The sequence below is a fragment of the Pinus tabuliformis genome, chromosome 1_2 (genome assembly GCF_031772625.1).
Source record: "Pinus tabuliformis cultivar Carrire ecotype Pingquan chromosome 1_2, CPIR1, whole genome shotgun sequence".
Taxonomy (NCBI): Eukaryota; Viridiplantae; Streptophyta; class Pinopsida; order Pinales; family Pinaceae; genus Pinus; species Pinus tabuliformis.
In genome coordinates this window covers 372,248,099-372,320,187 of record NC_142298.1, presented here as the reverse complement: position 1 = coordinate 372,320,187, position 72,089 = coordinate 372,248,099, and the positions used below count along the sequence as shown (strand labels likewise).

Genomic DNA, 72,089 nt, shown 5'->3' with positions numbered 1-72,089 from the left:
TCAATAGCTTGTGAAACCCGCGTAATAGATTACCGAAGGAAGTTGGAAACGCTTGTTCTTACGAATTGTTATGAGAGTGATTATGGAACCAACAAGCGTAGGACGGAGGTGATTCTCTAATTCCTTGCATCTGAAAATCTCCTGAGCAGACACCGTCACGACAATCTCCACCCGCTGAAATCCAATGCTCGTCTCTGCCGAATGTTCACATTTCCACTGCTCAACAGGAAGAAAGAATCCCAGGTACCTACGAAAGTGGATTAGAGACATTATACGAAACCCAGTCTTCTCTAAACACTGAAATTTTCCAAGACTTTCAAATTAATGAAGAGATTTCAAGTCTCCAGCCAGCAAAGGAATGTGTGCCTTTAAGAAGAATTCTGACGAGTCCGTCAGCATATATTGGTATTTCTTGCTTTCTGCAATTCCGACTTCAGATGTGGCTTCCTTTGTCTCTGGTTTTCCTGCAGCCAAAAATTATCAGTTCTGATGTAGCTATTGAATCTCAGTTGGTACAGTAGAAGTTTATTGAGTTCCAGATTTGGATTGTGCTGGGTCTTCCTTCACCGAAGGTATATCATAAATTGCCTTGTAGCTACGGCAGATTTCCAGATAATCATTATTGTGAGAGTAATACCTAATCATCAGTTCATAGTATATGCGCTTCAACTCCAGAAGTGAAGGGATATCAGGAGGAGCCTTTTCAACCATGAAACAATTTGAGCTGTGTTTTCCATGTGCATATCTATAACATAACTGAGTTGAAGTTTTCTGGGCAGTGTGTATACCAGGTTTCACTATCTCTGAGTTTAGTCATCTTTTTTCAAGTAATATTCTGTTGAGGTGAATATTCTGTTGAGCACTTGTTCAGATTCGAACTCGGATTGTTACCTGGATTGTTTGCCTTGAAGGAGTTTTATTTGTTGCAGATTCGATTTGTTGGGTTGATCTTCCAATGACCAACAATTTTTTATGACTTGGCACATGCTCAAGCAGATTTTAAGAGCAGTATTAAAGCCACCTCGAAGCAGATTTGGTGTTGTCCATGGAACAATTTGAAACAACCTCTGAGTGAAGTGATTCGTGGAGAAGTGATCAGCATTGTGAAGTGAATTTGAGCATTTTTGAAGACATTTTTGAAGTCATTTTTTTTGCAGTTTCTTGTAGAGAATTTGGAGCAGTTTCTTGTAGAGATTTTACATGATTTCCATAGTCGCTAGATGCTCTGAAGTTTGAAGTTGAGGACAGCGCTCATCTTCACATTTATATATTTTTTTTGCATTGGTGATGTTATGCTCCAGTTCATTCTTGAAACGAACTGTGGACTGTTGATTTACCATGTGCCCAATTGTACCAATGTTTATTGTAGCTTGACGAGAAATGTTTATTGTAGTTTAACTTGGTAACATCCAGCTTACTCAGGTCCTGCTCCATCAACCATTTTCGTGACATTGTTGCCACTTGATAAGCCCTTACAATATCTTGTAGTAAGAGTACAATATTATTTTTCTGTTGCTGTTGCCTCAGTTGTGTTTTTTAAGTGACATTGAAGAAAAATGGCCAGACTTGAAGATGCATTAAAGTTATTGAATATCCTAATTCATTCCACTGTTGATGAGATGGTCAAAGTTAACAAAGAAACTATCTTTGACATCCAAACCTCTCTGCAAACTGCACATGAGAATATTGAGTTTTTGCAGCTTGAAACAAAGCTACAACAGGAAGAATTACACCAGTGGAGTCATCATTCTGAACCTGTTTCTGTTCAGAACAATGAAGCAGACTCCCATAAACAACAAGTCAATAATGTTACAGTTCATTCAGATAAAGCAGCAAAGTTACATGCAGATGCAGAGGTTCAGTCTGCACTTCCCAAGCCCATCATCAGACCTTGGGAACAGCTTGTCCACAACAAGCACAGAACCGGTCTTGGATATGACAAGGACTTGTCCTTTCATATTCCAGACTATGCCAAGCCCATTCAGTTTCAGAGTGCTGGTTTCATTAATGACAGTTCACCTGCTCCTTATGACAGTTCAGCTTCAACTGTTCCAGATTCTACCCCTCTTCCACAGCAACAACAGAAACAACAAATCGTGAAATGCCAACACTGTGATCGAGTTGGCCATCTGAAAGATCACTGTTTTGATCTTCATCCATGTGAGCACTGTCATAAAACCAGTCATTCTTCACACAGATGCTTCAAAAACAAACGTCCTGCAAGAACGAAGATTCATCTTGGATGGATCGCTTCTTGGCAATGGGCATCAACAGCCAAGAAGATATTCCAAACACATGTCAGAACTTGTTCCAAGGTATTGAACAGTCTTGCAGTTGAGTTTTCTCCATCTTCTCACCTTGTATCTGACAGGGGGGGAAATGATGGTCATCTACAAGCTTCAAAGTCACATCAAGCGAGCGTGAGCCACAACCTGCCACAACAGTTTCAGAGTTGTAGCCAGAGACAAAGATGCCTGAACATGCCTTCAGTTGGAAATCTGGGACACTTCCTCTAGCAGAAGACTCTAGCTTCTTGCCAGTTTTGGAAGAGTTCCAGGAATCGCAGAGTTGTTGGTCATCCGTAAACCATCACAGATTAAGAACACCTCCTCTAGCAGAAGACACCAGCTTCTTGCCAGTTTTGGAAGAGTTCCAGGAATTGCATTAAGCATTCCAGAGTTGTTGGTCATCCTTAAACCATCACAGATTGAGAACACTTCCTCTAGCAGAAAACTTCAGTTTCTTGCCAGTTTTGGAAGAGTTCCGGGAACTGCACTAAGCGTTCCAGTGTTGGTGGTCATCCTTAAACCACCGCCCTTTTTTACCAACATTTCATAGAGCACATTCAGCCTAGTGCTGCCATGCATTTTTTGCACATTTTGTATTACAGCTCCAAGGAAAATTTTAAGGATGGAAAATTTTTTTGAAGTTTAAAACATTGGCGAATCTCACTAATCCCTAATATGCAAATTATAAATGTTTATTGATATATTTGTAAAATTAATCAAATTTATAATTATTTTATATATAGTCTCTCTATAATGTTGGCGATTTTTAAGGTAAAATAATTTTATATTCTAAAATCTGGGCGAATCGTCTTTTATAAAATTGGAAATTGGCGAATCTTTTTTGTGGAAAAATCATGGAAAATTAGCCCACTGGGCGAACATTAGCCCCTAAAATTTTCCATCTCTTCTTGGACTCATACATAACCCTTCGGATTAAGGGGGGGAATGTTGGACACCTAATCCTAAAGGGTTAGTGTGGAAGCCGAAAAGACTAAGCAGTCCAAGAGACCTTGGGATCTGAAACCCAAGAGTCACCTATTGTACTATAAATGTGTATCTTATGTTAATAAAATATGAACTCACTGATTTATCTTTCATATGTGTCTTGCTGTCCATGTGAGTTTAACAAATTATATTAGTTTTTTCTAATATATAGTTAATATTTACTACTTACGCTTTAAAAAAATTGTAATTTACAAAAGCCAAATTGACCAAGACATTGTTATATTGCGATAAAAGTCTAAAGCTAGCCTATTAGATTTGTAATTTTTTTTTTAAAAGATGATAAATTTCTACGTAATACAAAAATATAAATGTATATTAACTATATATGGCTTAAAAATTATGAAACAAATTTATAAATATTCTATAGAGCAATCTCTCGTGACCAATTATCTCTATATTGACATTTAACTAACCACCTTGAAAGCATGTCCCTTCATTGATGTGGTTGCACATTGTGAAGATATCTTCACGATGACAGGACAAGACAAAGTAGGAAAGCAGTCTTCACTGAAAACTTGAAATGCTGTATAATAATAAGGCATATCCACTTGATATCCTTTATGAGAGTGAAACTTATCTAATTTCTGTAAAATAAATGTAAATAATATTAATCTAATATTTTTTACCAGATGAATTGGGTTTAATTTCCTGACTATTAAAAGAACATCACAGGGAACATAAAAAACAGAAAGTAAGTACGTACACTCATAGGAAGAGTTAAGGAATCATATCAAATCTATTATTTGATGCAGATACGACGTTAATAAAACTCTTGCATGATTCACCAGAACTCTTGATATTTATTTATAAAAATTAGATTATTTTCATCATGATCCATAGGACTGAAAGAGAAAAACCAAAATATATCACATTATAATGATTATAATACTACTGTTTATCTGACCTTAATCATTTCTATAGAACTGAGTCAAAGTTGCTTGCTATTACTTTGGCGTTTTATGTCAAATCCTACCAACTTTCAGTTTTTTAATTGTTCTTGGCAAAGGTATCGGAGCTACAGAGTTGAAATGTGTGGCTTGCTTGTCGAAAATTGAGAGGCTATCAAAGGAATCAGAACTGCAGTTTTGAAATGTGTGGCTTTCTCGATTTGTCTTGAGAAGTGTCATGTTACATAAATTTCAATAAAAAGTAATCAAATAATTTCTCTGCCTTAACTGACTGCTTCATGTAATCACTCAAATTACTGTGAATGATAGCAATATTCACAAACTTCGCATTGCTCGCTGCCACTCAGAAATTTAAAAGTAAATGATATGACTTTCTTATCATCCCAATCTCCAATATTTTTTAAAGCCAGCTGTCATTCTTGGACGGAGGCTATTCCCATGGCAACCTGGGGAACATTCTTTATTGTTCGTGGTTGTACAGCAACTATTAATATTATTGTTCTTGGTTATACAGCAACTATTATGAAGTACTATGTTCTTGGTTATACAGCAACTATTATGAAGTACTAGGTACTAAGTCATTGGATTGCATGGTACTTAATTATATTTAATATATGCCATAGCTATGTGTCATCTTTTAATTTGATTAAATTGTCAAAATGTGTAAAGCATTTGGTTCCTTACTTTTGCATTTTCGTCTTTAATAATATTAAGTATTCTTCTGTAACCCAAGCGTCCACTTCTGTGAGGAAGTACGTTTGACCAAGGAAAGAACATGAAAGGGGAAATAGAGTTTCCGGTTTCCATCAAATCATTGTGTTTTATTCTCATAGTCCTAATGGTGAGTCATTTGCGGGAGCGAACTCAGCACGAACGACCGCAGCATGTATTTGAGTGAAAGCTCAGTTTTTGGCAAAAAATAAGTAGCTTTGTCTAGATTGATTTTGTGATTTTGCAGAAGATTATTTAGACAATGTTATGGATCACAGAAGTCTAAATTCCTTAATAAGTAGCTTGTTAATAGGTATTAAATTAATATAAATTTATTTTAATTACGGAAAGAGAGATGAATCTCAAAGTTGAAAAAAGATTTATAGATCAAGAGATTTATTATTTTTTAGTGCTTAATAAATATGCAATTAAAATAGATTTATAATGGTAATTTTTTATTGTTTAAGTTATATTTTTAAATATTTTATCATTATCAATATTTTATATTAAATAAGTTATATATTTTCTTCTTATTAAAAAATAACTATATTATTTTACTTTTAATTACTTTTTTTTGAGTATTGAAAGATTTTACTAAGGTAAACATTAATACACATATTATATATATATATATATATATAGAGAGAGAGAGAGAGAGAATGTATACTCAAATATATTAGTTAATATGGATATTCAAACTTTTTATTTAAGTTCTACATTGAGATATTTATAAGAGAATTAATTTTTTTTAATTACGTTATATCTCTAAAGTTATATAAAATTATATTATTTAAGATAGACATCAAAATATTTTCATTATTACTTGAAAAGTGAAAGTGAAATATCAAAAGCCCAAGTAGAATAAAAGTGAAATATCTACAACTTAGTTAATTGTTGTGTTAGTGGATTTTTAATTGTTTATTTATATGGTTACTTGAGTTTTGTTTTTTTTTGGCCAACATAAGGAAAAATAAATTTATTATTTTTTTAAGTCGACACACTTACACATGTCCATCATACTGGATTGTGGGATAAACCTCACGGCTCAATGAGCAAGTCGTGACTCATTTGTATATGTGTTGCCTTTTTTTACAACCCCCGCTCATTTGTATATTTGTTGCCCTTTTTTTACCCCCCGCTGATTTGTATATTTGTTGTCGTTTTCTTGAGCTTATGCATATTCTTGACACAAACTTTTTAGAAGTTGTGACAATGCAGTGTTGCATGAGAAAAAATGCCGCAACCAAGAAATATAGAATTTGCAATATCAAAGGACAAAAAATGACACCTTTCAACCTCGAGTGGTAGCCAACCTTATAACCGAAGGAAAGAAGAATAAGGGTGATAGCTACATAGCTTTTGTCTCTTTCTATGGGGTTTATGTTTTGTTGTTGGTTGAAAATACTTCTTTTTTTGGATCTTTTCTGCAAGCCGCACTTCTGCACTCTACACAATGAAAGCTAAACCTTGAGATATGCATACTTTGGGATCGTTATAACAGTTGCTCTGAACCACTTAAGATATACAGAAATTGGCTACCCGTTATCTTAAATTTAACTTAAGTAGCTAGATTAAATGAAGGAAAGATAAACACTCAACAATATTATATATCAAGCAAGTGCATACTCGAAAATTTAAGTCCCACGAAATTAATCTATCAATTTTACTCCTAGTCATGGAGGAAGTTTTCATTGTAAAAAGAGCGAAAAGTCCCAACTCAAAAATAATAACAACATGCTTGAAAATATTTTGAATGGTAGAGGAAGCTTATATTGTGTGGGAGTGTGGAGGAAGCACTAATAATAACAATATGCTTGGAAACATTGTAAACGAAGAAGGAATCTTTCATAGTGCGAGATTACAGAGGAAGCACAGTGGAAACTTCCTCCACATCTCTACACCTGCACAATGAAATCCTCCAAAAAAATGTTTAACCCCTCCGCATATTAAAATTGAGATAATTCGTATCAAAATTGTAATGGAAGAAATATATTATGGAACTGAAATGAACTGGTCCTCTGAACAATGATGAACATTTACTCAAACCTTGATATCTAGCCGATGTAGCATTCACTAAATATGTGGCTTTGTAACGTGGACCCAAATCGAATGTCTTGGTATCGAGCTTGCCATCAACATTGCAATACATAGAAACAAAGGGGCCCACCCACTTGAAGGATCAAATCTATCGCATGACATCAATTAACAGGGAAAATGCCAACTTCAAAATCGTGCAACCAAAACCTCTAAAGTTTTAACTGCATTCATTTCAATTAAGCTTCACATATCGGTCTCAATCACATGAGGCTTGTGCATTACATCCATTATACCACCCATATACCACCCATATGTAATAGTGCCAAGTATTTAAAACAAACTATGTTCTTCCACATTTAGGTATAACTAAAAGGTTCTATGAATCAAATCAACAGGTTTGTCTCATTGCATGGAATATTTTGATGATAGTAATGTTTCATACAACTCAATATCATTCCCATTTGAACACTAATGGTGCACCATGATTGACGTTATGTATTTAAAGGGAAGAGATTTCTTCCTCACATGAAAATGCCATTGAAATGACAATACATTGAGTGGCACCCAAAAAAGGCATATCAACACAATGAAATATTCCTCCGCACCTCCACACTTCACTCAATGAACTTCCTCCACACTCCTCCACACCTCTTAACTTTGCACAATGAACTTCCTCTCCACATAGAAGACTCAGCAAAATGGTTGAGTTAGTCAAGAATCAAAGATAAAGCACATAGAACTAAATTAAAAAACAAGCTAACTACTAAAATTGTTATCAACGAAGCAACTAACTCTATTAAGAAAGAATTTATGTATGCAAATGTCGAGAGACACTAATGAGTAATTAGTCCGTCTTGTTAAATGGAAGTGTTGTAGCGGCTACAACCACCCTCCAAAATTTTTCTTTAGCTTCATTTTGGAGCCTCCCACCGGCCTTTCACAACAGCATGTCTTGCCTTGTCAAGTACACAAGCTTCAATGATTTTCTTGCTGAATGACATCCTGTCCATGAGAGCTTGTTGCATCCCCCTCACAAGTTCTTTCTACTGACTTGGTCCAGCTGCAGGATGAGAAGCTCCCTCATGAAATTGCTTTATTCTGGAGGGGAACCAGCCTTCCCTCCAGAAATTACGCAATTTTGTCTTGCAGCCTGATGGGCTCCAAAATTGCACAAATCTTCTAGTCAAGCCTCACTAAGAAAATTGTGCAATTCCTCCTAGCAGGGCTGCTCAACTGAGGAATTGTGCGATCCTAGGCAAGAATTAGCTTCTTTGCCCAAAAGTTGCGCAAATCTTCTGGGCAACCATCCTAGCTCCCTTCAACAAATGCACATTTTTTCCTCCCAGTTGAGCAGACTATTGCATCTACAGTTGAGTTGACCAGTTCCACCCAGGACCAAGAAAAATTGACTTGCATGCATGGGCTACTTTTTTCCGGAATAGAAAAAGAAACATGAAAAAAAGCATCCCTAAATTTTAGGGAGATATCTCTAGTAGCTGGAGGTTACATGCAAAGATTTCTTTCGAACCTTTCCTCCAAATATCACTTTTTCCTAGAATTGTGTCATGTGCGTCATGAACTTCAAACTTATTTATTTGATGCATTAGAGCTCATTTATTCACATCGGTCTTGAAGCTTTGACATCCCTCATCACATCCAAGAGTCTTCAGCACATCCATCTCAACTATTCAAGGGTAATTCGGCTTAACTTTGTTTTTGCCGCATTTGTGCCACTTTTTGTGTTTTTTCTTGTGTGAGTGATGTTTTCTTGATTTATATGAATCCTTGTTGTCGCTTACATGCATATTAGATTGTACTAGCACTGTTTTAGTTTTCATTAGCATCTCACTGCTATCGTATGCATGAAACATTTTTACATGAATGGTCGCTGATTTGGCAAATCACTTCACCCACATGCATGTTGTTCCATTTTCTAAATCTTTCATTCACTATTTTCATGCATAATCAATCACTCCTTCTTAGACTTGGTATTGCCATGCATTCATAATCACATTTGCTTTCAGTTGCCCGTTGGCAAGTCTAGGCAACGTTGGCCCAGACTTTGCCTCACTAAGACAACATTGCACAATCCTGAGAGGGAAGGCTCCATCTTCCTCTCAGGAAATGTACATTTTTTCCCAGTGACTATCCTCTAGTCTAACTCTAAGGGACAGTGACTGCTATCCCAAAAAATTGCGCAAGTCACTAGGCGTGCAAACAATGCCAACTGAAACTGCGCATTGCATAGTTCCAACAGCCAGCAGGCCAGCCTGGATTGCACATTACACAATTCCAACAGCCAGCCAACCTCCCTAGATATCCCAGACTACTTTTTGTGCAGTTCTGGCAGCCAGTCAACCAGCCTCCTGTAATAAATTGCGCAATCTTTGCCAGTCAATTCCCACGTATGTTGCGTGTCATTCCTCAAATTTTCTTTGGTTTTCACTGACAAATTTCTTGCCATGCATGTCACTTTGTGTCCAGATCTAACAGGTGTTTGTCTGCCTCTTAGCTATTCAGGATCAATGGCCTCCATGAGAGAGAGATCAAAGGACATTGACTGAAGTGCAACTGGAGTACTAGTTGAGCGAGTGTCTACAAGTCTGTCAAACTATGAAGATACCAAACTAATTGTAGACAAGGACATCAAGCTAAAATTGAAATAGGTCAATGATGCATTTGTAGGCACATGTGGGGAAGGCCTCGAACACTGCCAAGTCTATGTAAACATCCACAAGTATGGCTTGAACTAGATTGTATGCAGATATCTCGTGCTCCCATGTGTGGACATGATACATTGGATCGCCTTGCACACTGATCCTGAGACGATGACATTGAGCAATGACAGTAGGACAAAGATTGCTACCTTCAGGGCACAAGCTTATGACAATATGTATCAGATGTCGAAGCCCATGATCATCATGGAGATTCCCTTCAGCTTACCTAGTAGCAATGCTAACTCCAAAGACATTTTGAAGAAATGGGTGAAGGAGCTGGCTAAATTCAGGATGACACCCAACCAGTTCTACAAGACGAAGATACTGTGGAAGGCGTATAAATATTTGGTCATATTTTCATGTCGATTGTATGGCTAAGAGAGCAAAGAAACCTTCCCACAGAGTTGGGTCATCATGTTGGAGAAACTAAACATAGAAGGTAAACCATGTAATTGGTCTGACATGTTGGCTCATCAGTTGAAGGAACAGGTAACAAGGGCTCAACAAATGCCCAAAGGTATGCAAGCAGAAATATACATGTCCACTTGCATCTTGGATGCAATCTGTGCCCTACAAGAGTTCCCTGACTTTAAATGTGCATGGACATCATCATAGACTACTTTGAACACTTATTATAAGATGTTGTCTGAATGCAACTTTAGAGGAGTTATCACATAATTGTTTGATCATTTTGTCACCCTGGTTTATAAGATGATATTTGAATAGGATCCACTCTGCATGTTGAAGGTAGTAATGGAGGCACTGATTAACATAGCCGATTGGTATGCCTCATTGTCTAGCACATTCATATGGATGTATAGCATGGAGAAGCCTCCGGTTTTCCTTGGACAAGCTTTTCATGCAATAAGTATCATATCACATCTCGGCAGGATTGATAGCTAGGTGGCAGTGGAAGAAGAAGGCACCTCAACCCAGTCTTCCATTGCAAATCGAGTTATACAAGATATGGAGTTTGAAGCATGCAGATGTCGAAGGGTTGTTTATGAAGAAGTATCCATTCGACCTCCTTAGTAATAATCCAATGTCACTTATTATCTTGTGAAAGATCACTGCATGAGAGGACAGTTCAAGTGGATCCACGGGGCATATCATTTGGCAAAGGAGGACCCATGGACATATTGGTACCACTCCTCCAAGCTCAATGAACTGGTTAGCCTCGCTATGGAATGGATATAAAATCAACACCTCGGAGAGCACCAGATGCAGTAGTAGCAGCAGAGGTAAACATACCATTGCGCAAAAAGGTCAAGAAGAAGATTGTCAATCATGTGGAGGAAGAGAAAAGCTGCAAGTGCCGAGCAGATCCACTTGTGGAGAAATCAACTTTGGCAATAGAGGTGAATAGGAAACAATGCAACAATAGAAACGTGTAAAGGCAGAGAGAGAAATGGAGAATGGAGGAAATAGAGGAGTTACATCAGCTAAAGGAGCAACTCCGGAAGGAACATGAGCTACGTATACATGAGAAGGAAGCGAAATAGGAATAGGTACAACAGGAAGCACAACTTGTATATACATATGAAACTGCACCCATACAGGTAGTTGACTCATCGGAATAGCTGGCATCATGCAAACAGGGTGAACCATCGCAGGAGCAGGACTTCACTCGGGAGACAGAGCAAGCACTTGAATATATGGATATAGATATGGAGTAACAAGAGTTAGAGGAAGACATTGACCTCATGCCTCACCACCAAGAGGTCGACCCACCAGCTTCATCGCATCTAGAAGAAGAGCAAGACCCAAGCAACCAAGGAGACACTAAAATCCTTTCAGATTAGGTGGAAGGAGAGATGCACAACATCACATTTGACTAGTCCCAACATAGAGTTGTGCAATCTTGCAGAGTGTCGACTTTGGAGGATCATACATATTCTACGCAGTTCGAGGAATGAGTGATAATGTCTGATGTGCACAAACATCCATCCGCATTGACCAATACTACCATAGCATATGCGAAAGACACTAGCTCAAGCGTTTGCTTTTTGATAGTTGAGAATGAGCGAATGATGAAGGAGCTACAAATGGCGAAGCAGGGAGGAGAATTGGTTACAAGAGCTACCCGAGCAGAATTGAAGAATGAAAAACTAGATTGAGTACTGTCCCTTGACACAGTCATGTGGGCATTGTATTCCAAGTTTGGTACTGTGCATAAGGCAGGCGTCCATCTCAACAGATGGCAATAGCGATGTGCTAGAAGAGCACATATCTCGTTGAACATGCATGATGTTGTTGATTACAGGCAAACATGGATGATGAGATACAAGGGAGACTCGCTTCACTTTCCTAAGATGATGAAGCCTAGAGTAGTCACGCTGAAGGCATGCATCCGGAGTCAGATCCGGAACTATGAAGAGCTCCCACAACTCATCACCAGTCTATAGGCTTCCCATGCATGTGTATTCAAGAGTATGGATGTTGTTGTGCATGCACATGTGATCCTATCTATTAGGCCACTCACTCAGACAAAGGCACAAGTCCAACTAGAGCTTGACTCGTACTTTGACGAGTTGATCCGCATAGCCACCAGCCCAGACTTGTCCATCAGTGCAGACACCATGCACAAGTATGTTGGTGGTTTGGCCGCACTCAAGACAAAGATGTGCAAGCTATCAAACGAGGTGGACAGAAGAGCCTGAGCAGTGTATTTGGATTTTATTGAGGCAACAGTTAGGTTCCATGAAGATGTCACCTTAGAGTACACAGACACCATCGTAGACTACCGATCTTGGCATTAATTCGCTACTATTGACCACCGTGAGGATGTCAAAGAGTTGGTCTTCCAATAGTTGTCTGAGTCATAGTGATGTCTTGCATGGCTTTCTCAAGCCATTTTGTCTCACATGGGTACATGTGCATTGTAATGTAACGCCTTGTCAAGTGTAAGTGTCGATAATTGGATGTAACAGTCATAGAGTAGATGAAGAGTCATGAGGGTAGATGAACTGTCACAAAGGGGAATGTCAAGGGCCACCCCACCCTTTGCTATAAATAGTCCTTCATAACTCATTGCAAAGGCTTTTGGTCACCCAAGCTTCGATAGGAGTATCTTAGAGAAAGCTTGGACAATATTGTAATAGGCCATGGCTTCTCCACTACACAGAGCTAGTATATCTCTTCAGAGGAGTAGGTAGTTGTGGCCATAATGTTCCACTATCAGAACTAGTGGTTTAACATGGATGTATTGTATGACCAGAACTTACACTTCTCAATATAACAAAGCCAACATGTTTCATGCATATGTCATATTGTATTCTAGCTATCTTGTTTACTCTAAATGATATATGTATCTATTTTCTTATGCATGCATGTATGGACTATTTTGTATAAGTATGTATGAATCTTACTAAAATATGTTTATTGATTTAACCATCACTTTGGATTGTTAGCTAACTTTATTTCCAATTTGTGATGCATCTTCACTCGTGTGTTCCCTTCCTGGCCGCGTACTATTACAGGTTTCCAAGGGGTGCATTCAACATACTCTGTGTGTGTTAGAATCATTCATGCACCTTCCTTGTCTCATCACAACTGTTACACCCTTGCTACCAACAGGGACACCTTACTTGCCTCTGTGCTAGACTGCAGTCAAGGAATTACCGTATGACCCACTACTGGGACTCCTACACCAAACGATCTGAGGTATAATTGGGACATCTTTTTTAAATCCCCTGACATGTTTCCAGTTCCAACACCATCAACAAGAAGTTACTCACTTTGACATGAACATATTTCGTTAACCAATCCACAAGAAATGGAGGTTATTTCTCTCCTTCCATTACATCCAATAGAAAAATTGAATAATTTATATACGATTGTATTTAATTACATCCATCCATCACACGATTTCTCGTATTCTAAGAGGATGGTAATGGAAGTGATATGTCATTTGATGAAAAAATAGAAGCTAACTTTTAGTATTAGATCAGGTCAAAGCTTGGAGTTGGGCTACACTTTTTGGTGAAATGAGGGCGCATTTTGCTGAAAAATGAATATAGGATCAAGTTGTTGAGGCGCTCAAAAATAGCTAGATTGAAAGTTAAGGCTCGATCGAGCTATATTTTTAATAAAAGATGGTAAGGACATTGACGAGTTATACCTTTTAATGGATCGATCAAGATGTTGGCTAACCACATATACTACTCGATTGAGGGTTAATTTAATGCTAGATCAAGCCGTTTGAATTTTAAATTTAAGTGATCAATTGATTGTTTAGAGGGCTCAAATGATCTCGTGAAGTCATAAAAAATATCGTTTCAACACCTCTTCTGTAGATTTCTTTGCAACCCCATTTTGTACCCTATCAGATTTAGGGTAGAATTTTTCCTTAAGTGGCAAAGATGATCATGTTTGATTCGTGAAAGAATCCTCTATCCAATGGCATATGAATTTGACACTTTCAAATTCATATGATATTTTTCATTTAATTTCTTTTAAACATAACATTTGTTTTTTTTTTGGACAATTTAAAAGGTGTTGAATAAAAAATAAATAACATAAAATATACACAACGCAAAAAATTTAAAAAATACCACTATATTCATTTGCGAGTCCTTTCCAAAAGGGCACTCTTTGTTTTTCAATTTATTTAAAGAGTTGAAAATAATCTTACATGAACACATGTCTCCAAAATGCAATTGAAATATTATTTCACCAACTTTGAAATATAATAAGAAATATAATTTTGCATTAAAAATTAAATTTTATTATGAAAAAATTAGTTCCCCCCATGTAGATCATGTTCATATATACATTTTTTTTAAATTACAAATTTTCGATTGAGTTATGTTACGTGAACACACACATACCTCTTAAGTTTTGAAAAAATTTGCAAGGACATATATTGCATTTAATGGAAAATTTAGAGATTACACTAAGTTTTTTTGCAAAAAATATTATTAGGAAAACAGCGTGATTCTCCACATATTGTCTTTTTACTTTGAATCAAAATTCACAATGCTTATATGAATGTTTAAGGCCGCAATTTGATAAAAGAGAAAAAACTTGAAATTTCATTGCCACATTTGGCACAAAAGTGTACCCCATATTCATGCTTTCACCCATCAACATAAAATAAGATGGTAATAGAACTAATCTGTTATTTAAATGAAAAACAAGATGAAAATTTCACTTGTAGAGAAGAATCATATAAAACATGCTTGCAATTTTCAATTATTGAGCAGTATCTCGATTATAATATGTAGTAATTCATACATTTTTAGTCATGCTTTTCTAAATGTATTCGATGCTTCGATTTAATAATCTTTTGCAACGTGACTATTAAATCTTTCTGACAATAGAATCTATAGTGTGGAGGGCTAGTTAATCAAACATTGACATTACAACTATCAGTTCCACCTGGTTTCAAATGCTAATAATTGAAAAAAAATATTGTTGTCATCATATGTTATTTATACACACCTTGAGGTGGAGAGAGTGGAAGGCCACAAAGTTGTTTGTAGAAACGAAATCATCCATCACTTATGGATTTTGTCCCTCCATTACTAAAATGATTGAAGAAAATTGTTTTTCATTCTTTGCACACTTTACCGTGAGGAAAGGGTCTTTGTTTACATCGATTTCAATGGTATCTCTACTAATAATGTGAAGTCGGAAGATCCAATGATGGATAATATGGTTCTTGTTTGCATATTTATGTGGGTAGGATTTGAAGGAGAAAATTCTGGAATATGCTACACAGTTTGAAATTTGTGTTGATGTTTCAAGTCCATACCAAGACCAATGATGAGGAAAAGCCGCTTCACAGAAGAAGGAGAAGGGTTAAAGTATAAAAAGAGATGATAAAAGGAGAAAAAGTCAGCTAAGGTAACCCTAGAATCCTCAAGACTAAAAAATAAATGAATGAAATTAGGTTAAAAACAAAATTTTAATATAGAATAGTATGAAAATTATTCTAAAACGTTGATTAGTTAATGAGATCTAAATATATCAATATAATATGGTTATATTAAATGTTTAGTAAAAATAATTAATAGTATATCAATTAGTAGGATAATATTATGTTAACAATACAAAATAGTATTACTATTAATATATCACATTCATGTATTATATTAATGAAGTGAATTAATATATTAATATTAAGGATATAAAGTATTAATTATGAAATAATATTCATAAATAATTTTATGAAAAATTAATATGATATAGTTAATAAATAAATATATTAGTATTAATGTCATACAATAATCTTAATATATTCATTCAATAATCCTTAAAAAATATAAGGGATGATTAGTTTAAGTGATGAGGGATTAGAGGGAACCAACTTCTACTTATCTCAAGTCCACAATCCAAATTAACATTGCCAGGGTGCTTAATTATTTTGAGCCCTTCTCTAAACTTTATTTTGATATAGTGATCCTCTTTCAACCAAGGTTAGACCAACTTCATGAGAATTATTGCCTATGTCTAAACCACCCACCCTTTTCCTGTCATGAGTTTGGAGACCCTGTTGGAGATGGTGAACGTAATTTACATCCTTAGCCACAACACTAATTTTATCACTATATATTATGAGAACACCATTGAGGAGTGTCAATACGTTGATCTCAATAAGCGAATAGTAGTGCACACAATCTACTCTCCACAATTTTTATCTTTTGAAATCTAATGTTGTTCCAACCAATTTTCATTGAGTTTCGATGTAAATATGAAAGACATTTTCGAAATTTTCTCATTTTCAAGGAAGAAAACATGATGAGACCAAGATCAGTAGCGTATGAAAATAATGGAGGTAATATTGTATCTTGGTGGTTTGATTTGACTTCATAGAACAAATTTTGGAGAGAAATAGATTCATCTCATTGCACCATTGTCTTTAAAAAAGAATATGAATTTCTCATTCCGAGACACCCACATTTGTCTCATCATCGTGGTAATGACTCATATTGATAGGCTTATACTCCAACTGTTTTTCATGTTTAAGATCATTTATATTGGAAGGAAATTGTAGCGTTGGTTGGAATACATGCTTGTAATAAGATTTTTCATTGTTGTCGTGATAGATAGAATCTTGTAAATATATATTGGGGGTGAAATTAGAAAATATTCATCTGATTCTTTAAATAAATCCTAGATACTGGTATGAATTCACTGAAACATTTGGGTTAGTGCATTTTGTGACTATAGCATTGAGGTCATCCATTTTGGCTACCTCAAGAGGAAACAATTTAATACGGGTTTCGACTTCAGATTCGCCATGACCAAAATGATTAAAATACTACAAAGGAGAGGAAGAATGATTATCTGGTAGAATTTGGAGTGCAAATGAAGTTCATTGTCCAGAGTGCAGACTTGTGGTGGTCAGCACAATGAAAGCTTCTTACATACTCTACGTAATGAAGGTTGATGAAAGTTCATTAACCTTCTCTCTCCAAGGTGTATTCAAACATACAAAATAAAATACGCATCATGAGAAGATTGATGGTAACTCTTGAATGATATGTTTCATTAGTAGAAATGTACATAAATAAAAATGGATGGTGACCCTTAGGATTGACATTGATGGTCCATTCCTATTCTAACTTTATATTTACATTTTTTTTCTGAATTCTATAGGATTAGGTTTCAACATTCCCCCCCTTAATCTGAATGGATATTTGTAAGTCTGGACATCATTCTAAATCTTCGAAAATTTTCTCTTCCAACCACTTTGTTCAAGATGTATGTAATTTGTTTAGTTGTCGAACAATGTCATATGTGAATATTCTTTCCCTCAACATGATGTCAAATAAAATGATACTTTTTATTGATATGCTTGGTTGATCATGGATATTTTTTTCTTGGTGAATTTAAATGTAGAAGTATTGTTACTTTAAAGTAGGAGTAGAGTGCACTTTTTTCTCCTGCAAATCTTCAATAATTTTCCTAAGCCACACAATCTCTTTAGTTTCTTCTCATTTTCCATATATTGTTCCTCTATTGTGTATTCTACTCTAACTGGCTGTTTGCATGACCTCCAAGAGACAAATCCTAATCCAATACTCATATCATTACTTGAAGTACATACTCCATTTTCCTTATCTCCAAAGCATGAATTAGAATATCCAATCAAGTTGAAGCCATCCACTTGTGTGTATTTGAGTACAAAGTCTTGAGTTCTCTTCAAGTACTTTAGAACTCTTTTTGCAATATACAAGTTACCCTCACAAGGCTTTTGCATAAACCTGGAAAGGATTCCAATAAGAAATGAAATGTTTGGTTTGGTTGATGCTAGGTAGATAAGACTTCCTACAAGCTATCGATACTTAGTTGCATCCTCAAATTCATTTCCTTCTAGAGCTGTGAGCTTTAATTTTTTTCCCATTGGAGTGGACAAGGGATTGCATTCAATTATACTAGATTTGTTCAACAAATATTCAATATAATTTTTTTGAGAGAGAAATATATATTCATGATGTTGTGTTACTTCAATATCCAAATAGTAGTGAACATATCCCAAATATTACATTTCAAATCCTCTGTTCAATTGTTACTTTATGGATGCAACATAATTTTCAGTGTTCCCTATCATCAATATAAAAATCTACATTTAACACAAGATAGACAAAAAAATTTCCAACCTTTTCCCCAAATAAATTTTCATCATCAAAATCGAAGTTTTTAAAATTTAGTTTCAGAATATTCTTAGTCATCTTTTCATACTAGCATCGCAGTGCTTCTTTTAGGCCATAGAAGGATTTGATGAGTTTACATACTTAATGCTCTTGTCCCTTCACAAAGAAACCTTTTGTTTGAGACATAAAAACATTTTATTTTAGATCTCCATTTAGGAAAAGGGGTTTTTACATCCATTTCATAGACTTTCCATCCATTGTGAGTTTCCAAGGAAAGGAGAGTCTGGATGGTGGTCCATTTTACTGTGGGGGAAAAGTCTCCTCATAATCGACCCCTTCTTTCTGTGAAAATCCTTTTTCCATGAGACTTTATTTATGCTTTTCAAGGGTGCCATATGATTTATATTTTTTCTTCAAGACTCACTTACATCCATCTAGTTTGGATCCAAATGGAGGGTCCACCAGCTTCGATGTTCCATTCTTCGTAAGGGCGCCATACTCTATCTGCATTGCTTCTTTCCATTCATCATGAGAAGCATATTTTTAAACGAAGTTGTTTCAAAATTAATATGCAATATTAATTCACAATCACAAGAAACATCCATATCAACAACGGAATCAAAATCATCTACATTACCTCCATTTTTTCTAATGGAACTTCTAGTTCCTATCTTTCTAAATTCATCAAGATGAAGACTTTCAATTGTCTTACAAAGACATTTGGGTGGACCTCTATGAGATGATCTAAGTTGTTTTGTTGACTAATATGGGCTTGCATCAATATTTAGTCTTACAATCCTCTCAACCACATCACTTAAGGAGTATTCTTGATCTAAACAAGTGGTTAGAACTTCATCAGTGAGAGAGAGTTCTTTGGAAGGTGATTGCATTATTGAACCAGGATAGTGATCCCCCATTCAAGGTGTGGAATCTCATTATCAAATTACTGAAACATTTTTTCATGATTGAATCTATTCAAATGATCAATTTGTTGCTCAACAGTATGGTCAGTCTCAAAATATTCAAGGAAAATGACATCTTTAGACCATATAATTAACTTCTTATTTACCTCGATGTAGAGATGATATTATTTGGAGGTATCTAAGAACCCCAAAAAGGTACACTTTTAACTCCTTAAACCATGTGTTTTTCTTTGTTCCTTAGGAACCAAGGCATAATAAGTGGAACCAAAATTTGCAATATGCCTTACCAAAGGAATGTCGCCATAGCACATTTCATAAGGAGCCTTTTTTCTAAAAGCACGAGATCGATTTTTATTTTAATATTTACTACACATAGAGTTGCATCAACATAAAACATTAACTTTACACCTTTTAAAAACATCAATGAACGAACCATATTTAATATTGTCATGTTCATTCCTTTAGCTACACCATTCTATTGGGGATTATATGGCATAATTGTTTGATGTTGAATCCCATCTTGTTGAAGATAATTTTCAAAGTCATTTGAATTATATTATTTTTTATTACCAGTATGAATAGAGCCAATATTAAATTGTGCATCGTTTTCAATCTAAGAAAGTCTTTGAAAGTTTCAAAAGCTTCAAATTTACTCTTCAACAAATATACCCAAAACATTGTGGTGTAATCGTCAATAAAAGTAATCATTTATTTATTTCCATTTGCAAAAGGAATAGGCAAAGTGCCAAACAAATCAGAATGAATCAATTCAAGATTTTTATGTGCTCTGGAAATAGAATTGTGAAATGGTTTTTTGTTATGTTTCCCAACGATACATGAATCACATTGCTTCAGTTTCCCTAGAATTGTTGGCAAACCAGTAACACAATCTCCCTTCAATAAATTATGACTATCATATTTCAGATGTCCAAATCTTATATTCCATAAAATACTAGATGGAAATGTACCTTCATTATGTTGATAATTGTATGCATAGTTTTGAGCATGAGAAAACCTTCCTTCCAGTTTCAAGGGTCTTTCTTCCTCTTTTGTGATCATGAGAAATGTGTTGTCTGATGTTTTTCTCACATCAACTTTTCCATCAAACATATGAATGGAGTATCCTTGTTAGCAGATGTTAACCAGGGACAATTAGCTTCTTTGCAACTCTAGAAGGTAGAGGAAATCATGCAGAGGAAAGTGAGCGAGTCTAGGTAGTTTTACCTTGATGGTGCCAGTCCGGATGGATTGAACCTTGACTTGTGTACAAAGTAGACAACTCCATATACATTATCATTGAAGTCTTCAAAAAATATTTCTGAAAGGTCATGTGCCAGGTTGCCCCTGTATCAAGAAACCATGCATATTTCCACAAAGAAAATGAAGTATGAAACACAATTTCCAATTACTATAATATTCCAATGTGCTATAATATAATGAGAAGATTAAGGTGCTTTACCTTTCCCTCGATATAGTGTTTTAACTTTATCTTTATTTATTTCTTGATAGATTATGTCCTGCAAGACCTTGAATGTGGATGAATCATGTCCATTTTTATTGTAGAAAATAAAATGGAAATCAACTCTTCCTCCTTGATAATGTTTCCCCCCTCCTTCCTCTATTATTCTTTTTTCACGTCCTCTTCTAACAAATCTTCCTCTAGAAGAATCTTTTGTCTAATTCTTCTCTTTCTATGCAAGGCATGCAACTTCTTCAAAAGATTGAGTAGTTATCTTCCTCATTCCAAAATCCTTCTCTCTTTCTGCAAACTTCTCCACAACAATGTCAAAAGTATTTCCTTAGGTTGTGAACTAGCTTGTAAGGACTCAAGATAGTGAAAATATGTGGGATATAGTGCCTTAACGAAAGTTGTTAGAAGATGTAAATTTTAACTTAGGTGGATTTCACATCATGCATGATAGATCTAATTTCATAGGCTAGGGAGATAATATCATCATCCTGCTTCAACTCCAAGTTCAAGAGTTTGATCACCAACTAGACTACCTCGAGCTCTAATTACTAGTCATATAAATCCTTAACTTCTTTAAACCATTAAACGCATTGGTAATTGGAGTTATGTGATGACTCACCTATTCATTTAGAAATGCAGCAAGCAAGGCATATACCATGTTGTTCTTGTTATTCCATATGGTGAGCTCTTCGTCTGATGTGGGATTTGCAATACTCCTTTCCATAGGTCATTATAGATAAGTGCCTTATTGATATTTGTAGACCATTAATGATAGTTCTCCTTGCTAATAAGAGATAATCCAATATTGGAGATGAGGGAATGCATTTTAACAAAGTTTTGAGCTAAGGCTTGAAAAATATAATACATCTCTACAAATAGTAGAGGCCCATCATAAAACGTTGTCTCAAGCTCTCATTAAAATTAGTCAAAATGACCGAAAAATGACGCTAGAGATGATAGATTATGTTTGGCATCCAATATAGAGAAACTATTATTATGACCAAAGTATGAGGAATATTCAAAAATTGTGTGTGTTAGGTGGCTTGTTTCACCCCTCTCCCAATCTCAAACAACAACTAATGATCTCTATCAATTATACCAACTCACATATATTAAATCACATTTATAAATGGCATTGGAGTGGCTCTAATTTAAAAACCAACTCGTTGGAGAAACTTGTATATAGACCAAATTGTTGGAGAAACTCGTATATGGATGATAAAACCGTTAATAGGTTGTTTATGGAGCTAACGATAGATGATTGTTGTGCCACATAGAGTCAAATGGTGAAGGAACCTCAATGAGGTAGGGGATTTCCCTGCATTTTTTTGTTGTTGTTTACTACTATAGAATGATTCACTCAATGCTTATTGTTCATATCCCTGGAGCAAAAGAACATCTATAATTGTTCTAATGGGATGTTTCATAGTAGTGCTCGATGGAGCATTCAACAAGAAGGAGCCGAGCTGTGATTTTTGACTTCCAAGTAACTGCATCAGAGTATAAAATGATAGTGACATTGAAATGGTGCATTAGAGTAATGGGTGATATAGGAACATAAACAATGGATACTGAAAAAAAAATAATTAAATACTCTACACATCCGTGTATCTAGATTTTCCAATCTGGGCAGATTCTGTAAGTTTTCTACCTCTCAAACCTGCAATTTAGGCCATTGGAGTTACTCCAAATTGGTGGAGAATTAGGATTCCTACAAATAGGCACATAATGAGGAATATAATTCTCAAGTTCTGGCAAGCAAATAGGGAAGAACTGACAAGGAGAGGGATGCACTAGACATTGATAAAAGAGCAACCAAGAGAGACATAAATGTAGGACCCGTGCTCTGATACCATGTTAGACCAAGAAAGATAGTAACTCATGAATAATGCATTCCATTAATATCAATGTAATTAAATAAAAATGGATGGTGACCCTTGAGATTCACATTCCCAATTCTCTTCCTATTCTATTATATTTACATATTTACATGTTTTGTCATAATCCCATAGGTGGTAACAACACTCAATCAAATTCCAGGCTACAGAACAAGTTTGCATGCAAAAAGTCGAGTCGAAATTGACCCTATCATTGAAATACATATTATTAAGAAGATCACAAGCTGACCATTGACATATAAATAAAAACTTTTAATGTACAAAGTTGTTAATACACCATTATTTATTTAGGATTGGTATGTAAATGATTTAGGTTTGTCTATAGCTCACTTTGTAGACAACCATCCACCTAAAAAGTATTCAACATTTCCTTCGCGATTTATCTGAGTTGATTATAGATTTTTTTTTACTTCACGCTAAAGTAATGATGATATCAAACAAAGGAGATGCATGGGTAGAATTATCCTTCCAATTAAAAGAATTTTGTTAATTCCTTGCAACATCTTAAACATTGTGTCTAGCATAGATTAAAAGATTTAGTTTTACTATGCTAAGTTCATGATTAGTATATGTAATCATGTACCCTAGATGGGTGTAGGTACAGGAGTTGAAGCTCCCAAATCCACTATATGGTACTATATCTACATAGTGCGACAACATTTATCAACAAAGTCGTTCAGAAATGGTTTTGCCTCACATAGATTTAACGGGTTCATTGTGTGGAGTGCTGAGATTGTGTGGAGTGTGGAGGTGTAGAGGACACTTTTATTCTGCAGAGTGTGGAGTTGTAAAATTCCATATAATGAAAGATTCCTCCACAACTTTACACAATGAACTTTTTCCAAACTCTTTCAAACCTCCATTCTCCATACAAACATTAACGTCACTCATTTTCAATTAGTGCATATTATTTTCCGCGTGCCTATACGTGTGCTACATGAACTTTTGATGAATGTTTTTAAAATGGCCTTGCAAGGGAATTATGAATTATTTTTCATAAACCTCCCTTTATGCTTACCATGTGGAAAAATGTCCTTCTCAATTTTATTTCATGTGAACTATTTGTCATTGGTGTTGTGTTTAGGTTTGTTAGATTCAAATAATTTTTATATGAGTTAATATATGTTGGAAGTAATGGTGAAAGCTAAACTTAGATTATGGTTATGATGATGATAGGATTGAGACTCTAATCTTACACCTCAGATCCTAATATCTAGGGAGTGGTTGAAACCATCCAGTTAGTGTGAAAGCCTATATATTTGAGGCTCATCTAACTCAATGTAATAGGGCTTGTATGAGTGTTTGTACACTCTCCAGGTATCTCACTTGGAGAGCCATCTAATATATAGCTAATATACTCAGTTTTTATCATGGTATCAGAGATGCAGGGCTGTCGATCCTATATGCTGAGTGAAGGTTTTTCCCGGCGTGACTGAGGTGAGATCGTCTTGTGGTTTGGAGGAAAAAATGCATCGATCCACTTTGAAACTCATGCACATTTTATTTTAACATCCCGTCGTGAATTCGTGTTGTATGGTTTTGCCGATCTTCGCGAATTCATGGTGGATAATTGTGACGACCCTGTAAAGCCTATGGTGTGGCAAAAGGTGCACGTTCAACCTCCGTGCCAAAGACTGGATCTGTGGGGAGCTCATGGAGAAACAAAGATGTGTGTGACTAGCATTGATCTACACAGAGTGGTGAGGATTGCGACGGAGGCCGCTGTCTCGCTGGACAGCTGTCTGGCTAGATCGCTAAGGTAACGTGGTTGTGGAGAATTCTTTATGGAGGATTCTTGGAATCCATAATCACTGCATCGAGAAGGCCACGTGGTGGAGGCTAGAGATCAGCTAGTGGAGGCTGCATGAGCATGGACACATGGAGGAGCTCACACAGTGCATCAAAAATTTCACATAGACTATATTTTTTTGTTTCTTGTGGTGGGTTGTGTGTTCGAGGAAGGCAATGATTGTGTTATCGCCAGTGATTAAGGACTACGGATCACCGACGATTGATTGAGGACGGTGTAGGAAACCGTGGAGGAGGTATCGTCCCAGTGTGGAAAATTGTGTGATGGGCACACTTTTCGGCATTGTTTGTTGGATCACCATCGGATCATAGCCGGAACTGTCAGGCATCATGGAGGAAACTGAGCGGAAGGATCCTGAGATCACATGAAATCTGTCGATTTTGTGTGGATTGAATCTAGAACCACGGAGAGTGGAATTCAGCCCCAAATCTGGAGTGATAATTATGGAAATTTTATTGCTTGAGTAACCTAGAAGTTGCAAGTTGTGGAGATCTAAAAACCAATTAGGTAAATTTCTCTTCTAAGTTATTATATGCCACAATGAAAATGTGAAAGTTAGTGCTAATTTGAACCCATCTTCAGAAATATGTGTTATTTCTAATTACATACATCAAAATTAGATATTGATAGTGTTTCCAGGTTTTGAGAGGTCATTTTGTTGCTCGTCGCCAAAGCTAAGGGCACTGAGACCTGCGTGGCACAGAAGCCATAGTCTACAAGGTTCTACAGTTGAAGAGCTGCCAAAGGAAGAAGTTTCCCCCCTGCATGTTAACGGGGTTGTTGGAGCTCGTTAGAGGACTGTGTGTAGTCAAAAAGAAATCTCGAAGCAAGATAAAGAGAGATATGCTGGACTTTAACAACATGTCTCTATTTTCAGATATTTTAATTCTGATGATGATATTTTTCTCATGTGGGCATTTGGCATTAACATGGGTAGTATGTTCGAGTCAGAAGAAATTTTAGAAAAACAATGTGGTTCTGTTGATGACAAGGAGAATTAAGAGGCATAGTCTGTTGTACAAGATCTTGAGATTGAGGACACATAAGCTGATCTTTAAGAATGCGGTAAAGAGGAACAAAGCATTGAAGATCAATTGGACGAGCCACATGAAGCTAACTAAAAATATGTGGCAGAAGGAGACAAAGCTGGAGAGAATTTAAATTGTGATGATCTCATTAATATTTCTATGTGTGTAGACGTTACATCAATGAATGATGAAGACGTCATGGCTAACTTTCAAATGGTTAACACCAGAAAGAGTGAGAGGGAAAATTCTCCTATCTAGCGTGCCATAATCTTAAGAAGGAAAGAATTCAAGCTTTCCATCGTTGGGGACAAAATGAGGTGAAGATAGATCACTACCTCATGGCAAGGAAAGTGAAGATTAAGCCTCAACTCAAGATGAACAAGCATGGACTCTAAAAAAAAAATACCAAACTGAAAACCTCTGTTACCAAGTTTTTCATGTTTTAATGGTAAGCCTAGCCGAGACAAGACCAGCAGGAATGTGTTATTATTCAGTACCCTTTCTCCATCAAAAGCGAGTGTTGGAAGTAATGTAGAAAGCTAAACTTAGATTATTGTTATGATGATGATAGGATTGAGACTCTAATATTAGATCTCAGATCCTAATATCTAGGGAGTGGTTGAAACCATCTCATTAATGTGAAAGCCTATATATTTGAGGCTCATTTGACTAAATGTAATAGGGCTTGTATGAGTGTTTGCACACTCTCCTGGTATCCCACCTAGAGAGCCATTTAATATATAGTTAATATATTCGGTTTTTATCAATATATTCCGATACTTTAATTCATCGTGATGATTAAATCCCACCACGTATAGACTCTCTAATAATAATTTGTAGTGTAATATTTAATGTGAAGGAAAAGGGTTTATAGAATCATATATGTAGAAACAAATTATTAGAAAATATAGAAAAAGATTATTTTCTTTTGAAATAGAGAAATGATTCTTTTAATGAATAGATCACAACTTCAATTAACAATCATCACTCAGGCATAACATCATTTGAAAGAGAGTAGGATGCATGAAGGTCTTCAGTTTTTATGATAAATGGGAATACGATTCCTTTCATTCTTACAATGAAGGTTAAAAATTTTCACATCAACTCTACACTGAAACAAAGGATATATACCATTTCAATGGATACTTCAAACAATTTTCCATGTATTACAATGTTTAGAGACTTTTCTTTTAAATATAATTCCTCTGCACCTTCGAATTATGCACTCCATATCAACATTATAGAGATAAAGGAAGTGCGGGAGAAATTTTGTACATAGAATGCATGTGTGGAGCAAGAGACACAAACTCCCTATACACCCTTTCTCCAATTAACTCCTAACTTCGTGGATTTTCCTAATCATGACTTATCACAATTTCTACCCAATTCAACTCCGTTGTGTTTTCTCTCTCTCTCTCTCCCACACACACAGACACAATATATATATATATATATATATATATATATATATATATATATATATATATATATATATATATATATATATATATATATATATATATATATATTTGGCATGCTTTTTAAGATGGTTTGGTTTCCCTTTTATTGAAAAATGTGTCTAGTAGTGTTGTTTATAACTTTGCAGCCAACCTGTTATGAAGTTTTTTCAACAAAAATTTATGTTGTAAAGAAAGATATATCTATAGGATTCAAACATTGTTGGTGTGGGAGATTTTATTGGTGGATGAGTGCACCCAATACAAAATATTATCCTCGTGCATTTTAAATTTTGGAATGATGAGTTTTCAACCTAAGGTATATAGATTTTTTTGCTTGGAGTTATTAAATAATGGAGGAAGATCCACATATTGAAGATTTTGAGTCGATGTTTCAGAACCATAAACTAGGTCCATCTTTAAAACATGAGGATATGAAGAGAAAGATAAAGAATAAATAATTGATGGTAATGTTAATTCTAACCCTAATAGTCTACTAGAAATTAGAATGATATGCAAAATGATATAAATAATTGATTGAAATAAATATATATGTTATATATATATATATATATATATATATATATATATAGATAGAGATATATATATAAAAGATAATTAGTTTTAGAATATGTATCTATATAAATATTATTATAGTAGTAAAATATGATATTACGTAATCGGTGTTATTATATAGTATAGAGGAAATTAATAATAGTATATGTTATAAATGGGTTTATTAAATACCTAAATAGGGTGCCTATAAAAAACCAACGTGTTTTAAAGAGATACAATAGGTAGATAAGGAAGAACAAATAAAGAAATGAAAAGAGGAGAAAAGTAGAGAGGAAGGGTGGGGGACAAGGTAAGGGAAAGAAAAATGAGTGGAAGAAAAGAGGATAGGTGATAAATGTGAAAAGGAATGATAGTACTTTTAATTGGTTCTACTTAGTAGGGGCCATCTATTTTTATTAATTTCAACACTATTATCCATGTTGACATTATTAGGGTGTTTTTTAATCTCCAGGGCTTCCCTTAACCGACATCTATAATAATGGTCTTCCTTAGCAAGGATTTAGGTATCTTCGAATCTCACATGATCTTTAGTTTTCATGGCATGCTCATCAACAACGGAGTTTTTGATTCATTCATGCTTGATGCCAAGATTATGTTCTTTGATCCTTTCTTTAAGGGAACCTTCGGCCTCACCAATATAGAATTTCCAATAAGATAATTCTATCATGTAAACACCTTTGTGTTGGAAGTGGTTAATGTCATATTTCATTGATTTCATCATTTTTCTCTCGGTAGTGTGACATCTGAAACATGTCTTGATATCTTTTTTCTTTAGAACCTTGGCAATTTTATCAGTAGTACCTTTGAGGTAAGGAAGATAAGAATTGTTTCTTGGGTTACGGTTGTTGCTATTATGACAATGATTATCATAGTTTATAAGGGATTTTTTGAAGGGACTCATTAATAGTCTTCTTGCTATAATCGAGACCATTGAGTACCTGAATCAAGTTCTATTTTTATTTCTCTTAGTGCTCAATACCTGATATTTTGAAGGCTTTAAAAGCTAATGTTCTAATCATACCAACCTTTTGAGAGGGATGATGGTGAGAATCATCATGTAAGTAGATTCCAGAATGATTTTTCTTTTGATACACCATATGATCAAGTACTCCATGATATTTTCTAATGATAAAACATCCAAGAATGGGATGCAAATTTCTTAAGTTTCCATGGTGAATTGGATGCCATTAGAGAGACTGTTAAGTTGTTGAAGTAATTAAGCAAGTTCATCCCTACCATGGGGCCAAATAACATTAGTATCATCCAAAAATCTCTTCCTTATTTTTGCAAAATCGAAAAGACATAAATATTTTCTCTTTTTGATAAGTACTTGTGATTTATTTGAGATATTTTTATTTTTCTTATGTTATTATTTTATCTTAGTTCATCAAGGAATTACCAAAAACAAAACGCAAAGATCAAGGACACTAGATGTAGGTGCATAGCTAGGGAAAAACCCCTATATAGGGGAAACCCAGTTAAGAACTCATCCTTCAGTAATTCAAATGACGTATACCCAGACCCTATACCAAAATACCTTCCTCCTCCATCAAGTCAACCTTCCAAGATGATTTAGTAGTCTCTTCTTATTCATCAGCTTCAACCCATCAATAATCTAGAAATTTTTGCTTCTCGACAACAAAACTTTGACCTAGCTTCAAAACTGCAATTTCGATCTAGAAATTTCAATAGCTATAGCTTAGTAGCTTCACAACTTCAACCTTGATGCAACTTCAAATATTCGACCTTAATGCATCAGCTTCACAACTTTGAACTTGATGTAGCTTCATAATTTTGTTGCGCATGTGAGAGAGAGAGAGAGACCCAAAAAATTCGAGTGCATCTTCCTTCTTGAACATCGAACCTTTTAGGCTTCCCAACTACTTCAATTCGAAGTTGTGTGAGATACCCTTCAAATGAGTTGAGCTTTTTCTTATATATAGTCATGTTAGGTGATTGTACATTAATTTAATTTTCTTTCTTGAGAGTATTTCCCAAGAATCGTTCTTCACATTGTGACATGGAGAATGACACTTAACATAAACCATATAGGTATTCAATGGATATCTTTACCCAAAGACAATTGACCCAAGCATGAAACCTATTCTTTAATAAGTCAATTTATTTAGCAATAAATTTATCTTTCTTTCTTTCGAAAAATAAATTTCAAATATAATTATGAAGATTGTCACTAGTTACATTCTTCAACACTCGCTCTTAATTGAGGATGTGTTCATCATAACATATATATATAGATGTACAAGGAAGGTCTCTACAATAAACTTCCATTTTCCGGGATCCTTGTTATCAAACTTCCTCATATCGATTTTTGGAACATGGTGGGTCTTCAATCCAACATTAGAGTCTATGAAGTCATGATAAACATTTATTTTTTTTCTCATCATGAGTTTCCTTTACTACCCTTTCACCATTAGTGACCATTTCTTGTAGCAACTTATTCAAATTTATCTTCAATTCTGACATCTTATCGTCCGTTCCATTCATCTTAGCATCCATGCTATTCATCTTAGCTTCCACGCCATCCATATTAACTTGCATGCCATTCATATTAGGTTCCATGCCATTCATCTTGGCTTCATTTACCTTTAGTGAGAGTGAAATTTGTTGTACTTGGTCTTGTAATTTTGATATATCATGTTGAACTTCTTCCTCTTCTTCATGAGTCATGCTAGAGCTTTCAGGCTTCTTACTAGATGTTTCCATTTTATTTCTTTGGGGAATTAATTAATTCTAATAATTCTTCACTATTCCCCTTGAATTCCTTCAAACTAATTTTTCAAACCAATCTTATGCAAAATTTTACAAAAACTACACACCTTTTTTCCACTTTGTAAGCGCTCGATGTTGAATCTGTTGTATTTTTGTAACTGCGGATCTCAAATATCTAAAATATCGTCCTGCAGTAGCCCTTTGAGTCCTCTTTCTAACCCCACAAGTCTAGTCAATATTGGATTCTCCAAGGACGAGTTATGACAAATCTCCCACGGTAACCTGATTATAGACTAGTTCAATGGAGCGCATTGTACGACGTTCCATGTGTCACTGTTTCGACCTTAGTACCTAAAACTAATAAAAAGAAAACTACAAGGTGTCCTCTTTCTGAAACTTCTTACGAAATTTTAATGTGATGCACAAAACAATAGTTATGACGATTTTCTTGAGGTTGCCTATTTGGAATGTAATTCGGGAGTCTACAAAAACTCTAACTTCCTTCGATCATACCTTTGCAAATATAGTGACACAAGATCTGAAATTGAGACCCGAATTATAGAATGATTTTGTCTCAAATGGGTTTTTGTTTTAGCTTCTGAAACTTCACAAAAAAAAAAGTTATAGCAAAAATTCCACGAGGACGTGTTTGGAGCAGGGAAACCCTAGAATCCAAAGCTCTGATACCAAATGTTAGGAAACTAGCTCACAAAAAGATAGAAAAGATAGATCAACGCCTTAGAATTCAGCCTCTTTGAGGGGGCAACCTACTTTACATTACAGAAATGAAAAATTCTTCGATGATACAAATGACTAAACCTCCCTTCTATATATAGGAGTCTAAGGGGTCACAATATAATCAAGCTGACATAAGAGTAATAACATAAGGGCACAAAAATAACAATAGTGAGTTTCTACAGGGCATACTAATAACAATATCGGGATAATAGGGGCAAAATAATAACAATAAGGGGTACAATGACAATAGTAATGGGGGAATCACTAGTATTATAGGGGCCTAACAATTTATATCAAGTTATTCATATGCAGGTAGTCACAAACATTTCTTCTTTCATTTCTTCAACAACAACAAGACATCCTCAATACATTGTATTACTTTCATTCATTCTCCAATTTCTTCTTCAAGGCATCCATCATGACTATTATAATATGCCCTCCCTCTTAATTTGGGGAGATCAACATCAGAGAACCTATCATGGTTTCATTCCTTTTCTACAACATCAAGGTCATCTTGATCATCTTAATTATTCATCATTTTTTACTTACAAATATCTCCAACATCTTGAATATTGTGTACCTCCACAACTTAAACAACAAGTACAACCAAATACAAAAGCGTGAAGTTAACTATATCAAAATCATGTCAATACAATAATGGAAGCATTAAACTTTAGAAATCAAATACCTAAACTTAGTTAGGTTCATAATCAATATGAGACACATACTTCTAAACTTCAACTTCTTGCTAGGGTTCTATTACATACCCTAGACTACAACATAAGGTGACTTAATCAAGAAATCAATCTAATTCAATCTGTGGCCTCAATATTATTTTCAGAGATATATGACAAATTCTATTATGATCCATTACAATCCCTAGATACAAATCCTTAGATATCAGAAATTTAATCAAATAACAATTCTACTATATAGTTTAGACTCTACAAGGGTTTGTTGTAAACCCTAAATTCAATCATCATATCAGAAACACTATCAACATATCCTAAAATATCAAACTTCTACTAGGGCTTTGTTACAAACCTTAGAATTTATAAACTATGAGCATCAACAATTAGGATAGTATATATACATATATAGGATTTCATAATCATGCACAAGCATACAACAATATCTAATAAGTAAACCCAAGACACAAATATTATTACATTAAAGTTAGACATAAAACAATTTTGACCAGGCTAGGGTTTCGATAAGATAAACACACATACACCTAGGGATTCATTCCTAGGATCTTTCTATAGAAATTATAACGGATTTTCTCATAAACCCTAATTCATAAAACCCTAAATATCTAGGGATTCAATTCATAAAATTTGATGGAAAACCCTAAAGGACTATGGATTTTATCGTAATACTACTAAAACATCAAAATAATAAGGATTCTAGATTTCATCTACAACCTTAAATAACCTAGGGTTTCCATATTAACATCAACATACCCTTGGGTTAGGGTTTTACGGTGAACTCTTTTAGGGCTCCACAAGAATGATAATATAATGAGGGTAGATTCAATATAATTTAATCACCCTAAAATAGCCTTTTTGATTCAAAATGCTAGACATAACAATGTTAGCACTATAAAACAATTTTTAAAAGAAAGAATGAGCATACCTTTTTCACGAAGATAACTTTATAACAAAGCTTATAGTTTATACATACTTCAACTTGTTCCTTAAAAAACCTTTTATGACATTAATTATTAAAGGGAACAACTTCTTCCACTCTTCATGTCTATCCTTTGAAGTCTCATACATAATCGTTGAGTTTTCAACAAGTTTTCCTAAAATGAAAAATAGAGTTCTTAATACAAACACCCTATTACTATAGCCACCTGAGAACTCTTAAGGAATGTAGCCTCCTAAAGTAATATGAGGAGACTACGTCACTGAAGGTACACTCTGTCCTATTGGCACATCTAATATGCTAACTGAGTGCCTATGAGTAGGCTTTCCATTTCAATCATGGGGCACATTATACGCCCTCTAAGGAGGACATATACTTTACCACTAACTTATCCAAGAGAGGGGAGGATTTTCCCCAGTTCCCTGATGTCCACCATGGTGTTGTAGTTAAGACTCATATTGCCTACAATAAAAGACATGTAGGGCCTCATGCAGTATATCCACCATATTTTTAGGTGTGTGGTGGACAACTACATATTTCTTCTTTTGTTGCAGAGGAGGTTAGGTGTATCTATTTATTAGTCACCACCATTGCACACTCAACTATTGATGTGAAATGCATTATTTTCTGACTTTTGTATTATGTAAATTCTTTGATTCAGGAGCCATGTTGTCTGAGATGGTCTGCCAGTTTTTGAGGTAGTTTTATATGGATTTAGAAAGGTGCCTTGCATTGAGACATGGGAGGGAGACCTTCCCTTTTTCTTCAGAAATGTTTGATTTCTTTTTTAAGTCATCTCCATCCTATTCCAATCATTTAGGTCCTCATGTTCATGTGGCGAAAGATGATGCTAAAGAGGGGCCTGCCAGAGTATCCAGACAAAATTTTCGGCGAGGAACTTGCGCTAATGGATAGTGAGGATGACTATGCATTTGTCAAGTTTGGTTTTTGATCCATCGGGATTGATTCGAGACAGTGTCCCAACATCCTCTTCAAAATGACTGAGGATTTAGATGATCTAGATAATATCAGTGTCTTCTCTAAATTAATTTAGTTTCATTTTATTCTTTTAATTAATCATAATAAAATTTATTCTAGCATGTTCTTTAACTCGTTTTATCAAATTTCTTAAGGAAATTGTCTAATTATTGTTGTGTTCTATTTATTTTGTAGACATCTACACATTCGATGGGGACATGCCTCCTCCCCCATTGGATGGAGGAGATGGGCAAGGCCAAGAGGATGAGGCACATCTTGAGGGGTTGTGGACATCTTAGGCCATAGGGATGGTCTATGATTTCATATGGACTAGTACAACAGATTGGCTAGAGTCTTAGTTGATGAGGGAGTCTACCTTACAAGGGGTCGAGATATCAGCATAGATCCTAGGGTCATGGATCTATATAGGGACTTTCTACATGAGATGATGTCTCTTACGTGTCATATCATTAGAGGTAATAGGGCACTGATAACGAGAAGGGATTCAATGCATGCATCAAAAGATACATGAGATGAGGGTGGTGATTATGATAATGAGGGTGGTGATCATGATCGTGATTATGAGAGTGGTGATCATGATCATGATGATGAGAGTGGTGATCATGATTCTTCTTGTAGTACCACCCTAAAGGATCATGGCCGACAAGGTGTCGATGATCCTTCCGGTAGTACATCTCCTCATTAGTTTCTTAATGATGAGATTCTCAAGCTAGAAGATGTGCCTTATATTTCTACTGACAGAGCAAATCAATCACCTCGTCCTCTACCTCATATGATTTCAACAAATGTTGAGGCAGTAATTGACCATACATCATATTCTATTGCAAACAAGGTTGGCACTACTATGTCTATTGTATCAGATATTTGATTGCAGTTATTTGACTTATATATATCTATATATATATATATATATATATATATAGATAGATATAGATATATACATATAGATGGTGCATTGTTTTGTTCATGTTTATGTACTTTATTTATATGTTGGAAATGATGTGTATATTGTTAGGTCATGTTAGATATGTTCATTTAATGTGCTTTCAGATAGATGTGTATGTGATGACAATTATTTGACATAAGATTTATATTGATTTGAGGATGTGTGTAGTGATGATGTTAGATTATAATGTTTGTGTTTTGTTAGATGTGATCATGATGATGATGCCCTATTAGATTATTAGATTCAATCTGTGCTATCTAATGACACTTATATGTGTTAGAGTTGTGTATAATTATATGATGCTAGTGAATTTGAATATGTATCTTAGATAATGTTTAATTTGTTAGATGCTTATCATCATGATGTTTATTTTTATGAAATAATATTTATTATAGATTACGTATTGGTGAACTTATGTCAAACTTTTATATATGAACTTTTGCATGCAAAACGATATACTTTTAAAAAAATGCAATGTCATTTTTATAAATTACAAAGTTTAGTATTGTTGAAACTATGATTATAAAATTTCGATAAATATTTTTTCTATTGTTTATATAGGTCATTGATATTCAATCTAACTTAATTAGTAAAATATTTCAATTCTCGCAAGGAAAAAATAATTGAAGGTAAAATAATTTAGTTAGTTCTTAATAAGATGAAAAAGTGTAACTCATTCAAATTTTAATATAAAATTTTAATCATAACAAATTATCCAAAAATAAAATTTCATTAATTCAATATTGGTTTATAAAATTCAAACTATTGTTGAATTTAAAAAACTTAAGTCAAATTTTTTTATAATTAATTTAGATTTAATACAACATAATTTTATTTTTCTTTTAATTTATTTTATTATTAAAGTTTTGAGATTTTCAAGCAGTTTAAATTTAATATTTATAGTAACTCCTACCAATTTAAATTATAAATTTCTCTCTTGAAAGATGAGGATCAAGAAATGTAAAATAAGGCTTGTGAAGTAACTTGTAGTTGGTGATTTTCTCTAGTGGAAGTTCTTCCTTAAAGAGGCACGTGAAATTTTTTCTACTAATAAAGATATATCATTTTGATGTTATTTTGGTTCTTTATTTGTTATTGGACTCATTTAAATTTAACTCTTTCTAATAATAAATATTAGTTAAATGATACTATATTAGATTTAAACTTTTCACAAATAATATATTCGATTTTTTCTTAATGAACAACTCAAAAAATATTGCTTTTACCACATATTTATCACAACATAGTCATTAAAATTCATGTTTTCACATTTCTCCTACCCAGTATTACATCATGCTCACAATGATAAAGACATGTCTACTTTAAATAATTTACTTATAAATACATAAAAATAGATATTTATTTTACATAATATAAATAGGAAACAAAAATGCATCACCAAGTCTATTTGAGAGTAAAACAAATGTCTCTTAGTCACCATCACAAACGTGGTTTTCTTGATATGATCGGCATGAACCAATATGAAAATATTATATGTGCGCACTGATGCATAAGTGTGATGCACCGCGACAAAAAATTAAATTTGTGATCTAGCATCGGTGTGTCATACCTATCTGTGTATCGTTGCTAGTGCGGTTGAGTTTGAAAACGTGTTGGAGTCGGTGCATGACTTTCTTTTGAGTGCACTAATTTTTATTTTTTATTAATTGAAAGTTATGTTTCCATATTAATAATTACATTTTTCATTTAATAAAAATAAATGTATTTTATCTATGAGGCTGATGTATTTTATATGTGAATCATGTAGCAGAGATGTCAACAGAGGGAGTAGGAGCAGTAGCAGGAGCAAGAGCAAACGGAAAACCCATACAATATGGTCTAACCATGGGAGGCAAGAGGGAGGGGGAACACCTATTTTTTTTCCTACAATACACACTCTAGGTGTCTTACCTGGATCTTAGAGGTCATTGCTACAAATTGCCATGGTGCCATGGATTTCAGAAATTAAAACCTCTCATGCATCCATGTAAGCTCATTTATTTTTCTCACTAGTACAAAATGGCTAATTAGATACTTAAAAAATGAATAAAATTTGCATATAAATGACCATTTTTCAATTGGTGACTAATAGTAGCTAATTACATTATATTATAACACGACCAACTTTTAGTCATTTTTAGCTTAGTCATTAATTGGTTGTCTCAATTTTATTATCTAGTAGTATATTTAGTCATTAATTTAGTTATTTATTTAGTCATAAATTGCCACAATTAATAACCAAATATACAACAAAATATATTACTATATGATCACGTGAGAAAACCAATTAATGACCAAAAAAATATGACCAGAATGTTGGTCGTGTTATATGATACTATAAATTAGCTTCTAATAGTCATATATATGAGAATTTTGGTCATCGTTTGAAACCAATTACTGACAAAAAAAATGAAAAAAATTTTGTCATGTTATAAGATACTGTAGATTAGCTAGTAGTAGTCGTATATGTGGAAAATTTAGTCATAATTTGAAATCACAAATTTATCATTTGCAATAGCCATTTATCTTGTTTTGGTACTTTCACATTCATTATATAAATGATTGATTTAGTAGTTTATATTCATTTCATTTAATTTCATTAATAATCATTATAAACAACTAATTTAGTGGTTGTATATTTATTTTGATTTGTGTTCATTATTAATTAATATAAAATACTAATTTAGTAGTTTTATATTCATTTTGTTTGTGTTCATTTTTAGTCAACATAAACGCATTACTATGATTTTGTGAATATATTAAAAAAATACCATACAACATTCATGTTCGTCAAGTATGTAAACATGTCAATCATTCAGTCTCATAAGTTGATAACAACACAAAAAAAATATCGATTACAATCGTAAATAATTTGAACAACAAATTTTATTATATGAAATGCAAGTATTACAATATGAGTTTCCAACTAAATATTGATTGGGCTACAATTTACACATGAAATATTGTTTAATCACTTCAAAAAATTCCCATTGTGTTTCCAATTCATTGCACATATTTCCACCTTTCAAATCATTCAATAGTTTGCCTCAAAAAATGTGTAATCGATAGCATCGACCGACCGAGAGTCATTTTAAAGACTGGAATATTCATCCTTTGTAGATTCTAGGGCTAGAAGATGAATCCAAGGTCTTCGATCTGCAAGCAATAGATATTCATTTAATGACTATAGAACTTCCCTTACAGCACATGTAGAAGTTCACAAATAAAAATACAATGGCACCACTTAAACACTTCTTGCAATGATTATCCACAACCAAAGTTAGAAAACGTTGAGATCTGCAAATACATGCTTGAGGTAGGACTCCATACACTTCATAACAATGCTTTAGAAAAATATTGATATTTCAGCTAAACGTTCAATCCGAGTATGTAAAACAAGTAAATAAGTTCATCTTTCACATGAAGAAAATGAATGAAAACAAAATAAAAATATGAGAGATCTTACCACCAAAAATTCCAAAATCTACACAGTAAAAGTATTGTGGAGAACTCTTTCCATGAGAAATAAAAAGGCCAAATGTCCATTGCATGGTCACATTTGAAGCAATAATTAGACACAAATAACTAAACCAAAGATTTTGAAATGCATATTCACACCTAATAGAACTGTGCATCTTACAACTTGTAGCTAGAAAGTATGTTTACTTCTACAAGCTATGGAGTATGATTTCCTTTTGTACAAATAATGCGTATTATATTTATCTACCTATTGACATAGTTGAGTACATAAAAGAAAATTTCTACTTCATTTTTATTTCAGTGTTCAATGTATTTTACAAATTGTTCATAATTTTGTGTCTTAGAGATTGTCCATTCTATACGTTTACAGTGTACAACATAAAATTAAGATTAACAAAAAATTGCTTCGACCAAAAACAACAAAGAAACCATACAAACTTCAAATGCTACATGCAAAATCTAGGAATTCAAGCCCAAAGGGAATTTCCAAACCATTTTTCAAATATAAAGGAAACACAATTTAAGATACCAAATGTGAAAACCTGTAACAATCTGGCTTAAGAAATAAACCAAGGTGTTTGAAACTTGAATCCAAGTCCTTCTAGGGAAAAGGAAAAGTATCATCTACATGAAAGGGAGGGACCTCGCGAAATTCATAAACTAGAAGGCATGATTTTGCATGATTAATCTCCATGCTTGAGGCAGGTATGTTTTAGGACTTGAGAAGCCATGGATCTAGCTATTTCATCTATATTATTAGTTTGTAAGTTTTGAGCATATGTGGTATTTGGTTGGCATCCTCTCTGGTATATCACTATAACAATTCTTCTTTATTGATTTAATCTATCCTTCTCCAAATAAGTAACAATACTGAAATATAGTGCAATGAAATGTGACTAGGAATAATAACTCTTCCTTCAAATTATTCTTTCAAGTGCACATACTTGAATAGCACACTAGTTAAGTTCTCGTGGAAGTGATAAAAGCACCAGAATCACCCGACAGGCTTCTATGTTTTATGTTGAAAATCATGATTTCAAGTATATGTGAGCTTCATTAAATCGTTCATCAATATATCCTTAAACCTAAAAGAAAATCAAGCAAGGAAATGGGAAAAGGAAGCACTATCACTACCTAATTTTTATTATGAGCTGATGATTTTTCAAAAGTAGTTCCATTTGTCGAGCAACTTGAGTTTGGAAATCAATTCAAAGTGAAAATATTTAACCAAAAGAAAATTTGTATAACAAGGGTAGTTGAAATGTTACTCTTTCTTGATGAAATTAAGGTTATAATTCCACATTTGGCCATGCCAAACATAATTTTAATTTTACGCGATGTTGATAACATCGCTGATTTTTGGCAATGTGCCGAAAAATTGTAATTTTTCATCGAACCAATTTTTTAGCCTCAAAATATGACAACTTTTCTTGTAAAATAAACATTGTATCGGTTACTACAATCATAATTATTTTCCAGTTTTTTACGAGCAGTTGAAGTGTCATCTTGTTCGACTATGTGGGGATGTTGCGCTAAGCGTAATAGGTGTGCCAAAGTTGGAGTGATATTATGAAGCCAGGTTGTCAATGCAGACAAAGCAAGTTATTTCATACCAAAAATTAAGAGATACCAAAAAAAATTAATAACAACCCCAAAATGCTCCTTTTCAAAACCTTAAAATTATCACTAAGCTAGACCACAATATCATCCTCCACTATCTTATATTCATCCTCATCCACCCGTTACCTATGCTGGAATACAAGGGAGACATTTGTTCATACATTGTTTTACTTTAGTGGATCCTCCAAGGTAACTATCCTAAGAAGAAAAGGAAGATGTATGTTGAGTTAAGGCTCATGAGCGATTATTCTGTACGTATATTGGTCAAATTTGTGATGTTTGTTTAAGGATCAAAGATAAATTGTTATCCTGAGGGGATTCCCAATGATATTTGATGAACAAATTATATGAAAAATGTTTTCCCGAGGGAATTCCCTATTGTGAAGAACTTCCCCTATGCCTAAGGTGTGGAGATGGATTTGGAAAATTAGTACAGAGTTTTTCAATGCATCAATGACCAACCAATGGTTGTTACTTGTAAATATTTTCCATTAGCTATATTTCAAAAACGACCAATCACATTGAAGTTGTGAGAGATTTCAAGTGAAATATATGAGACCAACCTAAAAATTTTGTAGAGAAAAGTGAAGATTTGTATTTGGTTGTTGAATATTGGAGAAATTTTAAAATAGACACGATCCCCTAGGTTTTTGATGTAATAAAAGGAGAAAAACTAAGTGTTGAGCCTACATTAGAATGTGTATATTCCCATCAAGATATATGCTCACATAATATGTAGCATAAATTACCCTAGTTTGGAGTGCATAATGTTATCAATGTGGGAAGGGCTAAGAATTGGAGTTGCAATTAGGAAAATCTATTTTCCCAGATCATATTAAAGGAGTAACCATGCACTAAAAGAGAAGAGTTAACTGCAATAACTAGAGACAACAATAGCTAATAGGAGTATTGTCAGAGCATGAAGACCTTACAGCAGATGTTGTGAAATAGTCCACCAAATAGAGAGAAACATGATGGGCAATGAGACTACAAACCCAATCACCTTGTTATATTTCATCGTTATCAATGAGAAGGCTATATTTCAAACTACAACCCTTCGCATAATCTAATATGGGTTAATACAAGCTTGTTTCCTCCAAACCTTTGTAATACACCAAGTCCAAACCTACACTCAATTTCCATGGGGTTTCTCAAAATTTAACTCCCTACGTAACATCAAAGAGTTTCTCTACAATTTATGAGATATGGAATGAACACATAAACAACACTAATACCATTTTAAAGCATTAAATTTTATATCTACGAATTTTCGAACTAGTACAAGAAATCAAATCTTTAAATGCAACAAGTCTTGGATTTTTTTTAAGATTTGAATTAATAGGTCATCTTTACATATTAATTTCTTGCGATATCAGTTTCTAGGCCACCATCTATATCTTACACTTGGAATTTCAATATTGTTTCAACTCCTTGGCTGAAGTGCCAACTCCTTAGGATTGTAAGGATCCAAAACAGGGAACATTTTTCGAAAGAGAGAGGTGAATGAAAAGTAGTTTTGGAGCCATTTTTTACCATAATCCTCTACATAGCCATTCTTATTTGACCTGTGGCCTGGGAAATGTTGGTAATTTGAAAAAGAGTCCATTAGTTATGTTGAAAGATAATCTAAATCCCTGTACTATGGACATTACGATATGTTATCTTACCCTGGAAACCCATGGAGGTATCAACATCTTTTATGGCGACGTCGTGTTCCATATTGATGCACACAACATATTTGGAGGAGTTATCCCTGGCCCATTCGTACACATACCTAGCATAGATAGGTCTAATTCCCAAGGCTTCGCCTTACATCTAAAGCTTATTTTATTTAACATGCCCTTTACTTTTTTCTGAATGGAAAAAATTTTAGATCAAAAAAATCCTCCTAATCCATTCAAAAATTGAAGGTAATGCCACAAAACCATGGTTGGTGCCAATATTAACTTTAAATATCTAATATCCCTCATCTACAGTCAAGAAAATCACTTTTAGGATTGAATATGGACTTGAATTGTAGCTACAAGATTGAATATCGACATCCTTGACCTCACTATTATGTTGAGTATGAGGAAAAAACCAAAAGCCATGTTTTCATTCTCCAAGACCATTGATTCCTTATTCAACCAATAGAAGAGTATACTTAATATTTAATATGTATGTTGATGTATTTTTCTATGTACTTTTAATATCTCTTTATTTTGTGGTATTTTTTACTTCATCTGCAATCCGCATTCATATTGTCTCATGTAGCTTGTAACTATGGTTTTATATAAATTAGGTATTGACTCAAAGTTGTTTACATGGTTGCAGCTTTTGGTTTTATTTTCCCTCTTGTCAAGAGCCTGTTATTATTTAGTTGTAGGATACATTTAGATCCATATTTCCTTTCCACACATCTTCCCCTAAAATCATAAAGGTTTGGTCCAAATGGTACAATATTCACATGATTTATTGCATGGAGAAAAATGCTCGATAAGTTCTCTGGATAGAGATGTTTCATTTATATAGAGATTTGTTATAGGAATTAGCATATTGTCCCCTGGTAGAAACATACCCAAAGGGCTGAGATTTGATGTGAAATCCTTTCTCAAGTTCTTTGATAAATCTATTTCTCTCATATTTAAGGATTTTATGATCGAAGGAAAAATATCAACCAACATGTTTTGAAATAGTCTCAATTTTTGTATGGTGCATCAAGTTATCAAACCTTATATGCTTCATACATACCTAATATCTCTCTTCCCTCCATTTATATTGATTAATTAAAAATGAGGAACATTTAAAGGCTATCTTTTAAGCTCATCTCAAGAATATATGATTTTGTATTCAACTATATCTAAAAGAATATCCTTTTCCAACCTACCATAATTTTTTGTACGAATTTTATTAGTAGTAGGTATCAAATTGTAATTTTTAGGGTGTTGTTAAATTTTTTAGGGCTGCATTGCACAAAACATACAGCCCCAGAGGAATTTGCAATTGCATGGGAATATTTTTCTAGTTCTACATTGTTCTCATTTATTGGATTTATACTAGTTGGTTGAACTCCTATCATGAAATTATTACAGGACTTCCTGATGATTTATCATTAAGATGTTTGGCAAATATATCTCATGTATAACATGGGCTACTAGAAGTTGTTTGTAATAAATGGTTCTTTAATTATAATCTTTGAGTATGCTCGTATCAAAGCTCAAGAAGGATAGTGTGGTAATTGTCTCTTTGTGATAGCAAAAGAGAAAATCAAGGCTCTGTGGAATGTGTATGAACCTGAAGCTGATAGATGGCATCCTTTGACACAAATTTCCTAGGTTTTCTCCAATTACACGCACAGTGGATTTTCATGTGTTACTGTAGCAAACACATTTCTAGTGATCAGTGGGTACTACATTCCATGTGACACACTTGGTCAACTGAGAAGGTTTAGTACAAATAATGTGGTTATACAATTTGATCCCTTTTCAAAGAAATGGATCATAGTGACATGTATGAAAGTTGCACAATACAACTTTGCATGTGCGATTATTAAAAAAAAAGTATATGTGTCAAGTGGTTACAACTTGTCAATTTGAAGAACCCTTGCTCATACAAAATTTGATGACCCTGTTGAAGATAGGTAATCCTTTAGGTAGCTTTCAAAGATTTGGTTGTCTGAAATTTGAATGGTTCTCCCTTTCCTTGACCCTTAATGAAAAAAATCCAATTTTTCCAATGGAAATTTCTCCTTTTCTTGGCATTCAACTCCCCAAATATTTATGACATGATTTCTTGCCTATATTTACCACTATTTCATCAATATGTCTGCCTATATGTACTACCATTTTATTACTTTTCTTTCAAGATTTGTTTCAATATGGCAATGCTTTGTGTAGACTTTGGCTTACCAGACATACTTGAAGAATTACACTTTATATTTCTCTGAAACTGTGGGTTTTATACTGAAAGATTATACAAGTTCTTTTGTGCAGCTGGCAGGACATTCCACCTTTTCCAAGTGCACGTGAGGATTGTGTTGGCTTCTCCTATGGTGGTTTATTTTATGTTGTTGTTGGAGTAGATAATCGGACAGAGCAGAAGACTGCAGTAGTTTTTTATCCATTTGAGGAAAGTTGGTAGTTCCATCAAAACTTCAGGCTGTTTTTTTGCCTTATGTCATGCCCTATTAGAACAATTAAGGATTTTATCTATGTTATTGACGATTGGGATGGAAACAATGTAGAATTTCGGGATGCAACAACTGGGCCAGTTCCATATGTGCAATTTTCTGATCTTTCATGTGCACTCAAGGGCTTTGGCTTTGGCTTTGGCCTCATTAGATTTCAAAATGATCTCTATGTTTTTGGGGGGATGGTTCTCAAGTAGGAACCATCTGATGGACACTGGAGAAATATTGCAATTGTCAAACTAAATGTTGTAGGAGCTTGTAAAATAAGTGGCACACAACAAGAGTGGCGGGATGTGAGACCCATAAGGGGGTCCCATGGGGTTGTTGTTGGTTGTCCATTTTTGGAGGAGTGAGTTATTTTCGCAGCTTAGATATCTGGGTCAAAGGAATTACCTCAACTTCCACTCATATCACTTCTTTTTGTATATCTTTTTCATAATTGGTTAAATTATGGAAACATTTTCTAAATGAAAAGGTTGGGGTCAAAGTTTAGATTTAACTCTGATTAATTCTTCTTACATAACATTTTCACTATTCATTGAGTGCAATGTTTTTTATTCTCTATAATTGTATGAAGAGCCAATTTTGTTAAATACCATATAAGATGTGTGTAAAAGTAAATATAAGCTATGCAAACTATGAATATGCTGAATGCTTGAGGTCTCAAAATAAGGACTCTGGAGGCAGGTGATATACCAAAAGATCTTAACCATGGCTCCTCCCAAGCCAAGATGGAAGCCCAAGAAAGGTGAGAACAATAATGCTCATTATAGGGTCTTCTTTCTAACAGTGTTGTGTACAAGTCTCTTCAATTATGTGTTTTGGAATTGTTTTTTTGGGTGCCAGTTCATGTCATAGGTGTTTTTTTTTTTTTCGGTTGGTTTATGGAATGCCCATGTGACCAAGTGCATGCCCATTTGTTGCTATAACAATAGTGATTGGGATGGTGAAGCTGGTAAGGCAAATCCAGCTCCCCCTATTGTTCCGACATTAGGATCAAAATGAGTTAACACCACGAACTTCATCAAGGAATACAACAACTACAGATAATGTTGGATATGTCATTCCTATTGAAATTATAGTATATGATGTGAGTTACCCCATATATATAGTTTTTTTTTCTAATAAAAAATTTATTTTTATCTTTAGAAAAATTGAACCTTGGTGAGAGAAATAATATGCTTTGACTTAGCCACTTGATCACAATTTTTTTGGACTAAAAAATGGTAGGCCTTAAGGAGAGCACAAAATTAGCTTTTGGGCTTGTAATCTAGTCATGTGAACTAACTACCTATTAACACACATGACCAATCCATCTTGATGGGATGCCACCATGTTTTGCCATAAGTTTGATCTGACATCTGAGTGTACTCATTGGTATCTTCATGTGTAGGTAAAACTTATGGCTTCCCATCATTAACACCAAGCCCCCTCTGTAGAACGAAATTTGCAAATATTGTTAATTTTTTTTTCCCAAACTAGAAATGCCCTAATCTTATATTACTAAAGGGGCAACATTGATCATTCCTTCAAAGAATACATACTATTACTAAGTCATCGAATCTTCTAAGCCATCATTAATCATAATAGCCTTCCCTTTATCCTCTCCATTGAAATATGACAAATGCAGGAGATCCAGGTCCTACATCTAGCTTTTTACAATCTTTTCTTAAGGCAATCAGGAAAATGAACATTAAATAGTTATAAAGTGGAAAACCCAAAATTTCTCAATTTTAATTTCCTCCTTTGGGTAAATGTTCAAATTTGATAGCATATCACTTCTTCCACAAAAGGTGGAAACTAGAAAGTGGCCATCCTAGTCAATTGTTGGACAATTTATACAGATTTGTGGCAGCACCAAGGACTCCTAAGACTTCTGCATGATGGTAGAGTTGTAACATAAAAATACCTTTAAAAAGGCCTTGTATCCTAGTTTATACCTTCACATAGGAAATGGGTCGCTCCAAAAAGTACAACCACAACCTTCTATATTCTGACAATTACTATAATATGGTTTATTAATGCTATTTTATGTAATCTTCTTTCAGCTGGAGCACCATCTACAAAATGAATTAGGCATAATGCCTCATTTTTTAGGGAACTCTTGCATCAAAAATAGCTTACATTCTTTAGTGTTATTTATGTTTTTCATAATTGATTTTCATCATTGACGTCATCCGAACAATTCCCAAATGTAGAATCTCCAATCCTACTGTAGATTGGAACAAGACAATAGTTTTGAAAAATTAGTAGTCCTTTTACTACTATATTATATGGCAAGACTTGACTCTAATTGAAGAAATTAAAGAATCTTTAGGCCACCTATCATGGTAGGAAAACAAGCCTTCAAAATATTTTGTTCTGCAACAAAAACTAAACCACAAAGAGATTTTAAATAAAAAAGAACCATCACCAACCTGAAAAAGAAGCAATTGGTTCAAGTCCACAAAGGACACTTTGAAAACCATTCTTAACTCCAATGTTATCACACTACATAAACATTTCCACAAAGATATATGAGCTCAGAGAATATTAGTAGCAAGAAAATATAGAATGTCATATATGATAATCATAACCTAAAGAAAATAGTTACTCGCGCCAAAATTAGCCACAAATTATGTTTTCCACAATTTCTAATATAATGTGTGTTGTGGTAGCTTCTCACCCGTATTGCATAGAAGTAACTAGAAACATGAGACATGTTATGCAACTTATAAATTTATAACAATTTACTTAAAAAATATATAAAGTTGTGCATGCATTTCTCTTAGTGAAGAAAGGCCTTGAAATAGACACAAAGATGCAATGGATTATTTCTAAAGAAAGAAAAAGAAAATGAACAAATCCATTCAGAACAAAATACGAAGATGTAAACTAATAACAACCTATTCTTTATAATGACAATAAGGGGGTTATAGAGAAAAATAATGCAAAGTTTAAGTATAGCTCTTTTTGGCCATTAGGAATTCTTCTCTGGAAACCACTTTTCTCTTCTACTGATAGCTAAACAAACCTGCTCAGATGAGCTCTTTTCCATGGTAGATCTTAAAACTCCTAGTGATCAGGATTTCAAGGAGAAGGTAGCATATTTCCAAATCCTGTATGTCGAATCTACGGAGCAAGGAAGGAAGGTGCTTTCAAATCATGATCATTTCATGAGGAAGTTAATAGAGTTGCTGTAAATAATGATCAAAACACCCACTCTCCAAGGAAATTCCCTTTTCGTTGTGGAGAAAACCTTAGTTGAAAAGTTGATGGGGCAATGGCCAAGTTACAAGGACCTTTCTATCTGGATAATTAAGTATTGTATCCCTTTTATGAAGGGTTTTTTCATTGTTTTTCTTTACAAAAGAGGATATGGATTTCTTATTTCAGCTTAAGAAGAGGCCATGGCCTGATATTCAAAAGTAGTCCCTACTTCCTAATCTCTCAAGGGCTGCATTTGAATCATTGGATGTTGAAATTAAGCATAGAATAAGATCTCACTATGGCTAAGTTAGACAAAACACATAAACATCTAAAATTTTACGAAATGGGAATGCCTAGAAACATGAACCCCCAAAATGGGTATGTATGGGCACAATATATTAAAAAAAAACAAATAGATGTGTAGTTTTTATTAAATAACACATTGTATTGTATGAAAGTAAGAATGATATACATGAATGACATTTTAGGAGACCCATATCTATGTTAACTCTCATAGATGATTACATGATGCAAAATCCCATAGCTTTGTAACCTTTATAGCTCCCACAAATTGGTAGATCATCCTGGAAGTAAGAGGATGGATAGATTTGAATTTACTGGAGTTCATTTGAAGGAGGCATAATACATAAAAAAGTCATTTTTATCTCGAGGGGATTTTATCGTAGCATTGGCACATATGAATCCACAAGCCATATTGAAATAGAAATTTGATTCAATTGCTTCAAGTTTAATGAGGGGGAAATGAAAACGCTTTGATGTTTGGGCACATAACTCCTAAACTAGATTCATATGAGTCGTCAAGAAACAACCTTAAAATTGTTGACTAAGTGTCACTTTTTGAGCCAGGTACTGCTCGCTTGAATAAAAAGAGTGGAGAACTTTGTTAACTTAAAAATCAGTGGATATTTTGAAGAAGGCATTGGAAGGGAAAGGAAGTTTTCAATATAACAAGTTTACCACTGAGAAAAATGCAATAAAAGTGCCAGGAATTTTTGTCAATGTTACCAACTAGGGAACCTAAAAAAATTAATGTTTTAGTGAAGCCTGAGGTGAAGAACATGTTTTCCATCCCTCCTGGATTCGACTTCATTCAAACCATTGATATTCAGTATACCTGTTATCTCCATGAAAGAGAAGAATTAGTTGCATGCCTAGAAGGGGATTATGTGATACTTCATGAAACAATTTTCCCTGTGGTTTCCTCCAATCTTGGCTCTCTCAGATTTTTCACTGCACATCATTTTATAGGTTTTCGAAGAGATTTGGAATCCATTATTCATGGAAATGTTACAACAGATGGATTTGACGTCACACTGAAAACACGACTTGGTAATGGGATATTCTGCAATAGGAAAGCTATACTAGGAAACATGTTTGATGTCCTTAATAAAGTTGGGGATGATTGTGTTTCCAATCATTACCTTTGTAAGAATGAATGTTATGAGAAAAACCCCCTTATAACTAAATTGTAATACGATGGATTCATAGTAGCCACCCCTACTAGAAGAACAACCTATTCTACATCAGCTTGAAGCTCGATAGTGCATCCTAATGTCCCATGCATGCTTTTTACCCCAATATGTTGCCACTCACTGCCATTTTGTCCTATGATACTTCCAGATTCAACTCAAATTGAACCAGAGATTTCTGGTGCTACTCAAAGTAATTCATGTGTATTGTTTCAAGGTAAGAGATGTCAACAACTCTCAAAAAAGTGGTTCTGTCCGTGTTTACGTGAGCAAGCAGCCTCTTCCAACTATAAATGAATGCAATCAAACTAGTAACTGTTTTCAAGAAAGTCATATTTGTGATGATGGATATGATGATGGAACTATATTTGTGTTGCATATGTTGATGATGAGGAGTTTTCTTAGAGCTGATTCTGGAGTGAGGAAGCCTGTAGCATTGAGAAAAGGTTACTATAGTGATGTGGGAAATTGTCAAGTTTTAAAAAATACATGTTGTGAGGAGGATCAATAAAATATCTATAATCTTGTACCAAATAAATCTACAACAGGTAAACAGGCACTGGGAATTTGAAACAAGTCCAAGAAAATTGTAAGTGTCCATTGGAAGGGACATAAGGTCTCTTTTGATACAGGCAAGGACAAAGAGGAAGGGTTTGTTGATGAAGAAAATACAAAGCAAGATTTAGTGCAAGATACAAATTTGAAACGTAACAGGGCTACTAACCATATAAAGAATACTGAGACTGTGATTGACAATGATATATCTAAAGAAAGATCTCGTGTTGTAGTAAATAATTGTTTTAGACATAGGCTTAAGTGGAACAAAATGTGTAGACAACTACTTCAAGTCATCTAGATAAATTGATGAAGATTAAGAACCTAGAAAAGAGCATTTGATCACAATAAAATTTCTTCTAATCTAAGCTTTCTTCCAACCATCATGCTACTTGGTATTTAAAGAAAAAGTTTGAAAATAATTCAATTTCATGTAAAATCTGAATTTTGAATCATGAAAATAAGCTCTTTCAAACAATTTTTTCAATTCATTTTTGCATGAAATACTACTAGACACATCTAGGATGTCTAAGAACATATACAAGAATCACAATAGTAAACAAATTATATTTTTTCACAATAAAATATATATTTTTATAAGAAAATGTTGCAGTGAAGCCAAACATCATTGTAATACAAAAAAGAAAATTGGTAGCCATAACTAAATGTCCAAAATGCAAAATTATAGTCCCTCAAACCATATACTCAATGTTCCCTGATCCAACCTCTTGTGGCCTTACAGGTGTATTGCCTTACATATATAAAAATGGAAAAGACAAATACTAGTTTCCATGCATACTATAATCATTTTCTTATTTATCCTGCTTTGGCTCACTTCCAATAGCCCTCCATGTGTCTCTCGTACTCGATTACAGCAACAGGGCTAACCTTATATGTACTTTCATCCATTATAATATTTTGAACAAGATGAATACCCCTATAATTCTACAAAAGGGAAAAGATCTTCCCACAAATGGACTTGAATCTTCAAGAGGTGGATATGACACAATTTCTAGAGGTAAATCGAAATGAGCCACGATTCTTCGAACCATATGTTTTAGGTTCCATAGATTTACATTGAACTCCAAATACTTCCTATAGTGAATCCCAATTAATGCATCACTTTTTTGACAATCCTAGAATTCCAACATGTGATTGTTGTGTCCATTGCATACGAGTCCCTAATATATTTTTTCTTTAGAAAATGATCCTCATATTATTCCTTCCTTCTTTTTTTTCCACGTAATGCATCTCTTAAAGTAACCCAACTAGAAATTTTCCTTCATTCTGAGTATGATACATAGGGTAAACCCACTTTTGTGAAGCTCAAAGCTTTGCCATGTCACTTGAAAGAATAGAACCTGAGTGGGAAGGATAACATCATAACACTCCATCAAAGAATGGTGCAATTCACCATACTACACTGCACCTCCACTCTTTCTTTTACATGTGCTTCACTCTTGTTTTTACCCTACCATGCTCTAAATATTCACAAGAAACACTCTTCCAATGGTAGTGAGCCATTGCCACAATCCTAGAAATATGAGCAAATAGCAAACCACCATTCTATGTCCATTGCTCCTGCCAAAAGTAAAATTCTAAAGTAGAGACAAATAAGTCAAACAAAATCTGAATTCCCTATTGAACAAGCCCACACACCTAATGCTTGCACTTGGAGAGGCTGTCAAAGTTCAAATCAAGGGAGAATAATGCAATATTAATTCCAATTCCTGGCTAAATAAACCGACAAGTGGCACTTGACTCCTCCATTGTAGCCTTCATAAACACTTATGCAAAATTTGTGAGGAAGAACCATAAGGGGTGATATTGGTGTATTAAATTTCTATCGTGTCAAACTTTACATGATTTTATGTGTGCTTAAATGAGGGATCACCATAATATTTAAATGAATTCATGGGGATAGATGGATGTAGTAGGGCCCCATTTGAATCACACACCCATCTGCAACCTACCTCCCTTGTTAGTCTACCTTACCACAACCTTGTGTTGCTTTCATGGGACATCAAAAAAAATCAAATCTTTCAAAGTATTTAACCTCTACTAGAATTCTTTGTGCTAGCCTATATAGACTGAAATTATTTGAAATCCTTTTGATACATTAATGTTTCAACTATTGAGGGGTCCCCACCATTGTAGTTGTATGGACCCCTTTATATTTTAATATTCGGAGACCTTCGTATAATTCCAAGGCTTCCACCTCATTATTAGTTGATATCCTTTAAGGTTGAAGATACCCTCCCCACACCTACCTCCCTAATAGTAATCAAATTATAACATGTAATAATAGACCTCATCTATGGAGAAAAACATGAACAAGTTTTATTTTTTAGCATGTAAGCCAACATACCACCCCTTTGTTGTTTCACTATAGTTCATTTATTCCTTTTCTTATCTCTGTTGGGTGGTTCAAGTTGCTTGGCTAATGTTGGTTGTGGGTTTGAGCTTATCCTTTATTGAGATTTTGACTTACCCTACCACATCAATGGACAAGCACATCCCAATCCTTATCTAGAATAGGCCAAAGCTAAAGTGATGAAGAAGTGCGGTTTACCCCCAGTGTCCATGGCAACAGATTTGCAAGTTGCAGGACTGTACTTTACCCTATAGAGAGAAGGGTTCACCCAGGCTCAAATAGTGCAGAAGATATTGATGAAGACATTGAGAAGTTAGTCTTTAGGAAAGGAAAACCTCCTTATTTCAAGGTGGGCAATAGTCACCTCCATTCATCCTTAAATTGCATTCACTCATGAATCCTACACAAGGTTGCTAGGCTAGATGAGGAGGAAGAAGAGGATGACAAAGGAAAGGGTTTGGAAGGAATTCCTCCCTCAAATGTTTTTTTGAATGATCCTAGGAACACAAGATACTTACCTAATGGTAGAAAACTTTAGACATGATGTGGCACAATTAGATCTTTTTGGCCTCTCGTATTGATGCAAGAAGTTCAGAGACCTACCTGAAATCTATTGTCATATATGGAGCTCACATTCACAACTATTCCCAAAGGTATCTCCAAGAAAGCCTACAAATTTTGTACTCTCTCATGTGAAAGGGCTCCTTTCTCAGTTGCCTGATAAGGGAAATCTTGGAGAACAGGTGGACCAACAGTAATCCAACCCATATGAACCTCTTATTTCTACTAGCTAGTGTCATAGTATGTTATGATAACCTATATTACTATCAAATGCATGTCAATAATATTACAATTTATAGTGTTCCCTATGTTACTAGTTCCAATGTTAGTATGGTACATAGTCCTAATAGACTCTTGCACCTTGGTAATCATATAAACTCCCAGTAGACTCTTTCAGCCTAGAACCCATTATTGTCCCAACCCAACTCTAGTAGCCTCCTCTATCATTCAAGAACCCATGATTGTCCCAACCCCTGGAGGGAAATGCACCACCCTAACTAAAAGAGATGACTCCTATATCTTACACATGATGCTCTTGTCCTTTGATCCCCAAACAGTTGATTAAAGAAAATTCATGAAAGAAAAAAACCATATAAAGAAGGGTGGAAAAATCAAGTTCGGGGCACTTCATGTACCATGATTTCTCCCCCCTATACATTACATACCCTTGTGTGGGTTTCCCCTTATCTAGCTACTCTTATGCCCGACTATGTGGCCTAGGACTCCCCCTCTCATTCCCTATTCCATCTCACTTATTTGTCACTTTTCACCCCCATTAGAGGGATGTACCTTCAACATACTATCCCCTTTAAGTGCTAAAAAAACCTAATAAGGTACTTGGGTAACCCCCTTTCGATCTTGGAGACATTAGGACATGCCAAAGCCCACAACGGAAGGGCATGACATTATGATGTGCCCACTTTTTTATCCATGCTTTGTAAGCTCTTTTACATGGTTATTTTAGTGACTGGTTGTCCTAGAAGCCTAGGGGAGGCATTGAATCTTATGCAAGATTATATGGGGAGCTAACCCCCAGAGGTCTACATTGGCACATGTAGGGTGTGCATAGAGAACCAAGGGCCTCCATAGCAGTAGAAACCACTCCATGGATCTTCATGGATGCTTAGAGGCTACTACTGATCCAATTTTGTGATGATGGTGATATGCTTGGTACATTATGCCCAGCAGACCGCCACAGGAGCCCCACAATCTTGGAAGGTGTCGCAGAACTTGTACTATGTCATGGCATCATTCATTCCACCACTGGAACCCTTCCAAAGGATCTATAGGCATCTCCAAATCATATGGAGACCCATGGGGTCATTTATGTGCCCTTAGAGCCACTATGAACTCCATAGGTCTACTACTTGGATACGAAGGGGCCATCCCCTTGTCAATCATATTCAAAGGAATTTATTCCTCAATATGGCACCTTAGGATATTACTGAGCTTTTGGAGGGCCCTACGGCATGTACATATTATTATTTGGCCCCTTGTGAGGCTTATTTTTACACTTATGGGCTAGTTTGGTGGGCTTTTGACAAATAAGGGTTATATTTGCACATTATTTTATCATTAGAGGCCAATGTAGGCCCATAGGCTATTTCAAACTCCTTAGGAGGCTATATATTGATCTTAGATACACTCATTTGTATTATCACTTGACTTGAGATCTCTCTAGTCATAGAGAAATTCACATTTTTTCTCGGAGGATATTTTTTGGAGATGGACGAATTTTGACGTATAGATTTGAGCTATTTATCTTGTCCAAGATCTTTCTCTTGTGAATGAAATTCTAATTGGATATACTTTATAATTTTGTAAGTGTATTTTGATGTTATTATTATTGTTGCTACATAGTGCTAAAATTAGGCTAGTTGTTGCATAATCAAAATGTGGAATTGAGCATGTTTTAGTTAATTTAATGTATGGGCCAATGTTACATGAATGAACGTCCTAGAGATTATTTGTCTCGTTAAGCTTGCATCATTTTCTTTGAAGTATAAATGCTTGAAGGTCACTTTTCTTTTCTTTCTCTCAGGAAACCAACTTATTACTCATCACCATCCTTGATTCCATATCTGCAAGTGAATTAGGCACTGGTCCCTTAAAGGGGTGATCATTTTAACCCTATTTTTACCATTTTCTTCTTTTTTCCCAAGTCTAGCAACGTTAGGACACCAAGGGAATCAATTTCCTAAGAATTGACCGAAGGAAAAACTTTGATCTCCTACAAGATACTGCGGTAATTGGTCGCCCCCCTTCCCCTCCAAATTTGAGGTAATTCTACCAATGGAATCTCCAAGAATCCCAAGCCCTAGCTCTCGAATCAAATTTTGCCTAGACATCCCAAAAGGTTAGACATCAATAGGATCAATTCAAACTTTTGAAGTAAGTATTCATGTTTGGTCCTTTCCCCTCACCTTGTCTAGGATAGGAACATCATTGGTTGCTCCATTCCCTCCCTGAGCATTGGCTGGGTCCACTTGGCCCTGTGTGGTCCCACTTCTCAATAAAGATTATTTCTCGAGGACCATTTGTGAATCCAAGTTTCCAAAATGATTATAGGGATTGAGAACCTCATTTGTAGGCCTAACCTTTCTCCCTCAACCCCTTCAATCCTCACCTCTTACCCCTGGTGGACCAAGTCCCATTCTTAAAGAGAGAGCAAGTTCCATTCCTCACTCCATCCTTGGGAAAATGCTTTCAAGGTCACTTCCCACCTATCCATTGACATATACTTTACAAGTGATCCGTACACTACTGGGACTCCTCCCATCAGTGAAATTCCGTAAAGAGAAAGGAGACTTAGTTGTGGTGACAGTGGCCTACGCCTCCACCTTTGCACTTAACCCAGTAGTTTCCCTCTTAGGAACCCATTTAGGTTCCTTGCTGGTTTGAGTGCTAACATGACCACATCTCTAGACGTGCCTCTTACAAAAAGCTCTGCCATTTACACATTTTTAGAAGCCATTTCTTCTACAACGATTTCTTATGTTGTGTTTATTTCTTCTTCCTCCTCTCATCCTACTTCTAGCTCTAATGAGACATCCAATGAGATTCTAATGTCTGCATGTTATGTTTAGCATGATTTTTTCCTTGTATATATATATTATATTGAAGTATTAATGATTATCTTTTGGTTGTTTTTCTTTTTTATAGATTAGGGTTAGGAGTTTCTTTTGCACTCCCACTATCTACTTGAACTAATTGCACTAATTCTACTTTTGAATCCCACTAATTCTTGTGGTCATTAGTTGGAAATTAAACATAATCTTCTCTTATCGCATCTACAACTGCATTGCATTGATCTTAGTCTTTATCACTTTAATAGATACTTTAGCACATAGATTCCTTCATGTACTTATAATTATTTCTATTTTTGTTTTAGGAAATGTCTTTCACACTCTCACATTGTCCTTTTGTTTGTTGGATGTACTTTTCAGTCTCATTGAGCTACTCTTGTGATCATTTATTGAAAATAATAAAATCACATTATATAATCTTATCGAGTATTGAACTTTGTGTTAGTGAGCCTAATAGATTCAGATTCTCGCAATTCAATGTTAAAATAAAGAGTATATTTGAAATTTTGTCTACTATTAAAGAGGAATAAAGATCTACTTGAGATAACTAGTTTGTAAAAATACATTCTTCCACTAGAATGGTGCTTTATCCAGTAAATAATATCAACAAATATGGATTGGGGAGCAACCAAGAAACAATCAAAATCCTTAAAAAAGAGAAATGACAATTGATAAAATTTAATTGACAATTGATAAAATTTTAAAGGGAATTTTTTTTATAGGAAATACAATAATGAGTGGCAAGGCTAGTTGCCTAGGACATTTTCATGTTCAGTTTTGATAAGGAAAATTGTATGTAAAGGAAGTGTTCAGACTTCATCTAAATAAAGATTGATATTCTGTATGTTTTTGGACTGTCACTTTATTTAAAAAAATGTAAGAACAATTAGGAAACAAAGCAGCACCAGAAAATTTATAGAAACAAATGCACAAAACTGAAGAAGCAAGAACTCCAAAGGAAACTACTCTGACTCTTGAGTTTGTTACTATTCAGTGGCAGATGTGGGATTTTGATAATGAGAAAAGGATCCATGCTAAAGATTAGGGTTGTATTGATAAATTAATGACTTTAATCAGTCTCCTCTGTTCACATGAAGTCCACCACAAATAATTTGATGGGCTTCATTTCTTTAGGAAAATATTTACTTGATCTGTCTAGCCTTGTACCAATGGCATATCACATGAATGAGTTATACTAGATATATTTCAGTCTCTCAAACAAAGTTTTATAGTATCCCAAACAATATTATAGATAGAAATAACTATCTATGTACTTATCAATATTATGATAAGCCACTCCAAGAAGTTAGACTTTTTGTTTTGTAGTATTTCCAAGAAGTAATGAACATTATCCTCTAAGAACTTGAGTTTAAAGTCTAAACAACCAGACCGCTGGGTTAGCTCATATTCATCTCTAATATGCTCCCAAATGTTTTCATAGTTTTCATTTTTCCAGGAAAGGCCAAGTTTAATAATTGCATCAGCAAGATTGGAATTTTCCTTTCCTACAAGTTGAAAGAGTTTCTCTTGTGTCAGGGTAAATGTGCTAGCTTTTTCCATTCTGCGATTTAAATGTGTAGAATTTTCCACCATACCGTCAAAATGTCGAACAAAATGGTCAAGGGAAATACTTTATCCAACTATATAGTCTAGACCACCTTGGATCCATGTCTCTAAAGATGGCTTATGCACTACATCATAATCATCCTTTCTTGCCTCATAAAGTAAACGTGAAGCATGTTTTTTGGAAATTTATAAATATCCTTCTTCTTCATGATCAACAATGTTGAACAATACAATAGATCAATATTGGAAGATTAACATATAATGGCAATTGATCCAACACTCCCTTCTCTCTTTAGTGTCGTTCACAAGTACATGTGTTGTATGGTGTTGTAAAGTGTTGTTTTACTTGACTATGGCATAGTTGACATTTAGTGTAGGAGGGGGCACAATGTCAAAAAAATGCTCCACTTGCAACCTCTTCAATTCCACACTAGTGGAAAAGAAGAAGGCCTTGAAGGGAATATATTTAGTGTGTTCTTCATGATGGACTCATGGCTCACTTCAATGGACAAATTATTCACTCCCGCCGAATCCAGTCAACCTCATGTGTGGTTGGGAAAGAAGACGAGAATATGACATAGTCAGCCCACAACTTTACACGGGTGGCACTATAATTTCCCCACAACATGAAATTAGCATCTATGGAGTTCTTTATTGGGGACAAGAATCGAACATTTTCTACTGACAGTGGTAAAGGATTTAAAGCACTTAAGCCCTTTGATCCCGTGACATGCGACCAAACGTGTGAGAGAGAAGGCGCCAAGGGTTGGCGTCAATCCGAGACTTGCAGAGTAAGAAAGCATGGCTTTGGGTTCACAATATTTGCCTTCTTCACCTCATATACCCTTAGACGCAAGAGGAACATGAAAAAAATGATTGTTTTAGGAACGTGTTTCACAGGATGCATGTATGCATGCTTGTGCCTTCAAAGTCACTATGGGACACTCGGAGTCCAACCGGAAGCCCCTACTAGAGAATAGATCTCAAATCTAGCGGTCATGCGAAGCCAAAAGTGGCCTCAACACTCGATCCTTCCAAATGTTCCCTTCCTTGTCCTTCTTCCTCATGGAAAAAACTTTCAAATGGAGGGAAATAAACAATTTTGATTTTCGAAAGAAACAAATCCATGAAACCTTGAATGAAAATTAAGTGAAATGATTTTGTGTTTATCAAGGGAATTAAATTCCATTAAATAGAAGGTTGAGTCTTCTCTTTTTTTTTTTTTTTTTTAATGGGAGGTATTTTTATTATAAATAATTATTAAGTTATGAAAAATTTTAAGTTTGTGTCACCAAATACTAATTGAGGGGATTTTTGTTGATTTATCAAAAGTGAATTATGGTGATATCAGAACAAGTTTTGTGTGGTTAAAAAGTGCAAAAAAGTAGCAATGTGATGGTAACGATAAATCATCATTTCCAGTTAAATGTTTGGTTTAATAAGGATAATTAATTTATAAATATTTTTCATGATGTTTAATAGAGGGAGTCAACATGGGAAAGGTAATACTTTAGCTCTCACATGTTTTAGAAAATTTATATCTCTTTGTCCATAAACGTTAGGGGTGGAAAAATAACATAGCTTCTAGAGCTAAGTTTGTTCCAACTTAGTTATGTATTGAACCACAAATTGGTTTTGACCTCATGGATATGATAGAAATTTGGTGGCTTGTAGCATAGTGTTGTCATGAAATAAGAAGGGTAGACATCAAAATATGCTTTGGGTGGTTAAAAAGTATAGTGAAGTAGTAATGTGATAGGATTAATGATTATTTCCAATGGAATGTTTGTTTTAGTAAGGATAACTAATCTATGGAGATTTTCCATGATATTCAATAGATGGAGTCAACATGGGAAAGGTTATAGTTTGGCTCACACATGATTTAGAAATTAATCTCTTTGTCCATAAACATTAGAGGAAAAACAAAATCCTAGGCTCTAGATCTACATTTGTTCCATATTAGTTATATCTTGAGCCACAAATTGTTGTTTTCCTCGTGGATATGATAGAAATTTGGTGGCTTGTAGGGTAGTATCGTCATGAAATAATTTTGTCACTTATTATCTTGTCATATATTTTAATCCTGGACTAAATTAGTCATTTAAGTTAGTTGCTTTTAGTTTAGTCAGTTATTATCTAGTCGTATATGTTTTCCCTAGACTAAATTAGCCATTTAAGTTAGTCGTTTTTAGTTTGGTCACTTAAAATTTCTCAAATTTAGTAGTAATTCAGTTGAAATAATCGTTGTGACTAACTTTTTTAGTCACCTAGTCATTAATTTCATCATTTTCTGCTAGCGTCTCATGGTCCATAAAAAGATGTAAACACCATTTTATACATTCATAAGACATCCTTTTAGTTTACATAATGTTGCAAGAACTATAATTTAAATATAGTAAACATGACTTTACCTCTCATGTTAAGAATTTAATCTTACATATTAATACATATTTTTTTCATTGTTAAAGTCCTCATAAAGTTCTCACTACATGATGATTTATGTTTATTTTGAACTGAACAAGAAGAAAAAAATGGGAACTGATTAATAAACTACTAAGTATCTAAATCAAGACTAAATGTTAATGTTATTTCTAAATTCACTATTTTTTTGTTATTTTCCTATTTGATAAGGGTTGTGACAATGAATCCTTATTATTGTAGATATTGTACATAACTGGAAATACTTAGTTTTAAGTGTAAAAATGTTTCTAGTGCAAACAAACGTGTAAACACATTTGTGAATATTACCAATTATATTATAAAATGCCAACAACATTAGTAAAAAAACAATATGATTAGAAAAATAAAGAAAGAAAAAATATACATAATAGTATAAATGATGAAATAACACATGTGCATATCACTCTCCATTGCCATCACCCTAATTATCTTCCTTTCCTAGCAAGATAACACTGTCGTTCTCAAAAATATGTTTTGATCTAGGGTCATGTCTTAATATGAACCACCAATTCCTATCCAACACATATGGGCAAAAAAACCCTAGTTGTAGTGTTTTGGGAAAACATAAGGCTCCCTAGCTATATGCCACATTTTTCTAGAGTTGATAGATATCGTCCCACTATCGTGATCTTCCTTTACATTATTCAAATCAAAGGTGTCCAACCACTTGCACCTAAAAATTACACATTATAACGAAGAGAATTCCACTTGAATGATCTCTTGTATCTTTCCAACGTAACCTAATGTCCCATGCATTAGGTTTTAATCACGTTGTCTAGCATGACTAGATTGGTCGAACATTACTTCCACTCCCTATTCTTGTGTTATGTATCCATCATTGGAATCCTTTGTGTGAAAATCATCTCCATATTCCCACATAGATGGGGAAAAATGAACCTATAAAAAAGTCATCTGTCTAATAACCTGAACATAATTAAAAATATGCATATATATATATATATATATATATATATATATATATATATATATATATATATTACAATTGAAAGGTGTAGTATGAATTTAAACTCTATAGAAAGAGATTATAATTTATGATTTGTTGCACCCAATCCCTATATTTATCACATCCTCTTCAACACTTGGATAATGACCAAATGCACTATATTTCTCTATGACTTGATTAACAAACCAATTGTTATAGAACTTCATTGGCATATTTTATTTTAAATGATCAGGATAATGCATGCTTCTATCATTCAAACATTTTAATTATTTCATATCATTGTTCCATTTCCTACTCTTCTCTTTGTACAATGCGACCCACGGTTGTGTCTCTTCCATATTGTAAAGAATGAATTTGTTAATGGATTCAATGATTTAATTCACTAATGAAATCAAACCAAAATATATATACTATGTATGAGATCAAAATATTCATTAATATGAATTTTAGTGTAAATAGTTATTGTGTGGTAATTTGACAAATGATAAGCCTACACTTACTCTTTATCATGCACCTCTTTCCATTCGTTTTTGGAAGTTCCCATTATCTGCTTTCCTCATACCTTTCATTATCCCAAATCACTGCACCTAATTTGTTTTCAATCTAATTGATGGTACTCACTCTTGAGAAGTCAATGCATATAGGATTTATGGTTTGATTGCTGCTTGTTGATAATTACTTGTGAATTATGTTGGATTCTTTTACTTCTCTATTATTTTATATTTGATCAAGAAATTACCAAATTATATGTATATGAAGACCCGAAGAACACGAGATAGGAGGTGTGGGCACTCAACTAGGGAAAAACCCCTATAAGGGGTAAACCTTGTCAAAGTATTCCTTCAGTAGATTCAAATCAAGATGAGACACTTCCAAACATATTAGACCTAGAGAAAGACCTCCTCCAATTGCCAAGTCAACCCTTCCTTTCTACATATTATCCCAGTCAAAGTCTCCAAGTAACACCTTCCCAGCAGAAGCTTCGATCTATAATTTACGCCTCCCAGTAGCAAAACATTGACCCCTAGCAACAAAATTTTAGAAGTGCAGTAGACACGTTATTTAAGCCCTTGCAACTTCCAAAAACATTTTCATATGTGAGATATAGATAGCCCAAAAACTCGAATTAGGTCTTCCCAATAAATTCTGTCCTTCTTCAATTATTTTTCTTTCTCTTCCGCCTCTCTTCTTGAAGATCAAACTTGTTGAGTTAATGCACCAAATAGGTCAAAATTCCTCTCTATATATAGCCTTTTTGCTGGGTTGAATTTCCCTAATGTAGTTCTCCTTCATGGGGATAGGACCGACTTGGTATGGAGGTGACAAATAACCTTTTTGACTCAAAAAGTAAATATTTTTACATGATACAAGATCCCAAGAAGGGTCTAATAGAAATGGAAATGGTCGTAATGACTCAAGGAAAAACCTAAAACCCTTGAAGTGAGGCTTTTAACTATGAAATCATTTAACCAAGCATGAAACCCATGCTTTAAAAATTCATTTTCTTTAATAATAAAATTTCCTTTGACAAGTATAGTTATGAATACTGAAACTAGTTACATTTTTCAACACTCCCTCTTAATTAGGGAGGTATTCATAATTACATACATATAAGAGTGCATGGAATATTTCAAGATGAAAATAACTACGAAGAGTTCTAGCACACTCAGCGTTTTTGACTAGATACCCGACCAGGGTATTCTATCCAGGTGGGACTAAGGGGACTCAAGTTCTAGCCACTCTAGTTACCATAAAGATTTTAAGCTCTTCTACCAACACAAGGATCTAGGTGCATAACCATGGTCAAAGCTTCATGACCAATGCCACCCTCCCTCTTCATGAACTAGACATCAGCATATAGGCTCGCTAAATGTCCTCCAAAGCATCTTGTCATATGACGTTTTATCTCTCCCAATCAAGTAAATCAAATATATCCATTTCTCCAAACATGCTTCCAATGTGTTCAATCTTTTTAAAGATAGATCCTACATAATCACAACCTCAATCAGTAATAAAATTTCAAATATAAGTAAACAAAAACCTTCAAGGTCATCAATCACTCTGATGCTACTTTCATCAACAAGTTATTCATATATTATTTATTGGAAGCCTTCTTATTTTTCATTTCTTTAGCAACACCAAATACATCTTCAGATATTCTCGACTCTTATGGTTTCAAATTCATGAAACATGAACATTCATCTATAATACTTTTTCTTAATTGAAGGTATTCACTTTCATAATATTCCCTCCCACTCAACTGGGCAGATATACCCCATCTTTTATCCAGGACCCCTCTTAACTTATGGAGATTAACCACTTTCTTCTTCTATAACATTGAATAACCTTTCCTGACTTCATTCCTTCTTACGACATCAAGGCGATCTTGATCATAATCATTCACATAACTTCCTTCATCATGCTTATTATTATCATACAAACATATTCACCATCTTGAAGATTATGTACCTACAAAATTTTAGTAGCAAGTAAAACCAAATACAAACATACAGAAGCATGAAGTTAACTATATCAAGATATTATTTCTATAATGGAAGCATTTGGACTTTAGACATCGAACACCTAAACCTAGTAAGGTTCATATCAAAAAACAGACACACTTTTTACATACTAGACTTCAACCTCTTACTAGGGTTTTTTCCTCGACTCCATTTTCCAAGACGTGGGCCCTTAGAAAATTAAATAATAATCCAATCAAAGTACTATATATATCAAAGCTTTCAATAATTTTTAGAATTTTCATGTCAAACTCTACTAGTGTTTGTTGGAAACCCTAGATTTTATAATCAAAGCTAAATCATATCAATAATTCAAAACAATATCATCATGCCCTATAATATTTATATTTAATAGAGTTCTAGTACAAATCCTAAATTTCACAAACTAATACATGATTATACACAATTGAGTTAGCATACTTGCATATACATATCTAGGATTTCATAATGATGCCTTGGCATCTCAAAAAAATATCTACTAAGACACCGACATTAATACATCAAAGTTAGATATATAACAATGTTGACCAAACTATGCTTTTTATCAGAGAAATAAATATACAACTATGGTTTTATTCCTAGGATCTTACTACTACAAATATATTTCTTATAAACCCTAATTCACTAAACCCTAAGGATCTAGGGTTTCAATACATAACTTTAGACATTAAAAAAAACCTAAAGAATTAGGGCTCTATCATAACAATACCAAACCCCTAAACATAAAAAGAATAGGATTTCTCGACTTTATCAACAACCCTAAGAGGACTAGGGTTTCAACATTATTGAAATACCAAAAAATTAAGAGGACAGGGTTTTATAGTGAACCCTAATGGTTAGGGTTTCACAAGGCTGACAAAATGAGGTTATATTTAATCCAATGATTAATCACCCTAACAAGAATTTTTAATATTAAGAAACCTAGACATAACGTTGTCACTAATGTAAGTAATTTCTAAAACAAAAATGATAGCACCTTTCATATGAAGAGAAATTTAAAATCAAGCTTATAGTATGAGACATACCTTGAGTTGTTCCTTAACGAACCTTATAGGAAATGAATTTTTGAAGGGATTCCTTTCCAGTAAAACTTATTTCATGCTTCAATTCTATCCTTTGAAGTCTCCTCCATAACCTTTGAGTGTTCAACAAGCTTTCCTAATCAAGGAAAATATAAATAAAAAAGGTTATTAGCATACAATACAAACAAATGTTGATGTGAGGAGGAATGAAAACATGAAAACATGGAACAAAGAAGAAACTACTTGTCTTTTATTAAAATGGTTGAGGTTCCTTCTTAATTTAATCTTTCTGAGGGACACCTACAACTTATACAAATAGTTCAAAAATGTTCTAATAAGACCTAATAATTCTAGAAATGAGAACATAAAGGAAAACAATACAAAACTTATAATATAAGAGTAATAAGGATATGTAAGAGAGGAATTAGTAGTATAAGTCATTCACATTCAATTCTTTATTCTTCTTCTTCTTAGGTGGAGCTTCATTTGTGATATTTCTTATTCCATATCTCTCCTTATTTCTTTGATTCTTAGGACATTGATTTTTGTAATGACCCATCTTAAGTCAGTTGTAGCATTCAATATTGGATAGGTACAATTTCTTCTTTGGTTCTTTGCGCTTCTTGTTGTTCCCCTTTGATTATGATGGGAAGAATAGGCATTATATGTATTTTCTTATTCATATTCCTTCTTATTGTTTACTAATTATATTTAGGCTTCTTCTTAGCTGCATGCATTCCACATTTGTTCAAATGTTGGAGTATCCTTCCAACTATTAATTCCTAAGGAAAAAGCATTCCAATAATTTCGTAGTCCTATAAGAGAAGTAATTACGAGCTCTTTTATTGGTACAAGTTCTTTTATTACTCGGATTTCATATCTGATTCTATATATCATTATAAAGTAAGATGAAATCATATCATATTTGGTCATCTTAATTGTTCTTAATTCATTCCTTAGGCTTTCTATTTGACCAACGTTCTTGATGGTGAATAATTTGGAGACAACCTCATACATCTCTTGAGTGGAATTTATTTTGGACATGCATGGAATTAGCTTATCCTTTACTCCATCATCTATTAGGTTCATGGATAAGATTTTGGTTTCTCTGAACGTATGTTTCTATTATTCATCAGTACATTTCTTGACTTTTCCTTGAATAAGATTCAAAAATTTTTCCATTTTGAAGATAAGATATGTCCTCCTTTTCCATGCCCTGTAGTTGGAGGCTCCTTCTTTATTGGTTTCTCACTTCATTGAAGTTGACATAGTTCCTATAGATAGTAGGCTTCTCCACTTATATAATCCATTTCCTTCATGACCTTTGTTTGATTCCTTTTTCTTCAATAGATCTTTAGTCGACTTTTCTCCTTGTTCCTCACCTTTACTCTAATACCATGTCGAGAAATCAATGCTTATAGGATTTAGGGGTTAATTCCTGTTTCTTGATAATTACTTGTGAATTATTTTGGATTCCTTTACTTATTTATTAGTATTTCTTTCATCAAGAAATTGTAAAATTATATGTATATGAAGACCACAAGAACACGAGACACAAGATGTAGGCACTCAATCAAGAAGGAATCCCTATAAGAGGAAAACCTAGTCAAACTCTTCCTTCATTAGATTCAAAGCAAGATGAGATACTTCCAAACTTCTTCGACCTAGATAAAGACCTCCTCCAAACACCAAGTCTAACATTCCCTTCTATAGATGATCCTTGTGAAAGTCTCAAAGTAACAACTCCCCAACATTAGCTTCGATCCAATATTTCAGCCTCCCAACAAGACAACTTTGACCCCCAACAATGGAATTTTGGACTTGCAATAAACACAATATTTTGGTCCCAACAACTATCAAAAACCTTTGCATGCGTGAGAGATAGATAGCCTAGAAACACAAAATAGGTCTTCCCAGCAAATTTTTTCCTTCTCGAGCTATTTCACTTTATTTTCTTCCTCTCTTCCTTGAAGATTGAACTTGTTGAGTGAATTCACCAAATAGGTTGATTTCCTCTCTCTATATAGCCATTCTACTAGGTCGAATTTCCCTAATGTAGGCCAAGTTCGCAGGGACAAAAAATGACTTGGTGTGGAGGTGCCAAATAACATTTTTGACTCAAAAAAAGTTATTTTTACATGATATAGGAGCCCAATAAGGATCTAATAAAAATGAAAATTACTCTAATGACTCAAGAAAAAACCCACAAGCCTTCAATGATGGATTTGACCTACAAAAACATTGACCCAAGCATGAAACCCATGCTTCAATAAGTGATTTTCTTTAATAATAAAATTTCTTTTGACAAACATAATTATGAAGACTGAAACTAGTTACATTCTTCAACACTCACTAGCATAATAGAAAGACTCATATGATATAGACCCATTTTCCATAGACCCCTCGGGGTTTTCCCTTTGTCGAACAAAACCTTTCAATTTCTTCATCTACCTCAATATGAAGAACATCCAATGACAAGAAACCACCCGAGCTAATTCAACCTCATGTACTAGGTGAATTAGAAGAAGAACCTACAAGTTGATAGTCTGCAATTACTTTTCAAACATACAAACAATCTCAGCTATCTCTTTACTCCACCATGGAATGTTACCCACATGAATCTCCTTTGATGTGATCAAATGTGCAAATGTATATAATTTAGATATGGCACGTGGTAGGTCTTAGGTGAAGTCATGGTTCACACACCCACACACAAGTGGAGGATAATGACACTACACAGTAAATAGTACATTATACAAAAAATAATTATAAAAATTCCATTACATAAAAATAATAAAATCATGTTTTTGACATATGTACTCTTAGAAGGTTCAAATGGTCATGTGATTTCAACCTTGACAGCTGGTCTTCCATAGTGAATTAGTGTCATAGTGAAGACCCATATAAAGAAGGCATGCTCACACTCATTATACCTTCCTTTTCCAAAAAAATAACATATTTCTTTAAAATATATGGGACATCGTGCCCTTTGGAAGACGAAGAGGGACCAACCTCTCCTCTAGTTTCTTGTCTTAGCCAATGTTTATGTTTAGATTTTGAAGAAATAAGATCTCTCCTAACAATCAATTTGTCACTTTATTTCGATGATATGTGTGTCTGTAATGAGGATGAAATTTTTTTAAATATATTCATGGGATCTAGTAAGTGAGAAATCTTAAGATGCTCCCAATATTGGAGCTCATAAAAGACAAATTTTTCTTTTCATCCCAATGGGAAATTTATCAACATAGGTTTTGAATAATTCTCGATCATAAAAATAGGTTCCCCATTTGAGTTAAAAATTTATTCAAACTCCTTCTCCTTCTCTCTCTCATATGCTCTAAGACATTGACCTAATATCATTATTGTAGGCCTCTAGGTTCTCTTTAGTTTACCATTGAAAGCATATGTTTCTTTTCTATAAGGGTGTTATTTTGATAGGAATACCCTAGAGTAGTCATATGCTGGCTTTCTTAGGTGGTCATACCACCTAGCCTTCATAGAAGGTCCACAACATTTACATCCATGACATCCTTTTGTAACAAGACCTGTGAAATTACTGTATACATGTTGGCACATTAGCGACCATGAAGATCAGAGCAATTGCATCGAATTAAATTAAATATATGTGAAGCAATATTGTTATTTATATAAACAAATCAATAAAAATGTAATTTACCATAGCAAAATCCTAAGCCTGGATAATCATGTATCGTGTAAGCACATATGCCATACAATGTAAAACTCCTCTCTGTTCCAATGGGTAAAACTAATCCCTTCGCATAATTACCTCAATTCATCTACCAATGGTTGTAAGTAGAAATCCATATTATTCACTTTTCTTCTACAGGGGATTATGAGAGTCAACATAAGATATTCATTCTTGACAGGCAACCATGGGGGGATATTGCTATTGATCATTACTACAAGCCAAAAACAATAGTTGGTATTTCAGAGGGAATATAGGTTGACGACATCCATGGATATTATGAGTCATAGACTTCATACTTCATCCATGATTTTTTTAGGCCATGTATCCTCTATATGCTTCATGGTTACTGAATTTGTTGGAATTTTTATAACTCTTGACTCACTTCTATGTGAGGCATGGCATCCCTACAACATAGCTAATTCGTTGCAATGAAAAAGCCATTGAATTGTTGGGATTATAGGGATGTGTGTCAACATGTTATGGGGAGGACCATGTGATTTACCCAATTTTTTTTAATTATGATACCAAACATGCCCACATTTAAGAAATATCTCTTTGTCTATATATTCTCCTCTACATAGAATACAATTATTCGAACATGCATGATATGATATGTATTCAATACCGAACATTTTAAACAATTGTTTTATGTCTTCGCAAATACCCAACAACACATTATCACTTGAAATAAACTTATATTTTGATAATCTACATTTGGAGGGGAATATAATTGTACAATGTCAATATTTAATGTTCATAAAATAAACCATTTTTAATGTCATTGATTGTGTGACCAAGTTTCTCAAAATGTAAGGGACTTCATTGATCATGCAAGTGAATTACCTTAATATTGATAAGAATCATGCATTCAACATGATGAACATCACTTTCAAGTTGTAAAACAACATCATTATCCCAAGCTGAGTAGAATTTGACTTACTGCCAGGTCCAAAGAGAGGGGTGGTGGAAGTAGATTTCAGGCTTTCAAATAATGTGTCATTGATATGAGAATCATCCCCTAGCACATCATTGTGGAATTCATCTAACAACATCACCTCCATGGAAATAGTATCTTATAAGTAATCATCCATACCAACCTCTATTTGGTTACCTCAATTGCCAACTTGTGATGAAGAACTACTATTGTTGTAGTCATTCCTCATTGGTGAATTTGGATGTATTGGGAATTGAATAGGTGGTTTATTCAACCATTCTTTGTATGCTTCCTCTTTGATTCTTGCTCTTAATGAAACCTTCTCTCAAGTTGAAATTGTATTGAGGTGCACCAGAAGATGGTAGGTGGGCCACTCATCATTACTAGAATCCTAATTTCAAAAAATATTAAACGTCATTAGTACAATATCGATGATATTAGTAAGCACGTCAATGCAATTGGTTTATTGAAGTTACATTATACCAAACAATTATTAGCATCTCAAATTTGATGCTTCTGTGATTCATGATTTAAGCCAAGATCTTTCAAACAAATCACATAGAAAAATTATGGTCAACGCGTTTTGAACCCCTATCGAGGTTCATCATCAAGACATAGTTAACATCATTGATCCACGATTGCACCTGGAAGATTCCATGTTCCAATTGGTAGGGTGAAGAGGTTGTCCATTTTCATTTACCAACTACTTGTGATGTGTTGCTCATAAGAGCTTTCGACATTTTTGAAATGGAGAAATATTCTCTACGACTGAACATGATTCTGAATAAGGATCCTATAAATTTGGGTATATTTTTGTTCAAATTGACATGGATTAAAAAAATATCAATTAGATAAGAGAAATATAAATAAAATATGAACTTAATGGAGATGGAAAGGGAGAACTTTGTGAAGGACTTTGATCCAAAATATGATAGAAGTTGAAATTTGAAGAATTGGCCATTTGATATTATTGATATTTTGTCTCTGCATTTAAGAAAAATAAGAAATAAAGTTTTGTGTGCATGTCTAAAATTAATCTCAAGAACCATATAACCAAAATGTGAATTTCAATATAGTTTTCAAATCATTTTTCAATAATAGGGTGACATTAAGCATAAAACGTATACTACGAACTAATATAATTCATGTGGATGCATAATAAAGAATAATTTGAGATTAATATGCCATTTGATGTGAAAATAAAATTTTATATAGTTTTGTAAACCAGATCAGCAGACTTATGAAAAAAACACACCAATGTGTTTAAATAACACTGGCACTAGTCCGTTTAAATAATACCCGCATTTATTTCCAGCATTCTCAATAAAATATATATGTTATCATTTCGATGCTATTGTACAAAAATGCATTGATGCATTAAAAAAATACAGTGTTGATATGCCCCTATTTCCGGATTTTAAAAAATAAAAAAGAAATCAACGAACTTAGTGTTCTTAAAATGTATACTATGAACTACTATCATTCATACATTTTAAACTCTACAGGTGCACTTATCATAATAAAGTGCACCGATGCATTTAAAAAATACTAACATTGGGGCATTCAAATAACACTTGCACTAGTTTCTGCCATTCCAAAAAAATTGTATGTTATCATATCAATGTTCTTATACAAAAACACACAGATACATTTAAAATGAAAACAACACCGCTACACACCTATTTTTGGATTTTAGAAAATAAAAATGAATTCAACCAACTCAGTGCTCTTATAACAATAAGAGGGTTGATGGTTTTAAAGAGAAACTATACCATGCAATTAAAAATATTAATTGCACTATTTCAAGATTTCGAAAAAAACAACTATGATGTCAGTGCATTGAATAAATTTGGTGCCTCAACAAAGTTGGTGCACTTTTCTTATAAACATTTCGGTGCACTTGACTATTGAACATACCGATGTGCAAAGAAGTTAAAAAAAAAACATGATTTTTTTCTTTTTTTAGAATTTTAAAACCAAGTGCCAATTGATTTTTCTAAATCTAATTTCAAAAATTCTTTTAAATAGTAAAAAGTTATTCACTATTTCATTATTTTACCTAAAATTTCAAGTGAGTGATTTGCAAGAGAGACATACCAGGAGCACTATGCAGCAACATAATATTTTGGAGTAGAGTAACTATTCAGAAGATCAAAAGTTGAAAGGTATCATGATTCACTCAAAACCCCATATAATAAACTTTTTAAATTCTATTGTTTATTTTACTAATAAAGTTTTTACAATTTCTGTTAAGGTACAATTAAAAGAGATATCATTTGCAAGAGAGACATATTAGGAGCACTATGGAGCAGCAAAATATTTTGGAACCGAAAAAATATCAGAATTTGAAAGGTATGGTGATTAACTCAAAACCTTGGATAGCAAAAATTTGAAATTTTACTATTACATTTTTATTTATTTTTGTTAGATTTATTCATAATTCACAGAAATAAATAAATCAATAAATAAATAAAACCCATGTATAATAAAAAATGTACTATCGATTTTAGTAGTAAAATTTTTAATGATCTTTATTCCTATTTAAACTTATTTAGAATAAAAAAAAAAGAATCATTACTTACCTTAAACCTTTGTTGCTTCCTACAAAATTTCACGTTAGCGTTTAACTTTCTCTACCAATTCACAATTATGGTTTTTCATTTTATGCATTTTACATTTAATGGGTTTGTGTACTTACTATATATAGGGTGTTTGACATATACAATATCAGAATCATTTAATGAATTAGATCCAAAATTTGTCATCCCTCTCAATTTTTTTACGATGACAATATATTCTACGATACGTCCTCTGTAATATAATGCTCTGGTGTGCTTTGTGTAAAAGAACACATCGACATATTATAACATTGTTGATTTTATCCAGTATGTTCATCGTTGCTCTTAGTGTAATATAATGCACCGACACACCTCTTCCAAATTGCACTGTTTAGTCATTGCGGTGTGTTTAGCCTTACAAATCACACCATCATAATTTAAAATTATTTAAAAAAATCATGTCGGTGCCGAAGAATTAAATGCCCAGTGGATTTAATGGGATAACTGCACAAGTGTGTTTATTCCGATACACACATCAGTTATTATAGTTTTTTGGATAATTTTTTCTTGATTTATTTGTAAAATGTATATAATAACTTTTGTATTGAATGGTACAAGTTGTATATTAATAGATAATGTCTCAAAAGGTGTCAAGTAACAAAACTATTGACCAACACAATGATAACACATCAAAAAAGTCATAGAACGCAAGTTCTTTGTAAACTATTTACAAAATTAATATGTATGAACTATATGTAATTTTAACTAATATGTATCATTTTGTGTGTGTCATGTAGAGCCACAAAATGAACAAGGTCAATAAGATTATTTCTAATCTAAGTGCAGAAGAGTGTAAAATCTTGATAGAAAAATTGCAGAAGAATGAATTTAGTGAATGAAAAAATAATATTCAATATGAGTTTTTTTTTTTTGAATTTTCATTAATAATATAGTTGAGAATATTATATAGCATGTTTAAAACAATCTATTAGTTAATATATATTTAATTCTCTACAAGGAGAAACAATGAAGGAAAAGATCAATTTCGTTATAAGAAAAGAAAAATTATAAAACATGCAAATGATGATGAATTGGTCCTTAGCTCATCTGGAATGGTGTTTGATCCGGATTTAAATAGGAACACAAAAAATTATTGATATGACCATAAATACAAAGATGCAATAGAAATAATGCTTCATTTCATTAATATCAAATACTGAAATATGCTTACAAACATAATGGAAATAAGACTAGCATGGGCGATGGTAGCTTATCTTTGAGAAGAGATGTGGTGGCTACATGCCTTTGAACTATGTTACAATGAGGCTCAAAGGCCTATTTG

At 33.9% G+C, this 72,089-nt stretch overlaps 2 pseudogenes; one reads left to right on the top strand and one right to left on the bottom strand.

Annotated features, from left to right (window-relative positions):
• The first annotated feature begins 24,117 nt into the window (after positions 1 to 24,117).
• LOC149205927 (F-box/kelch-repeat protein At1g16250-like) lies at positions 24,118 to 44,110 on the top strand (annotated as a pseudogene).
• A 2,716-nt stretch (positions 44,111 to 46,826) lies between these two features.
• On the bottom strand, positions 46,827 to 57,381 carry LOC149205926 (protein RETARDED ROOT GROWTH, mitochondrial pseudogene; annotated as a pseudogene).
• Between the last annotated feature and the right edge of the window lie 14,708 nt (positions 57,382 to 72,089).